The sequence below is a fragment of the Cyprinodon variegatus genome, unplaced genomic scaffold, assembly GCF_000732505.1.
Source record: "Cyprinodon variegatus isolate N-32 unplaced genomic scaffold, C_variegatus-1.0 Scaffold319, whole genome shotgun sequence".
In the NCBI taxonomy this organism is placed as follows: Eukaryota; Metazoa; Chordata; class Actinopteri; order Cyprinodontiformes; family Cyprinodontidae; genus Cyprinodon; species Cyprinodon variegatus.
Window position 1 is genome coordinate 365,085 of NW_015150772.1, and position 65,212 is coordinate 430,296.

The 65,212-nt window shown below is 37.1% G+C and overlaps 3 protein-coding genes across 3 annotated transcripts; 1 reads left to right on the plus strand and 2 right to left on the minus strand.

Annotated features, from left to right (window-relative positions):
• Positions 1 to 11,281: 11,281 nt before the first annotated feature.
• On the minus strand, positions 11,282 to 14,216 carry LOC107090981 (thiosulfate sulfurtransferase/rhodanese-like domain-containing protein 1). The gene is made up of 4 exons (XM_015384651.1): positions 14,077 to 14,216; positions 12,605 to 12,721; positions 12,233 to 12,395; positions 11,282 to 11,477 (listed from the first exon to the last, which is right to left on the minus strand). The coding sequence occupies exons 1-4, from the start codon at positions 14,087 to 14,089 to the stop codon at positions 11,423 to 11,425; spliced, it is 348 nt and encodes a 115-aa protein (XP_015240137.1). The 5' UTR covers positions 14,090 to 14,216; the 3' UTR covers positions 11,282 to 11,422.
• Positions 14,217 to 15,083: 867 nt separating this feature from the next.
• Positions 15,084 to 18,252, minus strand: LOC107090977 (leucine-rich repeat neuronal protein 4-like). Its single transcript, XM_015384646.1, has 2 exons — positions 18,095 to 18,252; positions 15,084 to 16,195 (listed from the first exon to the last, which is right to left on the minus strand). Exon 2 carries the CDS (start codon positions 16,191 to 16,193, stop codon positions 15,456 to 15,458), a length of 738 nt encoding a protein of 245 aa, XP_015240132.1. The 5' UTR covers positions 16,194 to 16,195; positions 18,095 to 18,252; the 3' UTR covers positions 15,084 to 15,455.
• Positions 18,253 to 30,546: 12,294 nt separating this feature from the next.
• On the plus strand, positions 30,547 to 57,638 carry LOC107090969 (monocarboxylate transporter 8-like). Its single transcript, XM_015384638.1, has 7 exons — positions 30,547 to 31,507; positions 46,336 to 46,480; positions 47,043 to 47,535; positions 49,859 to 50,002; positions 53,624 to 53,852; positions 55,738 to 56,004; positions 56,094 to 57,638. The coding sequence occupies exons 1-6, from the start codon at positions 31,144 to 31,146 to the stop codon at positions 55,986 to 55,988; spliced, it is 1,626 nt and encodes a 541-aa protein (XP_015240124.1). The 5' UTR covers positions 30,547 to 31,143; the 3' UTR covers positions 55,989 to 56,004; positions 56,094 to 57,638.
• Positions 57,639 to 65,212: the final 7,574 nt, after the last annotated feature.

The window sequence follows — 65,212 nt, forward strand, 5'->3', positions numbered from 1 at the left end:
TAAACTCAACATGACATTTCAACTTTATTCTCGACATGTAGAGTTTAATCCCGTCATGGCAAAAATATTTTTTCTCTTCACGTGTGGCCCTAATACTCCGTCGTAATAAACAGATGTGATTCAGGCTTGAAAAAAAAAAACAAAAAACAAAAAAAACAATAAAATGTTATTTAAATGGGTGAAACTAAATTTTTTTTAGGAAAAAAAGGAATGAAAACAAAGTTTAAATAAAGCCCTATTTTCAGTATAGTTTCTGTTTATTTATGTGGCGCCAATTCACAACACACATCATCTCAAGGAACTTTACAGAGATAATGCAGTCAGATTGGTTAAATGCCTCTGTCAAAGAAAACCAGTTGATTGCATCCAGTCATTAAAGAAATGCTTCTCCTGGATTAGACTGTGGCGAGGATTTGTCGTTGACTCTTCAGCAAACACCAAGCATGCTAGTAGTGGCTGTTGAGAGGAAAAAAATTCCTTTTAACAGGAAGAAACCACTGGCAGAACCAGGCTCATTGTAAGCAGCCATCTGCCGAGGCTGACAGGGGTTCAAGGAGAGAGAAGCAGATAAACAGAAAAAGGCAGATTTAGAAAAGGTAACTTTAACTGGCTCCACAGGTGGCTCCCTCCAGGAAAGACACAGCCAGGCAGACTAGCTCCAAGCCAGATCTGCTGGTCACAGCAAAAGAAACAGGACTACACTGAAAAACAGGCCAAACTCCAACATCTATAAACAGAGAAATCAATGAGAGCAGCACAGCTGATACTTAAATTCATGATGGAGTCACTTGTGAACAGGAACAGACCAGATGAAGCTACAATGATGAGAAAAAGCAGAGAGAGAATAAAGATAGAGGCTGAGCTAATAAAATACAGCAGACTTGGAGAATAGAGATAGAATGAAGCACAATGGTGAAAAGTGGTCCAAAAGTCATCCAGCAGCCTAAACGAATAGCAGTACAAATATAGAAAATGGCTCAGGATAACTAACTATTTTGGATGAGTTATAAGAAATGTAGACCCAGAGAGGGCAGAGGAAATGTCTGTCTAGACTGAATCATTCAGCATTAAATATAAATTCACGATGCAATCTCTGATCTCCTTGGTTTGTTGGTAAAAAGCTAAACAAGAAAACTAAAAAGCTAAACAAAACTGCAGAGTAAAATGTGTAAGCAAACACCAAACTGACTTTGGTTGATGTACAAAACTGATCTAAAAAAGCAGCCAAATGGACATTTTTGGTTTTCTGAATTTTGTGTGGTTCTGTTGCCACCATCAGAAACTCAAAACCCTCAATGTCAGGAACTAAATCATAGGATTTGGTGAGCACAGTGAATATAAACAATATTATCTAGTTAAATCGATGTTAGGAGCCCTTTATCTTATAATAATAATTATTTTTTTTATCTTAGGTGAACAAAAAAGCAATACGCTATAGACTAAAATACATTCCTGAATTTTATGTTAAATTTATTTTTGCCAACTTATTCAGAATTTGAAAATTATAAAATTAAATTTCACATTTTCCCAGTTGGAAAATGAACCCTGCGTTTAAAAAATAACAAGTCCTTGGTCTGTGAGCTGCCTCTGATATATTTACTGTCATTAATAAATGGGCACATTGCAAATACCAGCAGCAGGCTGTTGACTGTAATTATGGTATAAAATTAAAAAGATATTTTTAGAACATATAGAAACACAAACAGGTCTATCTTAAACTTGAATGTCATTTCAAAGTCAATCCAGAAATAGAGTACTGAAATAAAAAAGGCAATATATAGCTTTATGACACGCTGACTGTAGTTCAGAGTGTATATGATTATAGCTAATAAAAACCTACAGCACCCTGGTTTCTGCTGTTTTCCTGTCTTCTTCCACATTCCTCGACTTTCAAATGAAACTAAATGTATTTATGTGAATTGATGACTCAAAACCTCTAATCATTTTTCTTTTAACATAGCTATGTCAAAGAAAAAGGCTGTGTGTGGCTGTCATTGAAGCACAAACTTCAGCTGCTGTCAAAACCTGAATTTACCCAAAACTGTACTTTGCTTCACAATTTCTGATGTGTCTAGAAATAAGTAAAAATGTCTTAAATTAAATGTATTTACCCTTAATTTGAACAGATAAATGAGACAGTTTGCCAATGGAATGAGTATTTTTACTCTTAAAATAAGATAATTAGATAAGATGCACTTGAAATAAGTTAATGCAATTGTGTTTTCTTATTTAAAGTGTAAATGTCTTGTTCCATTGGCAAGATGTCTCTTTTAGCTCCTCAATCCAAGAACAGATGCATTTATTTTAAGAAAAAAATGACTTGTTGCAATTTTTTCTACTACACCTTTTTCTTCCATCTAATTTTCCACTAATGTTTTTGTATACAGCATCCTAAACTGCTAATTCTGGAGCTATCTGGCTTATATATATATTTGGCTAAAAATAATGTTACAAGCTTTGTCATTTTGTGGTTTAGCCTCATGGTGGTTGGCGTCATTTACAGTCAGCTGGACGACTGTTGCATCAGCATTTTACACATTGACTGCAGCCATTTGAGTAACATTTCTGAAACACTGCATTCTGGGCTTTATTAGGTGATTATCAAAATAAATATACATTAATATATGAAATATATGTAATTTTTTAATTTACTTGGATAAGAGTACATTTCAAAATAATATATAAAAAATAAAATGTATCAGAAAAATAAAGCAGAGCTATTCAGCCTAATATATCAGAGAACAGATTCTCCTGTAGTCAGAATTGGCATAAGGAAAAATTCATAAATCTGTTTTTATTTATTAAATTATTATGAAAATTGTCAACGTTTTTATCCCAAATATGACCTTAAGCTTTACAGGACTTATGTGCTTGGCTGCTCATCCAAATGACTAACCAGATGAAGAATGCAATGACTGCTCTGAGTCACATTTCAATTTTATATGACCACAAACTGACAACTACTGGATACAACACAATGAGGAACCAACCCATGGATGATTGTAAACATACCTTAAATGACCTTGACCATCCCTTTATGGGATACCGTAAAGCTCCTACTCTGGTTACATCAACATCATGTAGGCAAATGAATCTCACTCCCTGCGAAAACTAGAGTTTTAAATAGTCGCTAGGGAAATGACCATACAGTTATAGTGTAGTTCTCGCCCTTTGGCTCCTGATTTCTGCACGAAAATTTTTATAAAGGTAACAATAATGCACATAAATAGAGTTTAAATGAGAGTGGAGTAGATTTGAAACAGAAAAGCTCAAAACAGAAAGCCTGGTTAGCTCTTTAGCTCGTGTTTTTCCTCATCTGATTTTAATTATCTGCTCCTGGCAATAATTATAGCTTCCTGTGCATCATTGTCTCATAGCTAAACATGTTTTTTTATATGCAATTCCCTGCAGTCTAGAACAAAACAAATCTGTGTTTTAATTGTTTTAGTACGTTTTACAAGAGGGGATTAAATGTTCTGGACGCCAAACCTCCCAACCCTGAACTTCCAGACTTTTATTGGAAAACTAGCCCCTCCAGGTAAACATTCACTGCATCTGAAGAACACGCTGTTTTCCCAGCCATGCTTGTTGTTTACCTTTGAAGGAGGAGCAGATGATCCTGTCCAGCCCCAGCTGCTGGCAGTCCAAACCAGCAGGAAGGGTTTGGAAGAAGCTTAATGGGGCAGACACAGGGATGTTACTGGGACTGTAAACCAACACCTGAAAACACGCCAAGTCAAGGACAATTTATTAAGAAAAGTTGACAATCACCTTAATAAACAAAGGAAAGTAGGGCTGCACCATGCAGCTCAGATTGATTGTTGTAGCATAATGAATTTATGAAAGTTTGCACATCAAAAGGACTAACTAGACTAAATGTTGGCCAATTGTTGAAGTGCGACAAAAAATACAACAGCCTATTAGAAAATGCTTTCAAAGGCAAACCTGACATTGAGACAAAACAACCGAGCAGATTTAAAGCTAAAACAGCAAATGCTGACCAGAAACTAAGTTTTCAATAAAAATAAAGGTAACTGAGACAAATATAACATTTTGTCTTTTTCCCACACTCTAGATTAGCTATTCATTATCTAGGTTTGCACAAAGACACAAACACTGCTTGATTATGTTTATTATTTGCAAGTAGTGTAATTAATAAACAGGAAGTAGAGATGTTCTCCTATTATTAGGTCCTAAAGCAAATTTCTCACATCTCTCAGATTCAATTATTTAGTTTTTTTTTATTTCTAATGTCATCCTCTAACATCAAGGTTGAAAATTTGCTTATAAATTTTCATTGGTTTTTATTTTTACTTAGTTTTGTCTTTTAATTTTCAATTCTACTTTTGTCTTCATTTGTTTTTAGTATTTGTTAGCATTTTTATATTACATTCCTTTTTTATTTTTAGTTTCAGTTACAATTTTACAAACCATGGGCAAGACAAAAAAGCACAGACAAATAACCTGACTGCCATACCTGTCATCTGCTGTAATTCAGTATAATTTAAAAAAATTAAAAAGAGAAACCAGAAACTAGACCTCATTAATGTTTTTATGATAAAGACACAAACACAAACTAAGCACATTTAGTTAGTTTTACTTGTGTTTGTGAACTCTTATTAAAATTTATGTTTTTTAGCTAAGGCCTTATTTTTGTTTTTATCTCAAAAAATAAAAATACATTTTTTTTAACTTGTATTTTTCGTGATTTAATAACTTTTAGCTGACAATAATAACCTAAACACCAAAAATCAGAACAAGTGGTAGACTGACTTCTTCTGCAAAAGGGATGCAAGAGTATAATAACTATGCTGGAAGTTCTTATCAAAACCAAAAATTACAGCATTTACAACGCAATCTGTTGTGGCCCAGCTTTGATGGCTCAAAAAAGTGAAAATCCACAAAGGCCACAGATGCACCCTGGACTTATTTTACGCAGGCAAAATAAAAATGTTCCAGGTAAACGCCTTGAATTTTGTCAGTTTATTTTTTCCTCAGGCAAGCAAACAAAAAGACAAACATTTCCTCCATGTTTCTCTTGCGCTGGTAAAAAAAACCATACGCCCACCCAGATGCATGCTGGTCCTACCATTGACAGCCTATTTATAAAAAATAATTAACCTAAATTAATTATAACTAACCAAAAAATAAAGGAACATGACTAAATAACCACTAAAAAACATAATCTCAAATAAACTTAGCTAGATTATGCACAAAAACAAAAAACATTTTTCATCATTAAGAAAAAATAATTGGCTCCTTCACAATCTGGTTTTGTCATCTTCGTGTGGCAGAAACCAGATCAGCTTACAGTATGACTTCATCTGTAAAACCCTTTTTGAGGGAATGTGTAGTTTCTTTTAACAATGTCTTTACTTTAGAAGGAAGTCTAAAATAATAATATAGTAGACCATGCTGCATATTAGTTTTTCGTAGTAAGGTCCCTAAATGCTTAGCCAAAGGTCCAACAATCAACTCACTGACTGATCATCCTTTTTCAGTCTGGCCGCTTCACATCCTGCCACAACAGCAAAGCTCTGCACCAACTGTTTGTGGTCAAACTGCAGATGAAGGAAACCAGTGGTAATAGCTGCAAGCTAAAGTATTTTAACATGCCCCTGCTTTCCCTCTCAGATACAGCACGTGCTCTCCCATTCTTCAGGAGTTAGTGACAAACTTCTTTTTATGAGGTTCATAGTTGCTCCTTCAAACAATAGAAACCTTTTTTGTGGCTATTTAGAGTCAAACAGTCCCTGTTTTTATTCAGGTAAAGAAAAAATTAACCAATCCACATATTATAGCCCATATTAATGGTCCAATTTTGGTTTAAAGACAGATGTTGGCAGCCAAGATGAGGCACTTTAAATAAATCTTTACAATTAGACAGTACAGACAACATCTTGATTTTTATTTTTAAGCTCTAATAAAGCTAAGCTGAACATTTTTCCTGACTCATGATTATGCACCAGAATAGTCACAGGACTAAATCCAAAGGGAGCCGTCCTTTCTATTTTGGCAGAGTGCCATGACCTTTAGGTTACAAGGTGTCCTCTCTTGTCCCCATTTTCCCACTAAAGGCATAAACACACCGGATGTCATCATGTGATTAAAGCAGCTGCCTCAAGCTCATATTAGAAGTCTGAATTTGTGACAAATCTGCTACTTTAGATACTCTCATCTATTTGCTTTTATGAAGAAATTAGAACATATGATTTGTTCAGCCAAAAGGATATTTGCATGCGAGATAGTTCTGTAGGCAAGTTGGGGTACTGCAGCAGACAGGGGCTGAGCAGCGTAACCAGCTGGACGCTGAGTTCTCCGAACAGGCCTTGATCCATGGCTCTGGGTGGGATGCTGAGAGGGAACCTTTCTCCCACGACAGGATGTCCTCCCTGACACCATGAGCCTTTCTGATTACGGCGTGGAGTTCTATAAAGGATAGAAAATCTCTGTTATTACACAGCTGGGACCTCACCGTACCTGCATAAGCAGCAGTATTTATAAACTTGTAAAGGCATTAAAAGAAAAACATCACATTTATCAGTATAATTAACAAAACATATTAAACTAGTATTACTGACGGTGCAGAGCAAACAATGTCCAACATCAGAGGTGGTTGGACTGCAAGGGTAACTTTACTTTTGAGCCAAACTCTGCAGGAAAAAAAAAAACAAGTAAGAAGAATTATTAATTTTTAAGCATTTTAAAATCTTTTTTGCTCAGAATCAGATTTTAGATATAACAATCAGTCTTCTCATGATAAAAAAGCTACCAAAAATATTTCTAAATGAATTAAAAACACATTTATGATCCAGTTAGAATGTATGTAATTAAAACATTCTCAGGACCTGATACTAAAAAAATATGATTAAATATTTCTAGACATGATATGGATTTTTTAAAGACCACTGAGATATATGTAGTGACTTGGAGCATTACTACTTAAACTCAAAAAGAGAAAACTACGGCACTCATTACCTAAAGTGGTTCTGTGATTTAGCTTCATGGAGGTTCAATTTTAGGAGGATTCCTATCTGTTAAAAAGAAGTAGATCTTTATCACCTTTCTCAGTAAATAATCGAAAAGAAAGGGAGCTTTTTCATACCCCAGCATTGGTCAAACTGAAAGAACGGAGAAACGCCTTAATAGGAGCTGACCATTTGGGCGTAAAAGGTCCTGGATCTTTTATCTGCAAGAAGGATTTGCCCTCTCATTACATCACTTTATCAAGATAAATTTGCTGTTAAGTTAAACAAAGAAAATAATAAATACATGTCTCCATATTTTTAGACTTAAAAGAGGTTAATATTTTAAAGAAACTTGGTGTATATTACGCTAAGTAGAATACGACCTGAAAAGTCAACAGGAATTGGAGGGATCCATAGAGATCAGTGAAATCACTCAGCTCCTCAGGATCAGGTTCAGGACAGGGCCACACACTGGGTAACAGGATCTTATTTAAATCTATGCGTGCCAAAGCCACAGAAACAAAAACAAAAAAACAGATGGAAACGTCCTCTCGGTGGCTCACTGAGTTTGTTATTGCAGATACATACCAGAGTGAAGGGTTTGCAGTTTAACTCCGACACACCAGGGACCAGCAGCGGCGACTGGAGTACAAAATGAGTGTTTGTGTGATATGTTAAGCAGTCTGTGTATTTCTGTTAATAACATGGAAAATCGCTGAAATGTATGAAAAGAAACTAAAAGGTTGAACACAAGGTTCCCCCACATTTTGCGTTTGTAAAAAAAACAACCTATACCAATCCAGATCAAAATAAAGATTTTCTTTACAGCTGACTAGATTATGTAAATAAATAAATGAATCTATTAATCAATGTTAGGATTAGTTGGATGATATGTTTATGTAATCATGAATCATCACAATGAGCTTCATTTCATTATCTGCATAATCCTTTTTCTTAATTTAAAATCGGGTTTACATTAGCATCTAAATCAATACTGAGTCGTCTAACAGTTAATACAGATTCCCTAAAGCAACAATGATAGCTTTTGTTTCTTTATTATGTCAAAAAGGAAATTTAATGGTTTATGTGCCAAAAATTTAGAAATCCCACACAGGCCAAGGCAAACAACTATGATCCAGGTTTGTTTGATCTATATGGGAACTGTTTATCTACCAGAAAGCATGTAATCTGGAAATAAAATAATTTAAAGCTTAAAATTCTTTAATAGAAATAAATTAACAGATTTTGAGGACTCAGTAAGTTAAAAATGTCCATTGGCTTGATGAAACCTTTGGTAGGCCGTGAAATAGATGTAAAATATACTCTTTGTTACTTTAAAAAAAGAAAAGAAGGATTTTTAAACTTTTAGGTTAAAAGAATGTGTTAAAACCTTAAAATTTTTCATATTACTTTATTTTTGTAATACTTATCACAGAGTTGGAAAGTTATTATTACAATTATGTATTATATTATTCCATCTATACAGTTATAATACTATATTTGTACTTAAGATTTCATATTATTAATCATTAGATACTTTAGCTGTTCATGTTATCGGTTGTTTAATGATTGCTTACGTTTAAAAAAAACTCTAAAAGAGAGAGACTTAGACAGATTTATTTTTCATTTTGTTTACAAAAGTGTAAAACAATAAGAAACTTTGTTTGGAGCAGCTCTCTGGACAATTTCATCTTTTTAAAAGTGCAGCCTTGAAAAATAGTTCAAACATTCAGCAGTCTAATGGCATTGGGGAAGAAACTGTTGTGGAATCTGCTGGACCTGCATCTTAAATATATCTCTTTATTATGGTAATGGAGGAGTTTGGATCAACCTGTCCATTTTAGAGGGTGTTGAAATTCAAATAAATACTTTTCATTTACAACTTAAGGAAAAGTATTTAAAATCATAAAGATTTTGTTTACAAACAGGTCTAAAATTTTAAACTTTACTGCTGTAAAGCTAAGCAGACTCCCTGACGTCACAACCGTTTATATACGGAAGTAGAATTTCCTCTCAAAACAACCCAAAAGGCCGAAATAGTTCATATATATGAAGATTTGCTTTAAAAACAAAAAACAAAAACAACAACTACACATATATTTTTCCATTGTATTGATGAAAGTGGGGCTCTAACCAGCAACATTTCAACATAAAGTTAGCATCTCAGCTGAGCAGATCAGATTATCTGAAATTATAGCCATAAAAATATCTTACCGGTGCAGTTTAACAAAGAGGAAGAGGCTTTATGGGTCCATAAAAGCACTAAAAGTCCTCCAACAGTCTTTAAACCAGCCTTTTCCCTCTGCTTTCCTATTAGCTTGATTAGCCGCAGCACCTAAACACATTAGCAAGCTAACATCATGCTAGTAAAAGGATTAGCTTCAATAGCTAATTATATGTTTTTAAAAGGAATAAATCGTAATAGTCTAGATTTAGGTTGGAATAAAACAAATTCAAATATTAGCCTACCTGCCGCATTTCTCTCAACATCTTTAATGTTGAAGTTGGATTTAAGGAGCAGGTGCATAAAATGGCTAATTAAATGAAGATTAGTTTTCTCCTTTCGCTCTCATTAAATATTTATAGCAAATAGCTAGAGCCTATTTTTTAATTTTTTTTTTTTTTTTTTTTTTTTTTTTTTTTTTTTTTTTTTGTTCTAGTTTGCTCACCTGACGCCTGGCCACTTAAAATACCAATAAAATAAATGCATTTTTTTTTTTAAGATATTTTTCTTTCTTTCGTTTTTCTTTTTGTTGTTTTATTTAATATAGATTTAAGCTTGAGTGCGTAAAATCCACCCAATCTAATGGACTACCAACTTTTCACCACACCTTGGTGTGAGATTTTGAAATAGTTTCCTGTCAGGGTTAGATGAGGACAGGTGCAGCTATAGGTTGAGGTTTTCAGAGGATTTCACTGAAACAAAGCGGCAAAATGTGGAATTTTTATAGCACAGTAAATGTTACTGAGTAACAATAAGTGATCTGTAGTTATGTGGAACATTTTTCTCACAATATACATTATTTTCTACATTCCGGTGATTTTTTTTTTTTAGAGAACTGAAGTAAAGCAGAATGGGCCCTACTAAAAAAACTTGCATCTTAAATATACTTCAAACTAAGAATTTCACAACTTTGTTCATTAATTATTCTCTGCAGTTCAAGTAAATTAAACAATGTGGAACTAATAAGCTATTACTGGATTACTGGCACTGACGCTGGAACCAGTGCAATCGAAACCTCTGCAAACTACACTATGCATGAATATTTGGTAATAGGCGAAGGATTTAAAAACTTAATTCATTATGTTTTTAGTTTTTCTTACAATTGACAAAACAGCTAAACAATTCAGACCTTCTAGAAGGCTCTAAATTTGATAAAAACTCACCCTGACAGGAGACAGCACTTCACTGGATGTTTCAGTTTGGAAGGTGTGATGGATATTAAGTTTTTAAACATATTCAATAGACCAAAATAAAGATAAATGAATAAGATAAGTAATAATAAAAGAAGAACATCCCTGTGGTTTCTCCTCTATTAATCCAGAATAACTGAGCTGTTCTGCACATCCTCTCTGAATGTGGTTGGTCTTGTCTTTGGAAAACTTTTGAAAAACAAAAACAAAATGCAATGGTTCTTTTTCTTTTGTGGACCTCCTATGGTGTTTGAGAAGTGAACCTGCAAGCTTTAAGAATTAAAATATTTGTGTTGTTTTAATTACTCCTAAATGCCAGCGGGATATTATTAAACTAGACTGAGCAATAATTATTTAACTGGAACATGGACTAAAACTGGGACTAAAAGAAGCACCTGGTAAAGAGAAAACAAACCATTGGATGTAATCCTACAATACTTTAAACTAGCTGCTTTATTTTTTATTCATATTTACTCAAGTACTAGATTGCTTAAAATCTTCAATAATTTACAAAGAGAATTATACTAGTCCAGATGAGATAAGATAAAAATTATAATGACATACGTCATAACAACTGTCTTGTTTCAATATCTGGCACGGTGAATATTATATGAACCCTGCATGTCCTCCTGTGTTAGCACTAAGGTTGTATTAAAAACGTGGACTGGATTTTGATCACCATGGTATTTTTGTACATAAATAAGTGGAACAGAGTTGAGTTTTAATGCCTGTAATTTTTTAGTGTGAGAAATTAGGAATATGGAGTTAGAGTGTGTGAAGACACTGAGATGGGTGAGTCTCAATGGGTGAGAATTGACAGCCCTGCTTTGCAGTTCATAGAAGAACCACTCTAATAATCTCCAATAGACAGTTTTAGTAGTAAACAACATAATTTATTTTTCTTTTTCTTAACTTATTGTGTGCCACAAATTCAAATTTACAATTACAATGCTTTATTGTATAAAAACCAACAAATTCTTTGCATATATATATATTATATATGTATATATAAATATGTGAGACTTCATCTTGCAAATAAATTAGTTCCTTTGTTTTCTTGACCATTCGCTGTAGGCTCCGGCATAATTACGTGCACTGAATAAAAGAAAGAAAGAAAACACAGAATTAGGCAAAAAAACAGACTGAGGAAATATTATCACAGCTCTGAAGCTGAAAGTCTTTCAATAGATATTCTAAAGCAGCACGGAGCTTGAACTGCTATCAAGATTCATTTTAGCTGAAATAAAGAAATCAAAATTGCACAGGTATTGCAAAAAAAGAATTCAAACCAAGAAAACCCATTTTAATATATTTTTTAATTGGATTAAATGCCACAAACGCAGAGAAAATCCAGATTAATCCATTAAAATGGTTGCTCACAATTTTCAACATTTCAACAAAAACCTTTTAACTCATTCTTATTTTATTGTAGCCAGGACTAAGACCTATAACTATATTTGTCAATTGGAAGGTAAAATCCTTGTGCTTACTTAGAAACCTGGTGTATTAACACATTTTCAAAAAGCTAAAAAAAAATCATAACAATGTAGTAACTAGTCTGTAGAGTAGTCAGGAAAATGTGTAACAATATAAGCTTAAAGTTTATCATTTAAAAAAGAGTCTATCAGCTCGACCAGCCCAAATGTGCATGTTTTGTACGTTTGTCAAATGATGAAAATGGCAAAAATGACTCCTTAATTTAATGGACTTTTGATTGACTTTTAGCTGCTGTATATTCTGATACAAATAAAATCAGAAAAAAATAAATAAATAAAAAGGAGCTACAGATATCATCAGCAGAAAAAAAGAGTAAAAAAAAATAAAAAACACAACAAAAATGACTATCTTACTTGGTATATCCTTTTCCCCGCGCCATGCTTGTTGCCCTCGCCCCTCGGGCTCCTATCTGGCAGTAAAACACCAGCTCAGAATCACCTAGGGCTGGCTTTGTTACTCCATACTTGGCCTTGAATTCATCCGGTGTCATGGCCAGAGCAGCATCTACTGTTTGAACTGTAGGGAGGAGACAAAATCAGCCTGTCAATCACATACTGCACTGCACTATGACGATTTAATGCAAATTACAGAGAGCTTGAAAAACAGGAATTGCTATCCTCACTCACCACGTCACACTCTTTACGTAAAACAGCACACCTGGTTTCAGTGGACACCAATATCTTATTTAAAACCACTCTTACAGGATATATTAAATAAAGCCTTACTGGGAATGTGAATTGAACCAGCGATCTTTCCTCTTTTCACTTCATCTTCAGAGCGGACATCAATCAGAACCAGATCCTTGCTCTTTGCAATAAGAGCTTTCAGTTCCTCATATGTGACTGGAAAAGAGATAGAGGGGGGAAATCAACAAGATAAAGCATCACAAGGGTTTCAGAAATTTGTATCAACCTCTTTTTAAAATCATAAGTCAAAATGACAGATTAGTCTTTCACCAGATGTTTTTTTCCCCCCCAGAGGCACATGTTGTTTGTACGAAGTGTTACAGCAGGTATTTCTCATTTAGTTAATTGACAGCTGTATGTACAAACTACCACTTTAAACTGATAATTGACAACATTCCTTGCCGTGACCGGATAGTTTTCCAGTGTGAGGTCATGTTCAAGTTCACTCCGCCCACTTCAGGTGAATAGAGAAAAATATCTGCCATTATGAAAAAATCTACTGTGAGATACGTATGAACCTCTGATGTTTTACACAAAGCAAATTGCTGGAATCAGTGAAGGGTAAAGGTGAAGATATCTGAGTAACTATCCAAAAAAATAAAAAATACCTAAACCCTGCTTATAAGACTACCTCTTTCTGGGAGTTAGGAGTAAAGTCATGGCGTCCTGGCAGGCGGGGCAACAGGTTGCAAATTTCATGATTTGTTTTGTATTGCTACCCGCAACCGGCTACTCCCAGTAGAGACTAGACTCTACTGGGAGTAGACTAGATTGCTGAGTCACTCTACAAAGGATCACAGTAACATCCCTGTCAATAGTTAACCATGTCTCTCTCTTAGAACTAGTAAGTTACCGTATGTGTTGCCTTTCTTCCTCTAGACCTGGAAACTGACTCAGAGCTGATCTGTTCTCTACTAGATCAAATTACAAGGCAACAATGCCATTACATTTTTTTCTTTTGTTGAACAAGTACCTCCGGATGAGTGGGTTTGTGCTTAAGTCTGCTCAAAACCCAAGTCATATGTAGCATAGTGCTGTTCACACTCTGGATCTGATTCTTCTTTTAAAGGAGACTTTTCCCTTTCTACTGACACTACAGGAACTGCTAGAAAATGAATACAGTGACTGTCCATAGTTTACTTACAGGAGGAATGAAAACTTTATTCATTATGTTGGGTTGAGGTTGAACTGAGTTTAACTGAATTAAATTAAATTGAAATCACTTAAAGGAAATATTGAATAAAATGAAACTAATCAAGAAAGTATACAGTTTTGAAATATATCAATATTCACAAGTCGTAAAACTCTGAATTTCTAAAAAATATCCTTTTTTTTTTGGTAAGATATTCTAAACAATCTTCAGTAATAATGAGATATTATGAGGAAATATTGTGATGATCTTGAAAAAAAAAACACATTACAGTCTAAATGTTGTTTCAGTTCGGGATTTAAAAGCAGAAGGATGTCTGAAGGTAATGATTATACCTGCTACAAAAGGGAAATGGACTTACTTGTGTTTGCCATCCTGTTCAATGATTAAAGATGTGAAGATGAGCTGTAATCCCCTGCTATAAGAGGACACCTTCTTCCTCATATTATTTGCTGACAACTAATTGGCTCTGAAAGAAAAGTGGGTGGGGCTTAGCAAAGGGATTGAGGCAGCAAGCCAATAAGTATGCTGAAACCTCACTCCAGTAGACTTTCAAAATAAAACTGAGCTTTTTGTGTGTGGTGTTAATTTTGTCATAGTTTTAAGGTACAAATGATGTCCATGTATATTCCCATAGAGTTCAGGACAAATTAGTGATAAAAAAAAACAATAAACAAACAAAAAAAATGTTAAAAATTAATAAATAGACAACTGTAAATGAAACATTATTTTTAAAAGGAAAAAAAAACAATTGTTTAGCATTTAAAAAACAATTTAATGTACTCCCAGTAGTAGTGACAAACTGATAAAAAAAAATACCTGTGTGCTCCTAAAGCTTTAAGGTTTTGCTTCATGATGACCTAAAAGCTACTTTTTTTCCCCAAGGTGGCCATGAACATTTTATACCTCTATTTCTTCCTGTTATTTCACTTTACAGTAACATGCTCTACAGTAACAGCACTTTATGATCAGCCAGCTCCTTCAGGAATTACTGCCTAACCCCATCACATATTCCTTTATCTAAAATGCTGTATTATTGTTCTTATAAAATGTAAACATTTCTTTAAAAAAAATAATTTTGGGGGTTTTCATAATCTATAATGTATAATCGCCATAAAAAATTATATTAGTATTGCTGCTTTAAACCATAATAACTATGGAAATTAATACATTTTATTTTGAATGTCCACTTAAAACGCCGTGCTTATTTTAAGCACATATGCATATTTCTTATTTTATTACAACATGTGTAAAAGTTGCAATGGTGGCTATGCAAAGAATAATGCTGAATGTTATCCAAGGTTATTTTTTTTTTTTAATTATGTAGATTCATCCATGTACATAAACAAAGAAAATACATTTTCAGTACAAAATCAAATCAATGATTACCAGAGTTTTTCATAAAAAAATATGTTTTATTAAAACTATTTATGACAGAATTCCACAACAACACAGTTATTATGTAAGTTTAGCCGTAAAACAACAAAATGCTTTATATTTAATCTACAAAGGTTAATTTGCCTGCAAACAAACCTGTAACACTAACACCAAAACAACAGATACCGCTAACTTTTTGCATTATTTTCTGTAGACTCCTCGAGACAGAAGTTTAACGAATGTATTTAGTATAAGACACACACAAAAAAAACTATTGATCTTTTCTTTTTAGTGAGTTTGGCTGAACTCCCCACATTCCTCTTGTCTGGATCATGATGCCCTTTCTGATTTCTAGGAGGGGTTTCATGATCCAACGACAGAATCCCGTTTTGCTTTTCGACACATTTGTCTTCTACAGAGCACTATAGCTACTATAAGGAGAATAAGAATGAAGGCGACTCCTCCTCCTATGACCCCAGCCAGCAGTTTGTGGTCGGAAGATTCGGGTCGTTCGTATCTCTTACAGGAGAAGTCTGTAGGACTGCTGGTCCCGGCACTGTTCACTGCTTCCACACAAACCTTCGTCCCCACCTCCAAAGATCTCACCAAAGCTCGTCGATGATTTTCCTTAAAAAGTGTAACCTCACTTCCTTCTATAGTCACTTTATAGGTGGAAACAGCTGAGTTGGGAGCACACCATTGCACTACTATCTGTCCTCTGTTTTCTCCTTCAGTGATTGGCTGCAGTGCTTGGATGCGTGGAGCATGAGGAACCATGTCCTCACCACTCTTCCCAGGGCACATGCACCCAGTTCTAGCCTTAAGACTCTCGCAGGGCTCCTGATTCTCCAAGCAGGGGTCATACTGACAGTGGTTCACACTGGACAAACGGGGACTTCTTTGAGAGGTCACCACTTCAGGAGGAAAGCCGTCATCATCATAATCACCTTCATCAATTTCTAAGCCAGGGTCAGTTAGTATTATGATCCTTTTACGGGTAATGGGTGGGGAGGATGTAGAACTGTGAGCAAAGATTTGCGAGTCAATTAGATGTAAGATGAAAATCAGAAGAAAAGCCAGGTTCCTGCTCGGGGATGCCATTTCTGTAGAAAAAAAAACAAAACAAAAAATGAATCAATTGCATTGACTGAATATTTAATGTTATCCGTAACACTCCTATAATTCTTCAATATGGAACGTCTGTTGTAAGGGGATACATTTTTAAATGCTGCAAACCTAAAATTCTGTATAATATGAATTATGAAAAAATACAATTGGCCCTTCAATTTCATTTATAATAGATAAGAATTTCAAAACCAGCTTTTCTTGTGATTGAAATAATCATTTGAGTCAGTCTCACAAAAACAGGAGGGGGCTACAATACATGTTTGATGATGCAATTGTCAAGGCTAGAAACAGAGGACCCAGTAATCAAGGCAGACAGATTTCTCAAAAAGGCGTTTATCAAGAGATTCTGCACGGACGTCTAAGACAGGAACCTTTGGTCTTAAAGTTCAATCCGTGCGCAGAGGAAGAGGTGGATTCCAACTGAACAGCTACCAACACCACACGGCATGCACTGCCCAGAGAGTCCCAGACGCTAAAGCTTTGGTGACGGAACAACATGCAGGAGATCAGATCCAAGCACACAAAGGAAGGCAGGACTATCCAGAACGCAAGCCAAAACCAGTGTTGAGAAGGTTCACAGGAGTCCAGGGCAAAGGATCAGATCAAAGATCCAAATAGGTACTTAAGGGTTATCCAGGTCTGTGTCAGGAAGCAGTTCCAGGTTCAGTCAACAGGCAGAATTCCAAAGACAGGTCAGGCAAACAGATCAGAACAGGAACAGGCAGGCTCAGAGGTCCAAAGGCAGAATGGGTCAGGCAATCAGAAAACGATCAGGTACGCTAGAGAACTCTCACTAAAGGCTCGAATAATCTGGCATTCACGACTGGAAGCAGGCAGGTTAAATAGAGACTGGAGCAGGTGACATAGATGTGCGGAGCTAGACAGGTGAATGGAATTAACAATCAAGCCAGTCATTGGCGCTAAGACCATGACAGTAATGGTTTTAGCAGTACTGAAATCTCTCAAAGTGATGCTGTTCAGGTGTTATTTTTATTTATCCCAGGATTGGGAAAGAGTTGAAATGTTGAATTGAAGAAAATCAACAATCTGAAGCTGCTGGATGAGTATTCATCACAGTTAATGCAGACCAATAACTGGAGGAGAGGCAACAGCCAGAGCCTCGTTTACTTTTTATCAGAGCCAAATTAAGTAGAAAATGTTAATATCCTAGTATTTCAACTCTTGCATGTGCCCTTCCTGTCACATGATTCGTTGTATGAAAACTAAGAGTAGATAGACTTGTAGAGGGGGAGTCGCATGACAGACGGTCTCTAGGTAGTGAGGTCGTAAGGGCTGCATTGCTGTTGTTCACCCTTAACACTAAAACACAGACTAATTATGCAAAGAAAAGCGAGAATTCACTGGAAAAATCCCAACGTATATATATTGACTTTATAAACAATTCCAATTAGCAGACTTATTTATCACTAGATTCTTCTTGGATAACTGTTTTTTTTTTTTTTTCTTCCAATGATTCCTTTGCTGAAAGTGTTCAGCAATGAGCCCCTTCTTTCCTGCTTGACCACATTTTCATAAAAAGATTTAGAAAAACATTTTTTTTTTGTTTTGAAGCTCAGAGATATATTTATAAACTCAAACATCTCCAATGTTCTGGTTTGCATCCTGTAAACACCATAAGATAAATAAATCTTACTATTGGGCTGACCTGGACTAGACCTTCCATTTACTCTTGGCAGGAAGCCAGATGAATGTAAGAAACTAAATTTACATTCAAAGAAAATGGAACAGCCAGAAAAGTTCATCATGTGACCTTAGAAACATGACTGCTGTAAATTAAACAAGCAAGTGTTCTGCAGCTGGGTAAAATAAGTTGTTTATCACAAAATGAATGAAAAGATCTAAAAGTGCTCTACCTTTCTGATGTTGATTAAACTCTTCTCTTGATCTTCTTTGTTCCCAGTCTGGCTGCTCTTTCCATGTGCTCTGAAGCGTCTGCAGTTCTCACAGTTTTTAAGCTCTTTCTCAGACTCTCCTCCTCCTCCTCCTCCTTTTTAACACCCCCTCTGTTTCTCCTCTGGCAGCCTCTCCCCTCTGTTTTTCACTGTGCCTTCTCTTTCCCAAGCGGGCTTTCAGCTAACCATCAGTGTTCCCTTTTTTTTTTGAAGCATTTTTTTAAACCACTCTAGAAGAGGGGGGGACAGAAAGCTGAGTGTTGTTCTGCATGTTAATTGGCTCAGCGGCACCGGGAGGTATGCTTTGCTTGTAGAGGAGTGTTTGTTTAAAGCGGAGGTGAACATATCTGTATTTGATCATTTACTTTACAGATGAAGTTCCAGCATACTCCACAGGTGTTCTAATGGAACAGAGCAGCACATAAGGTCATTTTAGTGTTTGTTTATGAGGGCTTTTGAGAGTAGGGGGTGAGGAATGTGTATGTTTATTATAAACTCCCACCACTACCCGTGTGACCCCATTGTGACAAAGGAATGAAATGATGGGGACTTTCTCCTTTCTAATCCTTTTATGGAGTAAAACTGGCAAAGTTTTCTTTTTTCACTTGTTTATTTATTCACCCATGTGGCACTGTGGTACCAAGAGATGAAAAGTGCAAGAGAAGAGGGGTCTTTTTTTTGCTTTGGGGGATTTTATCAGCCTCTCTACTAAAGGAGTTGAGACACGTTTTTCTTAAATCTTAGGCTGGTGGAATGAAGAAGGAGTCTGGGAATTTGTAGAGATCAAAACTAGATAGAAGTAGCTTAATAATCTTTTTTTTTTCTATATGAATTCTCTGCTATACAGTCATGATTTGTTTTTTTCATGTTTTAAAGCCAAAATGAAACAATTTGGTATCAGATGTGTGTAAAACAGACGCAAATTGCAGAAGAAACATTATTAATCAAATAACTGACTATATATAATTATTTTTTAGTTAAAATAGTAAAACATTAACTTGTAAAACATTAAATGAAGCAGAACCTCAGCCGGAAGATAAAGGATCTCTTCCATGACTTCCATGGCTAGCAACACTGGGAGGATGTGGAAAGGCATAGGGGTGATCATAGACTACAACAAACTCTCCTTTGAAAGGTTAGAGGCACTAAACAACACTCCAGCATTGAAAGCCTTTCCACATCAGGGAGAAGACGCACTCAACCTTCTGATGTGTGGAAGAGGAGAGCCAAGCCAAGAAAGGCCCCAAGCCCCGATAACATACCTGGTCAGGTGTACAAGGCATGTACAGTTCAGCTGGCTGTGTCCTCACAGACATTTTTAACACCTCATTGGACCAATCCATAGTGCCAGCATGCTTCAAGTCTGCCACCATCGTTGATTACCGGCCTGTCTCACTGACTCCAATCATGATGAAGTGCTTCAAAAGGCTGGTTAAAGAACACATTGTCTCCAGTCTTCCCCCAACATTAACCCTGTTCCAGTTCGCCTACTGTACCGACGGAACCACCCCACTGAAGACACCATCTCCTCTGCTCTTCACTGGGCCTAGTACACCTGGAGGAGGAGAACACCTATGTGCGATGCGGTTCCTGGACTTCAGGTCACCATCATCCCACAGCATCAGATAGGGAAACTGGAACAGCTGGGTTTCAATACACCGCTCTGCAATTGGCTGCTGGACTTTCTCACAAACAGACCTCCGTCAGTCCAGGTCAGACAGAACACCTCTGAAGTCACCCTAAGCTCAGGCTTCCCTCAGGACTGCGTCCTGAGCCCCCTGCTGTTCGCTCTGATGACACATGACTGTGTCCCCAGGTTCACCACCAACCACTTCGGGAAGTTTGCAGATGACACTCAGTGGTTGGCCTCCTCAGAGACAACAACGGCCAGGACTACTGACAGAAGGTGGAGAAGCTGGTGGGCCGGTGCAGAGACAACAACCTGATCCTGATCATTGTTGACTTCAGGAAGAACATAACCACACTCCACTGCTCATCAACAGCTCTGCTCTAGAGGTAGGTGGTCAACAGCACCAAATTCCTGGGGGTGCACATCACAGACACCCTCACCTGGAATGTAAACATCACCTCAATGATCCAAAGGGCACAAAAGCACATCATCTTGCAGAGGATGAGGAGAGCCCACCTGCCCCCACCCATCCTCACCACCTTCTACAGAAGCACCATAGAGAGCGTTCTGATCAGCCGTCTCAATGTGTTGTGTGGAGGCTGCGGCACCTCAGACTGGAAGAAGGTGAGGAGAGTGGTGAGAACTGCAGAGCTTCGTGTCCAGAGCCTGTAACATCATTAGTGACCACTCACCCCCCGTCATGGACTTTTCTCCCTGCTGCCCTCTGGGAAGAGGCTTTGCAGCATTCGATGCAGGTCCAGCAGATTCCAAAACAGCTTCTTCCCCACTGCCATCAGACTGCTGAACTGATGAAAAAACTCTAAATAATGTCAAAGACTCTGCATCACACTAATACCTAACCAAAATACTGCATATTTGCACCATATATTAATACTCTAAACTTATGTATTTTTTCACAATGTATTTTTTTTTCTCCCAAACTGTTTAAATTTGATCACTGATGCACTTAATGGAATTGAAATGTTGTTTTTCTGCTCAAATGCTGCTCATTCACTGTCTGAAAGCTGTGCAAAATGACAGTTAGGTCTTGATGGATATTCATCTGTGTTATAATTTATGTATGTTTAGATTATAGATTAAATACATTAGGACTATTTATCCTACTAAGAGGACTTCCTAAGAATATTGGTTGCATGTGATTTTGCATGGGTTGCAAGTTGGAGCAGTTAATGAGCTCGGATGGATGGATGGATGGATGGATAGATGGATAGATGGATAGATGGATAGATAGATAGATAGATGGATAGATGGATAGATGGATAGATAGATAGATAGATAGATAGATAGATAGATAGATAGATAGATAGATAGATAGATAGATAGATAGATAGATAGATAGATNAGATAGATAGATAGATAGATAGATAGATAGATAGATAGATAGATAGATAGATAGATAGATAGATAGATAGATAGATAGATAGATAGATAGGCTTCCTGAAAGAAAAGACATTGTATCTTAATGGAAGTATTCTGACTTTATAAAGGCTTTAATATTATTTATACTGATAGCATTTTAAGTATAGATGGATATAGATGAATTGTGAAACATTAGAAAAAAAGGTGTATTGTTTTCCTTCCCTCTTTAATTTAACACATATTAAAAACTGTTTTCTTATTTTCTCATCACCAAGACCACGCACTTGATTACAGTAAGCCTAGGAGAGTCATTGGTGCCGATAAGCTCTGAATAAAAGTTCTTTGTGAAAATAAGTTCTTGAAAAAGAGTGTAAGTACTTTGGCATCTAGGTTGGATTAGACCTCAGAAAGGGTGGCATGAAAACCACAGAAACTGCATGTACTTTTCAGGTCTTGTTGTGCAATGGTACACAGCATTGTTTGATACAGTTTATTACTTCACCGCAGGCTAGATAAGACATGCCTGGCTCTCGGATTGATGCTATGAACATGCAGGCCAACATATGTACATAAAAGGTCAAATATAAGGCACAAATCGTTTAAGTTTTTGGTTCTTGGCATTCCTGTCTAAAGCTATTATGATATAAAAACAGAAAAAAATAATATTATTAAATCACAAATGAATGATAATAATACATTCTATTTTGAAAGGTCTTTTATTTTGCTCCTGCACCATGTGTTAAAGTTTTTTTTTTTAATCATTTAAACATGAAAAGGTTTCTGATTTCCTTTTAAAATCTCTGATGATACTTAAAGAATATAATAAAAGCACCTTTTTGGCAAACGCTATCACAACTTTATAGTTTTTGAAATTTGTGGTGTGACAAACATTTCAATTTACTGCAGCAAATAAACTAAATGCTAACAGATCTACTTTATGTAACAGTAAACGCATTAAATCACTCCGTGTTAAATACAAACAATATGCTTCTGAAAACTTGAATACAGAATCAGACCCTCACATAAATGTGGTTAGTTTTAAACCAATTAAAAATGTTAGCATGCTTGAATCTTTAAACACAGAGTATATTAGCCTTCTGGCATTGGGATTTAGTTCAAAGTCGCTCTGTTTAGTCATTCAGCGGTGGTGGTTTAACAAACCACAGTGGAAAATTCTGTAAAATCTGCCACTCCTCCCAGTGCTTTCCCCCATCTACATTTATTTTTCAGGTTCAAGCTAAAGATTAATGTTTTGACTACAAAAGACAATCATCTCCATATCTCTCATCAGTCCCCCTGCTTTTTTAGTGTCGTAAGCTGATAAGATTCAGCAGTCTGTTTGGCTGGCTGGCTCAGGTTGCACCAGGCGTATCACAAGGATAAGTCATTCATCTCATGATTTCCCTGTTAACTCAGTATCATCTGAAAGTCTGTCTCATAGTACTCTGTCATAATAAGACTTTTTCCTAATAACTAAGCCTTTTGAAATACCTTAGACACCAAATGCAGTTCTCAAGTAAATGTTTCATTTATTAGAGAATAAAGCTTCTTTGATTCAGCTGAGTTCAGTTACACCAGCCAGAGTTAAGCCTGGTCACCACCAGGCATCAAGAAAAGAATAATAAAAAAATTAAAAAAAACTGTCTGACAAAATGAAGTTGGCAAAATGACTGAAAAACAATATATGTTGTAATCTACAAATTAGATTAAGAATAGATTGGAAAAATAGTCTTTTACAGTTCAGGTTTAGTAATTTCATTCATCCACAGTGAGAACCATTTTTCACAAACAAAAAAACAAGTAAGAAACATTGGTATAGCTCCCCAGGAGTGGTATGCCTGCAAAAAATACTCCATCAGCTCATTATGTCTATCTTAAAAGAAACCAATTTATGGAGAGTAGGCAAAAATGCATCAGTGGGAGGGTTCAAAGCTGAAGACAGCTGCTGAACAAAAATCCCCAAAAGGCTCTTTTCACATTTACTCTAAAGCATATTGATGATTATCTGAGAAAAACTTAAACATACTGGATTTACTGTGGTGTTCTGGGGTTGCTGTCCTTCTTTATGACCTGGACAGCCTCTGATTATAAAACCGTGAATTTGTCTCTATAAATCTATACTGCATCTATAAAATATATTGTATAAAATCTATAAATTAGATTTTTATCTTAAGGCCACTAGTGCATTACCTTAAGACAAAGCTCTATGCTGCATGAAAATTATCTGAAATACAGTAACAAGTCCTTCCCCGAATAGCTTAGGGGAAAAAATCAAGTTGTGTCCTAGTCTAAGTCCAGACTATAATTTGATAGAAGTGCTGTATTATGACTAAAGCTCCAGCACTATGACTGAATAACTATAACGATAACAGAATAATAACAATTTTGTATCAGATATTAAAATTCTTTCACATGGAAGCAAAACCCTCACAGCCAATTATTTGAAGCCCATAACACTGATTTTTGCTGCTAAAGGGTGCATAACCAGCTGTTAGCTTTAGGCGACAATTAGGGGTTTTGCTTATAATAAATTGTCATTTGGAGATTGATTTATATTTCCTCAGGTTATCCTTGAACATACACAGGCAACAAAAGAAAACAAGAAAAAAAAACAACAGCAGCCTTTTCAAAACACAATACACTGAAAGATAAACTGTAAGTCTGACTGTAATAATTTAGAGACACACAGAAGAGCCTGCTTGTTTAAACCATCGGTTCTGTTGGTAAACTTAAGGTTACTGCAAGTTCAAACATGCAATCAAGAGTAAAGAGCAAGAAACATAAAAGGAAACATGTTTCAGACGAGCATTCGGATCTTGCAGCGTTAGTAACTAAAGTTGCTTTGTAACACTCTTACTCCTTCCAGGAGGGATTGCCTAAATCATCATTTAGGTGAAACCAAACTGAACACTGTGTACACACATACTGTACCTGCATGCAGATATCAGCTGTGATAAGCCTCTGTATTTTATTTTCAAGGAGTAAACTGCTAAAAAGCTTTGATCAAAGGCGTTTTTGGGCTTAGAGAGAAAACTTATGAATGTGGGTTTTCTGTTGCCATGGTATGTGGGTGTTGAGGTTTTTTCAGCATGGTGCTTAAGTCCCTAAGGAATAAAGGAAGCCATGCAGTGAGTCATAGTACTTTAGATAATAACCTGCCTTCCACTGCAGATTCCTCCAACCCACTAAAGCAAGTTTGAGCAAGACATGAGACATCTGTCAAGACATCTGTCTGCATCACTGCCAGCATGGAATAAGAATGTCATCTATTTTGTATTTCTTTATTCAAAGGATTTCCTTTTTAGTAAACTGAGGGCCAAATAAGGTAGCAACTACTCCCAAGATTATTTCTTATAATCATTAAATTGTTTTTCACATTTAGTCATTGAACCAAGTCCCAGCTGACTTGATGAAACTGAGAAATGTGTGGGGCTCACTCCCCCACCTACCCACACACCTCTCTGAGGATTTGAACTATTTCGTGTTAAACAGGAAGCACTGCTATGGGCTAGATCCCCGTCACCTTTGACCCCCCCCACCACTTCATTCAAAAGGAATCCTGGGGTAGTCGTATATCCAGACACTGAGGAAGCTAAAGCACGCAGCTAATTTTAACCCGGGGGAGCTGCTGTGGCTCACGCTGCCTGTTCCGTCCACAGTGGGGTAATTGGAGACAGCAGTGTGATGGTGTAGCAGCTCCATTTCACGATGTGGGGCCACATTACTTATTGCACGGCATATCTTCATAGTTTGCCTGATAGAAACCATGCTTTTTAATTCACTTCTGGAACATGTGTAGTTGCAGACGATTATACAGACTGTTTATATGTGATAGAAGTTAACTACTATATATGTTCTACCAGTCTGTGATTGCCAGTGTCCTCTTCTACACCTTGGTGTGCTGGGGAGGCAGCACATCCAAGAAGGACACGTCCAGACTGGACAAACTGATCAGGCGGGCCGGCTCCGTGGTCAGCATGAAGCTAGACTCTCTGGTGACGGTGGCAGAGGAGAGGACACTGAATAAACTGATGGACATCATGGACAACAGCAGCCACCCTCTGCACGCCGTCATCAGCAGCCAGAGGAGCCTGTTCTGTGATAGACTGCTGCTTCCCAAGTGCCGGACCAATAGACTTTAGAACTTTTATGTCCCCCACGCCATCAGACTGTACGCCTCACTGGGGGCGAGGAGGCGACACAGGACAGGGGGAAGAGGGAAGGAGTAGCAACACTTGTATTTTTTTTATTTTTTCTGTTAAATGTGAACTCCATATTTATTTGTATTTGTATTTTGCTTAATTTTAATTTAACTTAATACTTTTTTGCCCTGTAAGCTGCTGGTAACCTTAATTTCCGGAGGGAGTCTTCCCAAGGGATCAATAAAGTTCTGTCTAAGTCTAAGTCTAAGAGCCCTCTGAGCTGTTGATGATGAGTTCTGATTATATGCAATCCAGTAAACTGCAAATATGCATCATTCAAATAGTTTCTTGTTAAAACCACAAACTGCAAGGGTGTTTTTTGGATGGAGCAACTCATAGTGCTCTATTTTGAAAAGGAATGAAAAGGTTACATGGTTTTGAATAATATAGGGAGAATATTTCGACAAGTATTAATCACATTTGGTGTTTAAGTTGCTAGATAAAGGTGATTATTGAAAGAAAGACTTGACTGTTGTTTTCTCACAAAAGAAAACGGCAAACAGTTGAAAGAAGTTGTTCTAAAAACTAATACTAGATATCAACCTGAACACCACATTAGAACTGTGGCACAACCATGAAGGTATCACGCTGTAGTCTAGTTTGCCATAGATTCCTCATTAAAACTGGTCATTTCAGTTAATGATGAATAAATTAAATGTATTTCACAACAGGTATTATCTCAGTCTAGATTTGCAAAACTGGGACAGGTACAACCCCAAATATCACATATCTAAGGTGATGAAGGTTTTAGCTCTGTAGTCCTGGACATTTTGCACTTGTTGGTAGCTCCCCTCAGTGGTTGATCCTTGCTATTGCTGCCACATTAAGGCGCTTTGCAGCCATATATATATATATATATATATATATATATATATATATATATATATTCTTAAATGTTCAAGTCTTTGTATGTGGGTGTGTATCTATGTTTGGTTTTCTTGCCAAGTGAGGTTCCTTGGTTAAAGTAAGTATCTAGAATTCAAGAATTCTAGAATTCAAATAAAGTACAGAAACAATGACCACTGGTCGTTAAGTCCCATTGCTGATAAATTCTGATCAGCAGCAATATTATGCTTCACCCTCACCATGAGTGCAAAGGTCAGATGAATTTTGGAGGTTTTCGTATTTACTTATTTATTTACACTTAGGTTTTTCAGGTTTATATATATATTTTTTTTTTTTTTTTTTTTATGGATTTCAAAATTCCTGCAATCCAGATAGCTCCAAATTTAGATATACAGGCTTAGAAAAATATATACATTCTTGCTGACAGTGGGACACAAGTTTCTACCACCAAGCAGCTTAACTAAGATCAGGTTAAAAGATTTAAATTAGGTCCTTTTTTCTTTTTGCTCTTTGTTACAACATAAACAAGACCTTTCGCATAATTTCTTAATAATTTCTTAACTTACTATATAAACATTTCTCCAGACTCAGTTTGGCGTATTCGTGTGGGAAGTTACAGATTTCAGTCCTTTCGTGTTGACTTTGGACAAACCTTCTTTGTGATGATGTAAATCTAGCTGGACAATGAACTCTGACTTTTCAGTTCCAACAAATTCTTGTTTATACTGCAGGCTTTTAGCTTGGGTGGGTATTCTTTAAACATCTAAATTAATGTCCTTTTATTTACAGTGTAACAGTTTGCATCAGATAATTAAGAGTCAAGAAACTCAAAACACGTTAAAAAATAACTTAAAAGCCATGATATCTACTGTATCATTACGGACATCTTTAAAGCAAGCCTACAAAGCCGATGTAAACCAAAACCGATCGACTTCTGATCATCTCTATGACTAATTACCCCAAATTATACAACAAAGTTGATGATGGCTACCAACAAAAGTGTAGCCAAGCTACAACATGCATACAGGCATCTTAACAAATTGATGTAGATATGTATGTCGATATTGGAGCCTGTATACTTGAAAGGCAAAAGTGATCTTGCATGCCACTTGTGAAAAATGATATATGCCAGTTGAAGTGGCATATGACAATTTTCAACTGGCATGTGCCACTTTTGAAAAGTGCCATGCTGCTGGAAGTGGCTTGCCCTACAGTCTAATTGAGAACTCTTCTTCAGTAGACTATTAGTGTTTTTAAAGGATGTAACAATCAGAATGTTGGCAACATTGACATTATGAGACAGCAGACTATAGGTAGGACTAACGTGTACAAAACACACATACATTTATACAAATCCCCAAATTGGACATGAAATATGGAGTGCTTATTTTCACAATGACCCTGATCATGGAAAAGCTAAAGGCGTCTGGGGAGCGGAAAGTCTGGGAGACTCTCCTGAGACTGCTGCCCCCGCGACCGGGTCATGAATACAGCAGAATACAATGAGTATGAGTAAATTTTTGTTTTGAATGTGACAAGAAAAAAACTGCTAACTCAGATTTCTATGTACTTGAGTTGATTACTTCACAACAGACATATTAATAATGAACTAGCTGGCAAGAAGCTAACATTACAGCCAACAGGAGAGGTAGAAACACATATTAAAAAGAAAACAAAAACCAATTATGTAAAATTGGTCGATGTAAGACTTACTGTAGACTCAAATTAATTCATCCCTTTGGATTACTCCTTCAGGGAAATTCTGGTTCCAGTAGTCATATAGAGTACTAAGAGTTAAAGCAAAATGCCATTTAAGAATAAAATATGACAGACAATATAAAAAGACTATACATAGTACCAGAAAAGCATAAAAAGAGAAGAAAAAAGTTGTAATACCCCGGAATATATAATACCCTTAGATATAAAAATATCTGCTAAAGAAAGCTAAGGAAAAACTACATATTAGTTGACTTGGGTTATTGCACTTGTTATGTTACTGAATCAGCCTCAAAAACTTAGTTTGAAATTAAAAGTTAATATCTAAGTTGTCTGATACGTGTTGCAGGAGGACAGAAATAACTCACCAAAGGCTTATTTGCCTTATTGAGTCCGAGGAAAAGGGACAGAAAGAAACAGCATGTTGTGTGAGTCAATTCTAAATGAGTCGAGATTTTTCAGACTAATTGCAGAACATATATAGGCCAAGATCAGTCCAAATTGATGCCTTATAAATAAAAGTTAACTGTTGGGAATTCCTTCGAGCAGCCAAACCAGACCATCTCACCCGTAAGTATAAATCACTATGGTGTGTTGACGTTTACCAGTTTGTTGTAAACCTTAGAGAGGAGATGTAGTACAGCATCCTGAGACATTGAGAATAAGCAATACTGTACATGGGGTTTAAAAATGAGGACGCCCAGATATTTATACACGTATAACCACTCCATTTTATTTACCCCCCAAAAGAACACAGAGGGGATGGAAAAATACATACATTTGGTTTTACCCATATTACACAACAAAAACAAGTTTTAAACTTAATAAAGAGCACTTGAAAGCAACAAAGGCTTTATGCAAAAGTACAATTGCCTAAGAGCTCCAATCAATAGAGAAATGTGTCATCTGCAAAAACCTGTAAGTTTGCATTGGACACATTCTGTCCCAAATGATAATGTAAATTATGAATAGAAGATCGAATGTAATTGTATATATTTGATATTCATATTATGTATTAAATAAATTAATAAATGTAAAAGTTATATAGTTGAAAAGCAAATTTCCTTTAAAAAATGTTATGAAAATATACATTAATATTGTGTATTTGTAATACATAATAATTAATATAATCCTCTTAAGGATGGGTTTATACTTGTTTCTTGTGCCAGTTTTTTTTTTTTTTTTTTTTTACCACATTTTCCTTCCAACTAATTTTCTATTATTATGATTCAAAACATAAATTTGTGACCAGCCAGAAACAGTGGTAACAATCATTGCATCTCAGCCTATAATACTGGAGAGTGTCTGCTGGACAGCTGTAAATTCATAACTCTTCACCTTAAATGTGTTAAGCAGGAACGAATGCAAGAGGAGCAAATGCTGTTAAAGTAAATGACTCAATGCAATCAGCAGGGTTTCCTTAGATATAAAACTTTTAACCAATCTATCTGTATGATTTGATTGCACTGTTTGTGTAAAGAGCCTTGAGATGACATGTAGTAAATTCGAGCAATATAAACAGTACTCGAGTTGAGTGGGGATTGGGTGGACACCATCCCTCATTTAAAAAAAAAATCTTAAAAATCATCCCCCTTCTTAAATGACCATCCCCCCATACCATCTCCTGTGACATTTTATTACTGAATGTGTAAAACTTCTATTATATATTAAAAGAAATGGAAATAATATTTCCCTTTCAACATTCGATGGGCTGTGGGCTTTACAAGAAGCCTGAGCAAAATAAATCAAATCAAAGACGTGTCCTACAATGACTATGAAGCTGATCCCAGTGGGAAATTTGTCCATAACTATGTAGCATGCCAGTCCAGGGACTGACTGCAGGTCTACAATTAGACTACAGGATATACATAAACTGAAATTTAAATTAAGGCCATAATTACATTGTGATAGCTCCAGTATTAATCCTACTCTGAAATGTGGGGTTCTTGGCCGGATAATAATCTAAAATTGTTTTGTTCATTCAAATGCAACTTCCTGTCTGTCTGTCTTGCTCTGCCCCTTAAGATGGTAATCATCCCTTGATATATATATATATATATATATATATATATATATATATATATATATATATATATATATATATATATATATGTGCTTTCAGAAAAAAAACAAAACTGTGAAAATTAGACGATATTTAGAGAGTTAAAGTTGATTAAAACTGATCCTGTTCCTGCTCAACAATTACACTGAGCGGAGCTGTCAACCGCCCCAAGATGGCGCCACCAAATCACGTCAGTGCTCATAGATAAAATTGGTCGATGCTGAGTCTACTCTTATATTATGTCTATGATGGCCATGGCCACCACTGGCCCCCCATCTAGCTCCGCCTCTGACCAAGAGACTAGTAGGCTGCTGCAGCCTCCTGATTGAGGCTCGTTCATTATTATGGTGTTTATAATGTAAAAAAAAACAAAAAAAATATTGTTATTCCAGTTCACTTTGTAGAGATAAAACCGCATCAGATTTACTGATAAATGTAAAACGATTTACTTCAATAGCTGATAAGAAGCTGTGGATAGCTAAAACATGCTTACGACTGTTGCAGTCCCTTCGGAAACACTCGTCTCTTTCCGTCGCTCCGAAGTCTCGGACGCGAATAGCTTGGAAGCCATTGGCTCCAGCAGTCTGTCCGCCAGGGAGAGGAGGAAAGAGGCGGAGGGAAGCAGCAGCTCAATGACGGTAGAACCTGTGTTGACAGTTGAGAGCCGACTCGGCCCACCAGCGGGACTCCCACAGGCCTTCCTATATGTGCAGCGGCCTCAATGTGTCAGGGGAAAATCGCTCATGTTCGGGTTTCCTGCGACATGTTACGGGCCGGGTGCGCTCTGCGTGACAAGACGACGCGCTGCCGAAGCGAAGCGGACGCAGCGAGCGGAACCAGTAGCACAAGTAAATAAATATCTGGGTTAACTCTCTGCAGGCAGAAAAAAAAACAACTTCTGTAAAAAAAAAAAAAGGGAGATTATTAGGCCGGTGAATTCCTGGAGCCTAGAATGGGAAATGCATCGCTCCTAGCCTGGGGTTCATTCTCAGAAGTTGACGCTCAGACTTCGGCTTCGTGTAGGAGGCTGGTGTGCCAGTGAACCATCCGTCTTACACGTTTGACAGATAACCAATCAAATCTGTTATTCAAATCGCCGCTATTATGTCAGTGACCTATATGCAAGGCATGAACTCCAAAATCCAGCAGTAACCTCTCCTCCAGTCCAGACAGCATGGGGATCAACGGGTTAGAGGCGCAGCCGTCCACCGACATGTCCCGGGCGGAGCTGGAGGTGGATGGGAGCAAGGATGATCAACCAGCGGGAAGCGAGAGCAAAATCGCCAAGGAGGAGAGTTCCGTCCAGCTGATCGAGGGGGAGTTCAAGCCTGATGCTGAAGCTGGAGCAAAGCTGGAGATGCACGGTCAGGGAGCCGGGTTTGTCCCGCCAGAGGGAGGCTGGGGCTGGCTTGTGGTTTTTGCTGCAACCTGGTGCAACGGGTCCATATTCGGGATTCAAAACTCTTTTGGTATTCTTCATACGATGCTGTTGGAGGAACACAAAGACCCAAATGGCCAAACTTCTCAGTTCAAAGTGGGTGAGTACCTCTAAGAAAAATCAACAAGTGGGGCTGTGGTGCACTCTGTTCAAGATGCATGTAGTTTAGAGACACACATCTAACCTGAACATTTCAACAGTTAACATTTAAAACCACTTCTTTAGTTTAGATTTGGTTTTTAATATATTAATACATAAATAAATAAAAATCTACTTTACTTTGTGTTGGATTTACAATAAATATATGTATTTATTATTCTTTTTTTCAATGCATGTGCTCTAGTACATTTTTTCTAGAAATATAATCTCAAACAAAAAATCTGAACTGACACTTTAGACTTTAAAAGCCAGATTAATGCATGTGTGCTATATATGACCTTAAAGGTTGCATTATGGAAATCTATGCAGAGTGCTATATATAATCCTTTCACAAGCCTAACTGAAAAAAAGCCAGGATTCTCAGAGTTCAATCATTAAAGTGAAAATGAACCCTGATGTTTAGGATTATTTAAGAATAAACTGGCATGAGGTGCTCCAAAATCTCTGCATTTAGAGAACATGCTATCTAATAGATAGCCTAGTATTAAAGTAATATAAGATACAGAAGTAGAGAGTTATGTTTGAAATGATTTTGTACAAAATGTTACTTGGATTTTAACAAAACTCTAGTATGGTTCTGCTGGAGATTTCTTCCTGTTAAAAGGGAGTTTTTTCCTCTCCACTGTCGCTACAAGCATGCTTAGTGTGACGGATTGCATTCGAGTCAATGAGTCGATGCAATCAACTGGTTTTCAATAGATAGAAAACTTTGAATCAATTTGGCTGTATTATCTGGTGAACTGTAAGGTGCCTTGAGATGACATGTGTTGTGAATTGGCGTGATATAAATAAACTGAATTGAATACATGGCATTGGTTTGATAATTCAGTTTTGCAGAGAATAAACAGCCAGATATGTTTGTGGAAGACTTCTTTCAGCCAGCTGCTGGGCAGTGCTCAGAGTGCTATGCTACTCTGAGAAATATTTTTGAGTCGAATAAAAAAGTTTAAAACTACAAATAAAAATGAAACTGAAAAGAAATGTTTAAAACTACTCTTTTAAATTTCAAAGTGCCCCCCAGCATTAGATAATATGCGGTGTGGAATGATGATTGGCAGCTGAGGTGCCTAAACAAAATATTCCCAGCTGGTGCGTTCAAGAACCATGGGAACTAGACAGGTCTTTAAAAAAATCATATAAATCTTATGTTTATGTGATCTAAACCTCACTCCCCCTTACTACTAAAACCCAGTGGCAAAAGGCCACATGATAATGTTCTTGCAGTTTAGATTGGAGAACTTAAAGTGACTCTAGAAAGTACATTCCTTTGACTTACAGCACACTAAAACATAGTACAAATCTTGTATTACTTTAGAATATAAGTATATTTATTTTTTTTACAACTCATCGATCCTGTCAGACAGGTCAGAAATTACTCTGTATTCAGTGATGAATTGTCTGAAATAAAAAAATAAAAACACTTCCTAACTTTTGATCAAAGTATTAGCTCAATTTGAGATATATCAAATCATTTCTGTGGTCAGTATACAGCAGTTGGCATGTATCGATGCCCCATGTGGGACGACCTTCTCAACATTCCACCTATGTAACGTTAGAGGATCACTGACTGGGTTATGTGACCCAAAGGCAACCTGAGCTCTCCTTAAATGTGACTGCTAAATACGCTAAAAGATGTTGCTAGTGGATAAAGCAGTTATGACACTTACATGATCAGACTTATATTCGGTTCTCTGATGTAGGGTGGAATCTAGAGGGGTTGTTGTTACATTGTGACCTCCGCCAAGGATTTCATGTTTTTAGTCAAGTTGTTGTTTGTTTATCTGTCTATCTATGTACAAGAAAACTTTAAAAGTTATGAACATATTTTAATGACATTTTTACCAAAGGTGAATCTCAGTCCAAGGTTAATTAAATCTTGGTGATGATCCACATTAAGATTTTTTTAGAGGATTTTTAAAAATTATTTGGTTGAGCAAGCAGTTCCCCTCTAAACCAGAGAGTGGCAGCAGTGAGCAATAACAGCTTCAGCATTGGACTCAAAAAAATCCAAAAGTGTATTGAAGACAAAAACACAGGAAAGGTGAGCCATGCCTCGCTTGAAGTGTAAATCTGCTGTTTAAACAAGAAAGCAGAGTGAATGAAGAAGTTGAGAGCAGAACAAACACCAGAGGCTGCAGACAGGTGCTGTGCCTTTTTTTTTTAGAAACGTATAAAAAGATTTTTAGCAAATTGTTACCAAAGGTGCACCTCATGCCAAGGAACACTTCATTTGCGACTTTTAGCTATGGGTCACAATATGGGAAAAAATTTGCTGCTAACCGGTATGTGATCTCTTAGTTTGGTTTTAGTTTAACGTTACAACAGTGCAGCGTTGCTAGCAGTTTTACAGGGGGCTGAGCCTGAAGGTTGCATGTCTAGCGCCCCTAGTGGCTAAAAGTTTCACTGTGTTTTTTTTGTACATTCTTTAATAAATAGTGAGCTGTTTTTTTCTCGGTTTGACCTGCTGACTTAAAGATTCTGTCTGGCTGCTTGTAGGAATCATAAATAAATAACTAGACCAATATCCAAATAAATAAAAACTAAAAATATTCACACACCACTGACACAAAATTGTCAAGTCGTTTTTTTAGAGAAGAAAGATGAGGCCCACTCTTTTTTTGTCCAATTTGAATGTATTGTCTTTTTTATTATGAAGAAATTAATTACTTTTTTCATGTTCCATTATAAAGAAATCATTCAATTTACCGTCAGTCCCTAAGTGAACTACTGTGTGTAAGAGGAGCGAGTCAACAGATCAGCTGCTTTCTCTGGGTATAACTGAGGTATCATTAAGTTTGTGGTCCAACTGTTTTCTAACAGCTTTACTACCTGATTTTTATCATTTCTCTTGACAACGGATGTTTAGCATAAATATAAATTTTATTGAATCAAACATTTGTAATAAAATGTGCGGATGAGGAGTAATTTAAAACCCAAAAAGTACTTTTAAACTTTTTTTTAGCACTCTTCAGTTTCAAATCCTTTTCTACAGTATTAAATTTTTTTGTTTTAAATGATTTTGGCCCTATTTTGGCGCCATAATACTCCATGTTTCATTAAAAGATAAAGGCTAAGAAAACTCCAGTCACCCTCTTAAAATTGTCGTTTAATTGTAGTTTGTTAAATGGAAACATTGATCATCTTTGATCCTGTAACCTTTTTATACATGATATTGCCCAAATTTAACTAATTTCAACGGGATTAGTCAAAGTGGCAAAATATGTCAGATTTTCTGTTTGAACTTCACATTCCTCAGTCTAATGCTTGGATTGATCAGATGACTTTCTAAATACTAACAGTAAATGTAATGTATTACATGCCTTTCACTGACCTTATGTGTGCTGTTCATAGGAAATCTGATAGAAATCTGTTTTTTCTTTTATCATTGTACATTAAAATGTTACTCAAAAACAAATGCGTCAAACACTGACATTTAAGAAAATATCTATATCAGTGATTATAAGCTCCATAATCAGAATATCAGCAGAGATTCCTCTGTCACTATTCTGCCTGCAATTCTATGGATAGTGTAAAGTTGAAAGTGTAGATGTAAACTGCTGCTGTGTGAATCATTTCTTTTGCTGGTGTTAGTTTTGGCGCCCGTCCTTCTTCGCTGTCCTGTTCTCCCTGTATGATAACACAAGAGGGTATTTTTCTAAAGTTCTTTTCATGTTTCACAATCACCAGCTAAGGTTAAGGGCTGTGTGTGGGAGGAGATTAAACGGCTGCCTGGAACAAATTAACCCCTTTATTGTTACAAGTGGAAAAAAAGAGAGAAAAACTCTTTTGTTTTATTACTTTTATGTATTTAGATGAGGCATATTAGATCTGGGATTTGAGAGGCAGAAATTAGAATCCTTAACTAGACTAGCCTTGAGGGGGAGATGTTACAGGCTGCTTTTAAATGAATAATAATACAGTATATTTTCCTTTATAGGTTGTCACCTTCATGCTTCACTTAAATCTTTGTTTAATCAGACCTTCAGGGGGTACAGAAGGAAGTTTTTAAAACACCAATAGAGGCTTCTTTGACAATGGTCGTCAAGTGGGTGGGTTGCGAAACACAGATGGTGTTCATTTCCCTAAAGATTGCAGCAAGCCTCCCTTTCTTTCCTTCTCTAGCCAAACGCACAGTATGAGATACGTTATAAAGCTGCTTTCACGATCAGTGGGAAGCGAGCCGATCTTAAACGTGCAAAAGACACTGTTGTGCAAAACGAAGGAGAGAAGCCCCAAACACAACTCGCTGCGGTGGACGCATGGTTTGTAAATCAGGGGAATGTGTGAGACAGAGGCTGAGGAAAGGCTCGGCAGGCGGGGGGATTAATATTTTATCAACGCCTGAAGTAATATCGGTCTGTGAGCCACTGATATGAAACAGAGCGGAAGGAGGGTTGCACTCAACAAAAAAGCACATTCCTTCCTAGTTTCTTTTGAATTTATTTCCTTGTTTGATAAAGAGGAGACTTTCAGCTAAAAGTTTTGGGTAAAATTATCTGTTTATAAATTACCTATCAAACAGTAGCCTTGATTTCAGGCAGAGTAGTTAAAAAGCTAGTAAAATCTTGTGAGACTAGTCTGAGATGTACTCATAAAACCATCACCTAGGTTGCCTTTTAAATTGTTAAATACATTCACACTCCTGCTGGTATGTTGCGTTGCTCTGTGTCATCTCAGGGGTAGGATTCAACTTTTAAAGCCTGAATGGTATAAAACTGTGTGTTGAAAGTAGGGCTAAGAACATATAATCAGATTAATCGATTATTAAAATAATCTCCTATATAATCTTTAAACTAATTTAGTAATCGATTAATCATTAACTGGAGTATAGAGACTGTAAAACGTGCCTTTAGCTGACAGAGCAACTCACTTAGAGCTCTAATTATATCAAAATTGTAAAAGAATATTTAAACATTTTGCAAATAAGATAAAAAAAAAATATATCTGTCAATATCTGTCTGTCAATATGCTCTATCCAGAATTCCTTTAGAAGAAAAGTTTTAGTTTCATCTGGTTTACTTTTGCAAAAAATCTCTTTTTGGAAACCTTTTGCAATCTGATAAATCAATTAATTGAAAAAGTTATTGAGAGGTAAATCAATTAGCAAAATAATCATCAGTTGCAGCTCTAGTTAAAAGCGTTCTTCTAAGGCAGGGCTTGCGTTTGGCTCACACAACTGAAGTGATCAGTCAAAGGTTTTGTACTGATCGATTTTGCCAAAAATCTAAATTACGATTTTATTTAGATTTTCCTTTGCCCTTACCCCAAACTTGTCGGGGTTTTTTTTGTTCCACCCAAGGCTTTCAGTTTTTTAATGCTTGCTTGCCCAGTCTATTATTGCAGGATTTTACTGTAGTCTTTTTGTGAAAAAGTGTTTGCTTCTACTTGTGTGCATGAACCTGCATGCTAGCCGCAAAATTTACTACCTTTCTGTGTGGCAACAAACTAGGGGTGGAACGGTTCACAAAATCCACAGTTTGGTTTGGGTTCACGGTTTCGTGGTCACGGTTTTCGGTTCGGTTCGGTATATGTTGATTGTTAGCCTGACATGTTGGTCGTGTTGCTGTTAGCGTAAACAAAACGTGTTGCACAATGCTTGCACACCATTTTTATCCACAACTTTCTTTCCGCCGTCATCGTAGGTCACTCTAAATGCAAAGTGGTCCAATACAGCAGACCTATAAAGTGCTGCTGGTGCGACTTCCACCTCCTGTTCTTTCCCACTCGCCATTCCCACACAAAACTCCTAACAACTGATTTTTTCTTGCTACACCCGGCTAAGCTGCTTCGCTTCTTCTTCTTGTTTACCACTGGTGGTTGGCTTTAGTCGCAGTACCGCCACCTGCTCTGGAGTGTACACGCTTATATTGCAAATAGAGCTGAAACAATTAATCGGATTAATCGTGATTAATCAGTTATTGAAATAATCATCAACTACGTATTTTACTACTCAATTAACCCTTTACTGGTGTATAAGGCCTTTAGCAGACATAGCGACCCACTTTAACCAGTAATTATATAAAATTTGTAAAAAGTTTATCAGCATTTTGCATTTAAGATTCAAAATAACTTTTTCGTCTATCAGTATCTAGAATTCCACAAGTGGAGAAGTTTTAGTTTCACCTCCTTGAATTTCGTAAAAAATAAAAACCTTTTAGCTCTCCGATTATTAATCAAAAAAATAATAGACAGATTAATCGCTTTGCAAAATAATAGTTAGTTGCAACCATTATTCCAAATGCAATTCACTGCCCAGCCCTAGATTTAATTCAGTTTAGGAAGCAGTTTAGATTAAAAACATGTCTGTCCAGCTTTACACACCTTACTGCACTTTATTTAACTGTTTTGCTGCTATTTGAACTGAAGGAAAATTAACATAGTTAAACCAGAAAGTCAGCTGAAACCCCACTCCCTCCTCTTCTTCACCAAAGGACAGAAAAATACTTTGCAGCCTCAACTACCTCTCTGCAGATGATCTAAACATCCATTTAAAGATAATATTGTCAGTTAAGGACACCTTTAAGTTTGCAGTTTCTACAGCCCAAAAGACTAGAAACCAGCACTTACAGTACAAAATTAAACAACTTGCAGAAAACAGTTACTGTTTTACTGCATTTCCACTTGACCTCCAAGTTGGACAACACGCACCACAATGAAACGTGTTTACAAACACGAAATCTAGGGCATGGGTCTGGAGCATTTTAGATCATCACGTGTTTGCTCATCATTTCATGAAGTTACTAGAGGTGAGCAGCAAGAAATTGTACTCAAATAAGTAAAAGCAAGAATAATAGTGGTGTCAAACTACCACAGAAGTACATTTTATTCATAAAGTTACTCAATTGAATGTATGTAGTGAGTACCTACCTCAGGAAAGCAAAGCTAAGAAAAACTACATATGGAGGAGCAGAGAAAATATTAAACTAAATGCAAAGAGTTTAATAAATATCTGATTGCTTTTCCAACCACTCTGACATTGTTAAGTTTAAATCTCCACCTTTTTGCAGCTTGTTCCAAAGAAGGGGTGATCCTGAGGACATTATGTGGCTTACGCAGATTTTTTAAAAATAAGATGAACTGATATTAAAATGATAAAATCTTTAGATTTTTGTTATGAGAAGTTTAAGTTATTTGAAACATTCAGATCTTCAAACTACTGCTGGTATTTATTTTGGCCCTTGATGCTGAACCGCTCTGAGGCATACAAAGGCTTTAAAAAGTTATAGTCGTCTCTCTTTCTAAGTGTCATTTAGGTTTAAAGGAATAGTAAAAACACCCAGAGTCAGTGCTGCTGTGACCGTCTGTTTGGTCTCGGCTTTACGGAAAATAAAGAAGAGCGATGTTGTGAAAGAGACTGACACATTTGGTTTGATCTACTGTATCATTATCATAATATGTTATCTTTTTATCCTACCAAACTTATTTTAAACACAAAGCGACACAAAACGAATTAAACGTAAATCAAGAACCCACATAAAATCATCATAAAACTAGATGAACAGAACACATACAAAATGCCCATTAGCTAAGTCCATTGTCCATGACTTGAGGATGAAGAAACAATTATGCTTTTAGCTGGGCTTTAACATTTTTCCAAAAAATTATAATATCTATGATCTTCAACACATTGTGTAATCGTCCCTAAATAGATCATCTGTCTTTTTAAGGCTTATTGTCAGAAACAAGAGTTTAAAGACAGTCTGCTCCACAGAACTGAACAAAAACCCTTTTCTCTCATAATCTGATTGTCAGTGTGACAATTACCTGAGTTTTTTTTTTTGTTATTTTTAAACGTTGGCAGATATTACCAACATATCCAGTTGTTGGTGTTATTGTAATGAAAAACATCCACCCAGCACAAGAGGAGTTTCATTACAGCCTTGATTAGCTGTAAATGATCAGCATTGGATCTTCACTGCCTGAGATTTCTCCAGCGTTTCTCCTTCCTGCTCCACATCCAGGATTAGCAGGTCCAAAAGCACGGTTGGCTTTTTGGCATTCCAGAGAGAAGGGGAATGGGTTCAGGTTGGATCATGGTCTCATTAGCCTTCACACGGCAGATAGATACAGATGGTAAGGATTTGCTTTTTTTATGAGTGTGTGTTTTCTTTCTTTGGACTTTTGCCTAAATAAGGCTGGATAACAGAGGAGGTAGAAAGACATTAAACAAACGTCCACCTGACCATCATAAAATCTCATTTTCAGTATTATAAATTGATAAAATATCTGATAATCAGAAACAGAACCTCTATAAGTTACAGTAAGTTCCTCTTATTTTGCATTCATATTAAGGACCAAACAGCTATAGCTTCCACTGACCGACAGCATGAGATTACTCACAATCCTAAGTCATGAGGGATTTAATGTTGCAGAAAGCAAACACGTCATGATGCATCCTGCCATTTCTGCTGTCAAAACTCAGCGTTGAACCAAACCCCTTTGAGGATACTCCCCTCTTTATTTTACTGCTGATTTGCAAACGTTTCGTTCAACGCTTTTGTTTTGTTTTTTTAAAAGTCTCTCCATAGACGTCATTGCATCTGAGGCGTGGAATTGTGTAAATACCTCTTCCTCTTGATGATGAAAAAATTAAGAATTAGCCTACATAAAAAGAATGAAGGTGTTTTTACAAGGCCCCTGGTCTGTTGTTTTTTTCTACAGTATGCCACCACTTCTGCTAATCTACAAGAAGTATTTTAAACTGTTTCTTTTTGCTTGTATTGTTCTCAAACAACCTGCGTCTTAGTCTGGTGTTATTCTTTACCCACACAGGGAGCAGCATTGTTTAACAGCTCAGTGAATTGCTCAATACGAGCCACTGTGGACTGATAAGAATGGATTCTAATGAATGGACACCCCTTTAGGTGTGTGTCTTATTTTCCAGGGGCCCATAGAGGGGCATAACATTCAAAGCGCTAAGGATGTCTACATAACTCTGGATATAATTTAACACTAGATTTCTCAGCTAGTTGTAATAATACGTTTTGCTGAAGCTCTGAAGTGCCCACATGGCTGTTTGTAGATTTCTACAACAAAGTGAAAAATAAAAAATTTATGAAATAATGAAGATTTCCTTGTAAAAAGAAGAAAAAGAATGGGAATAGGTTTGGATGTTATCAAAGAAAACATCCAGATATCGATATTGACTTTAAATTTTAAAGAACATAATAATATGAATGTTAAATCTCTGCAATGTTTTGGAGTCGGATAAAAATTAATATTGCAGTCTTAGTCAAAAATAAGAGCGCATCTAAATAAAACAGTTTCCTCTGTGAAACACGGTGGTGGCAGCATTATGCTGTGGAGTAGCTTTTCTTTAGAAGTAACTAAATCAAATTATGAGCAGTTTTAAACAGAAATGACTCCAAAACTTGCCAGAGGTTGGTTTCAGTTTTTCTACATCATATCAAGCCCCAGCATGCCACCAAACCAAAAAGGATGTTAGATCTAACAACCAGGTTATTGCAACTATTTGTTTCTAAAATAAATTTTTTTTATTAAGCAGGGTTAAAATCATGCTTAAGTGGACTTTAAATGATTGATTACTGTCTTAATTTTTATTTCAAAAAGCCCTGCGTATGAACTCTGTATCTAGATGCATTCTTCTTATTCCTTAATTTTTCTGTTGATCATTACTTCTCTTTTAAACAATGTTGCAAAGGAAACTGGATATTTGTTTCTGTGTTGGCCAGGAAAGACCTAATCGGTTCACATCTGCAAAAGTAGTTGTTTATTTTCCCATTAATGATCAGCAATCGCAGGTCAATCATCCCCGTAGCTTTGTTGCTGAATGTTAGCATAAGAAATGCTTTCTACTCATTTTATTTTCTAGAATTTCTTTGGTAAGTGTCTACTGTTTAAGACCTATCTACGTCATATACTGGGCTATGTTCCACCTCTGGCACCTGCTAAGGACATTTTGTTCGGCCTTGTGGAAAATGATTTCTATATAAACCTTACATTCCTGTAAATCCATGTTGCCAATAATAGTGCAAAAACATGGATGGCTATTGTTTCTCTCTTACAGTGAGAACTTGACTCAATGCCAGCCACAGTCTGCTGCATTGTCTCCGTGACTGAATATTTCCTCTTATGTCTGGATAAGCCACAAACAATAATGTCGGAGAGGTTCTTTACAATGAGCTGTTTCCGATTGTTTGGCAGCACCTTGTGCATTAAGTAAAACTTAATTACCGTGTGAAGCTGGATTAGATCCTTTTTTCATATGCTCTGTTTTTTAACTCACTTGAGCTACACTTTAATGCTAAAAGTAAGGAGTTTTAGCTCTTTCTTTGCTCCCGGTTTGAATGTACTTTTCTGTGTTAGCTCGATTATTTTGTGAAAGCAGAGCTGAGGTTGGGTAAATGCAAGTTTCATGATCTGACTGCTTCGAAAGCGGTCAGAGAGGCATTAATAACTCAGTGTGCATTCTCCTACAGCTTGCCCACTACCAACAGCTTGGAGAAGTGTTGATTGGTCTGGCATACATGATGTTTATGAAGGCACAGCTGCCTCGCCGCTTGCTTTGCATAGATCAAAGGAGTCAGATTCATGCACATGTATAAACGATGTTGGGTTTGTTTCGGCCTTGCTTAAAAAAGAAAAAAAAAAGAAAAAAGAGAGACCACGACAAAAATATTCTGCACTTACAAAAAAAGATTCCCTGTAATTCCTGTTTAAATGTGTGTATGCTTCAACTGTTTTAGAGAACATGCTAAACAGCCTCCTCACATTGTGTTTGAAGAGACTTGCCTTTAAGGCAGAAAGAGATGCTTTCAAACCTGCACGGAAACAAGTCCTGTTCTTTGTGTTCTTATTCTTTTCGTCCCGGAGTGTGTTGACCTAATCCTCTCTAATGAGAACACCGTACTCCATTTACATCCCGACTTTTGCTCGGTTCAGAGAGGGCTCTTGTTTTGATGATGGGGTGATGGGCTTAGCTTATTTTCTATTTGATCTCTACAAAGGGACTGAAAAAGGGTTTGAAGTTTTCAAACTTTTGATTAAATGCTGCCTTTGTTAAAAACCCATAAAGGGTATTACCATTTTTCTAAGAAAAAACTGACTTTTCCTCATTAGTAAGGAAGCTTATTGCATTCACCTAGGAAAAAAAAAAAGAAATTGACTGTTTTCAGAATAAACAAGATCATTTTTAGAAAAATGAATGAAACTGTTCAGTTTTTCTGGAATAACGCGCTAATGCTGCTGGATGTTCTGTTACTGATGGAATTTCAGATTTGTAAGCAAGGGATCCTTTTCCTTCATAAGGTTTTGACATATGTCTTGTTTGCTAAATTTAATTCGTCTTTGCTTTCTTTTGGGATTGAGACACTAAAATGCTCTTATCTCTTAGATATGTCTCTATGTAGGTAGAAACACAAAGGTAACGCTGGAACACTCTCTCCACTGGCTCGAGAATAATCTGGCACTGATGACTGGTTTAAGGGCTGGTTAAAGGAAAATTCCGGTTTTTAACACTTTTAGCCCCTTTTCTGTAGTGTCCAGGATGAAATCGAATGATCGACACCAAAATTTTGACGATTGGTCCTGTCTCTGCTATTTGGCTCATGCAGAATCCCCCCCTGGCTGCTTCAGAATGGCTTTCATAGTGCATGTCAGATAATGTCCTTAAAACAACCTTAAACGTTCTTTTTTTAAAATATGCTACTCACCGAGTCGTCAACGCTGTTCAATGACGTTCAAAAACAAGTTTCGTAAAGAAAAAAACGTTCCTGTAGTGTTTTATTTAGCATTTTGTAAATCCCAGAACTATTTTTTCCGATACATCACAACCGCTTATAAACTTCCGCTTCCCGTTCGAATCTGAAGCGTTGCACACTCCAGACCACTAGTTGGCGACAATGTTTGTACCGTCAAACTCAAAGTCCAATATGTCCTCCTCAAGAATCCACCTTTCGTATTCCATTTTCAGAGTTTTTTAAAGTGTTTAACAGAGACGTTAGCACCTCGACGTCGGAGTACACAGAGTGAAGCAGAAACACTTGGGCCTTGCGAAAAGACTACAACTAAGCGTAAACAGGCCCCCTTTCCGTTTCCGGTGGCGGAGGGATATTGACTATTCAAACAGAACTCAATGGGATTTACAAAATGCTAAATAAAAAAGGGGGCCTGTTTACGCTTAGTTGTAGTCTTTTCGCAAGGCCCAAGTGTTTCTGCTTCACTCTGTGTACTCGAGGTGCTAACGTCTCTGTTAAACACTTTAAAAAACTCTGAAAATGGAATACGAAAGGTGGATTCTTGAGGAGGACATATTGGACTTTGAGTTTGACGGTACAAACATTGTCGCCAACTAGTGGTCTGGAGTGTGCAACGCTTCAGATTCGAACGGGAAGCGGAAGTTTATAAGCGGTTGTGATGTATCGGAAAAAATAGTTCTGGGATTTACAAAATGCAAAATAAAACAAGACAGGAACGGTTTTTCTTCACAAAACTTTTTTTGGAACGTCATTGAACAGCGCTGACGACCCGGTGAGTAGCATATTTTAAAAAAAGAACGTTTAAGGTTGTTTTAAGGACATTATCGGACATGCACTATGAAAGCCATTCTGAAGCAGCCAGGGGGGGATTCTGCATGAGCCAAATAGCAGAGACAGGACCAATTGTCAAAATTTTGGTGTTGATCATTCGATTTCATCCTGGACACTACAGAAAAGGGGCTAAAAGTGTTAAAAACCGGAATTTTCCTTTAAATAGAAGCTGCAGCAGGTGGATCAGATGAACGGTAATGAGAAACTGGGCGAAGCTAAGCAGGTGAATGAAATGAGTAATCCAGCCAGTCATCAGTGCCAAGATCATGATATGTAGATGCGATCACTGTTAGTCGACTTTTAGAAGTCACCCTTTCGCCGGGCGCCTCGTTTATCTCGTTCATTTAGAAAGATGGAACTGTTTTTTTTAGTTTATTTTTCATTATTTTGTTAAATTTGAAAAAAAAGAAGAATGTTTTTATTAAGTTTCTTAATTAATTTATTATTTGTTAATTCAGAAAAACAGACCAAATTTTTTAAGTTGAATACAGTACACTCCTGTACCCCAGCCTCTTAATTCCCTCTCTTGTAATCTACTGTAAGTGCACAAACAATATGATCTAGCAACATGAAATCGTGTGTTGTGTCAGATGTGGAAAACCTCAGAAGCCTTTTGAGAAAGTTTGAGAAACAGATAAAACAATGTTCATAGCAGAACCTCTCAACAGTTTTGCCCTTCATCTCGTTCATGTGATTCAGAGTTTTTATCAGTGTTGCACCAATGCCATTGTTTTTGGCCCTGATATCGATACCTGGCTGTGCAGTATCAGCCGATACCATAGCGATACCATCTGTTTTGAAATTGATGTGTGTGTATATATATGAAGAACTGCATACAACATGGATGTAAAATAAAGGCTTTATCAAGCTGCTGCCTACCCTTTTGAAGCAGGAAAAAGACTAATACCAAGTGAATCCAGTAGAACTTTTTATTGCCTACCTGGAATGGGTGGCAATAGTTGAATAAACTCAACCCTCAAGATATCGTATCGGTGCCCTATTTGTTGGTACTCGCAATACCGATACCACCATTTTAGTGCAGTATCTGGGCCCCGCCCGATACTGGTGTCGATATTGGTGCAACACTAGTTTTAATTGATTAGCTTTATTGTAATCGCTAAAAAAAACAATTAGATGGAGGGAGCATTGATGCTATTTTATCTCCACTGGGTTCTAATTGAACTCTTTTTGAATAATTATGAGCAGATAAATATCAGACAGCTTGTAGATCTGAACCAAGGCCACACAAACTCATCTCTGTAGTTGGTTAAAAAATACAGTCCCAAAAGGGGTCATAAAATAGAAAATTAAGGTAAACCAGGATTTACCAGGATGGATCTGCATGATGGCCTGGACGTGTTCAATCTAAATAATCTAGGGGATGGAATTTGTATTGAGCCTACAACTTAATTTTCCGTTTACAGTATAGTAAGTCTAAGAAGTCAGATGAGGCCATCACGTTTTCCATTGAACTCCCAGCTCAGTTTGACCCACAACCAGGACAGCATGGTGGACACTGAGCTACCTTTGCTCCCTTGGAGACGGGCCTCATGCGCGTATCTTTGTTTGCTCTACAGCGCACGCTGTGTCTCTGAGAGCCGCTTGGTTTGTTATGCTTGGACACTCTTAATACTTAACAAATATAAACTTTGAAACACTGTTTGATCTGGTTAGAGCCATAGAGAAACATTTCTTAAGATTTATTTGATTATTTTAAATCCAGTCTTTAAACTCACTTTTTCAGAATATAGGACCTCATTAAAACACTCAAGGAATTAGTTTAGTCGCTTATGTGCTGTTAACTCGTTATAAACCTTAACCAATCAGCTGCTGGGAGAAATATTATATACTATCCTGATTTAATGAATGGCAGAAGACTCAGTTATTTATTGCATTTTCAACTCTGTAAATCTATAGATTTGCACCATATTGAGGTATTTGTGGCTGAGATCAGCCGATGCCAGTAATATGCCAGTGCACTAAATGCTTTAATGTTTTTATAAAAGAATAACCAAGTAGGCCAAACATAAAGGTTCTGCAAACATGTGAAGGAAGAGATGCGAAAGTGAATTATGAAAGTATGAAGTAAGATGAAAATGTGATGGTGTAAGGACTCTGATCTTTGTTCTGTGTACACAGAGGGCCATATTTGCTTTTAGTGATTGCCACATGCAGTTCCCACTTTATGATGGGTTTCTCTCCTATCTGTTATCTTCTGCAGCCTTGGTCGGGGCCCTTGCCATGGGGATGATCTTCTTCTGCTCTCCTGTGGTCAGCATGTTCACAGACCGCTTCGGCTGCAGGAAGACCGCCGTCTGCGGGGCAGCAGTGGCTTTTATAGGGCTTCTCAGTACATCATTTGCAAAGTAAGACGCTCCTGGTGACTCTGTCACTCACAAGTATCTCATTAACCACGCTTAAACACAACCTCAGTCTGGGAAAAAATGCTTCTCAGCCCTGACATGACAAAAAAAAGGGCTATTCGCACGGCATGGCAAGACGTGGTGAATCCATTAAAGGACGAAGAACTTTAAGTGTGAAGAAGGCCTCTTTATTGGACCCTCATAGATTGTAACCCAAATGAAAAGGGTCAAAAAGAGATGTTTGCTGAAAGTATCATTGAAAAATATTTAGCTTTTTGTTTTGATCCAAAAGTACAGCTTAGTGGGAGGAGCCTGCTCAGTCAGTTCATAGCTGAGACAAAATATGGATTTAACAAGCTATTACTTAACATTTTTACATTTTTATTTCCTGTCAAAACTTTTGGCCACAATGCTGCAACTATGCCAATGTTCATACATACTCCTACCATATCTACAATTAAAACATTTTATTGATAGGAACAAACACATTTTCGATTATTTACCAGCTTTGATGATGTTTTTGTCTCTTGCATTTAAATCTTTTTTCTTTTCTTTGTGCTTGCAGCTCCCTAATCCTCCGCTACTTCACATACGGGATACTGTTCGGCTGTGGCTCCTCCTTCGCCTTCCAGCCGTCCTTAGTAATCCTCGGACACTACTTTCGGCAGCGGCTGGGCTTGGCCAACGGCGTGGTCACGGCCGGAGCCAGCCTCTTCTCTATGGGACTGCCTGTGTTTCTGAAAAAGCTGGTCGAACCTCTGGGTCTAAGCAGAACCTTCCAGATTCTCAGCCTCTTAATGCTGGTGCAGGCCCTTCTAGCATTAACATTCAAACCCTTGCTCCCCACCAGGGGAGGCATGGGCCCCCCAGGGATGGACCCGGGCCCTGCTGAATCCCAGACCCAGGCTACGGCTCAGGGGATGAGCAAGTGGAGCAAGGCGGTTGCTGGGGTTAGGAAATACTTCAACCTGCGTGTGTTTCACATTGTGACCTACCGTGTTTGGGCATTTGGAGTAGCAACCGCTGTGCTAGGATACTTTGTGCCATATGTCCATCTGGTAAGAGTTTCCCACATGACGGCCTCTTGTAGCTTCATAAATTAAAAGTGAACATCAGTCTCGTGCTTTAATCCTAACATGTATTTTATTGGGATTTTATTTGATAGACTGACACTATACTAAACTAACTAAATAGCTTTCAACTGGGAGAAAAAGGATGCATGTTTATTTAAAAAAAAATAAAAATCTGAAAAGCAGATCGATATACCAATGTTTTAAAGAGCCCCATTTTTGCTCCTGTTACAGCAGGAAGCCTTTTGCTTTTGTTTCTACGTTTTAAACTACTAAAGTAGATGTGCATGATCTAAATGTGCAAACCTGTTTACACGCACAGAGCCGATCTTCATATGAAGTATAAAGTGATTTGGGTGTGCAGCTTTGACTTACTTTTATGCAAAGTTCACCATACATGTTTATCATTATCACCATTTTCTTTATTGTATAAATATTTATTGCCATTATAACCTCCAACTCTGTTTCCTTTTTAGCCACTCTCACTCTGCCAGTACCACGCAAATGTTGCTTAGTGTAATAAGGTGGGACCAAACCAGTTTGCTCTTCCTTTTGCATACAATCTTTTGCAGATCACCCTTAACACAACTGCTAATTACATGTCCAACTATTTATCTTCTCTTAACTGAATTATTTGAAGTCAACCCCTAGAGACTGAACGTTAGGCCCAACCTCAGACCTCCCAGGCTTTCTCTCTGTGGTGATCTAGGCAATCAGAAAAAGTCTAGTATGGAGATTTGGGAGTGTACATTATGGCTGAAAATGTATTGAGATATAAGCCTTTAAACTGTGACCCTAATGATATTTAAACATAATCTTTAAAAGAAGGTCAGCCCCACCACCAACCATGCTTAACCCAGCTGTTAGAGGTTAAAAGGCTAAATCATTTCCTCTGCCTACATCCCCCAGAATGCTGTGCAGTACTGAATGAAAGTCCAGCTAAACTATAGATCATTCTGTTTACAATGATTCCAGTAATCCATTAATCTGATTAATTGTTTCACTCATTCAAAAACATTACATTTCCCTCCCAGCTGACAAGAACGCGTTGTTCGACGGGTTTGTTCTGGACACCACATGACTTTTGGTTTTCTTTGAACAATGGCTTTCTATTTACCAGCCTTTCATGGAGAACTGTGGAGTACATTACTAACAGATTCTCCCACTGAGGCAGCTCCTCCAGAGCTCCTCCAGAGCTGCCTCAGTGCTGTACACTATAAACGTTCAGAGGATGAATACATGAGATGATCCATGCAACACTTTGCAAACATTAGGATATACATTATTTTAAAATGAAATATAATTTCTCCTCTTACTGATTGTTGGTCTATCACATCCAAATAACAATAGTTGACTGTATGTAAGTCACTAAAAAGTCATATGACTGTTGTTAAAAATGTTTTTGCTTCCCATAAAGATAGATATTTTATCATTAAAAGACTTCTGTGTGCTGAGATTTTAGAGATGAATACAGCTTACATCTTTGCACTGCTGACTGCTAACCTTTATGGATTTGTGTTGTGCCACATTGGTATAAAGCATACATTTCTTCCACACCTTCCACAACTTTGTTTACTTTTGGATTTCCTGCTGCTCTCAGAAATGAAAGTAGATTTCTTTAACTGAGAGTATATAACTGTCCAACAAACGTCAATCTCCCTGATCAACTTGGGCTCTTTAGCTTTTTGCAATGATACCATTGGATTATGTGACTGCAAAATATGACTTTAAAGCATATCTAGATGGATTAGATAGTAAGGGATGGGAATGTAAAAGTTTTAGGGCAGAGCTGTGAAGTTGATCTCCCTCCATCCAGATGTCTGATGTTCCAGCTCCGGCCTCCCTCTGACCAGCCTGTTGTTTCAGGCCTGGGCCCAGATGTAAACACAGCCCCGGCCTTTGTATGGCTCCACCACCTCAGGAAGCCTCTCCTGTATGGCCTCTCTGTATCCCTAAACATGCTTATCCTATGGCCACCGAGTGATGCGGAGCTCTTCAAAGGCGAGCAAATATTTCACAAGGACCAGGAGGCTCAAGAAAGACTTCAGAGGGTGGTTTAATGTTTGTGGCCTGGTTTGGAGGGTCGTGGCTAAATGGGAGTGGGAGAATGTGATGACTATGCACTGGTTCTTCCTGTGCAGCTGTTCCAAAGCTCTGTTGCTCAGAACATTTTGTTTTTGTAAGACCTTTATTTGGGGCTTGGGATGAACTTCTTTCCACTGAGATGTTCACAGATTGTTTCAGGTCAAAAATCGAACATGAATGTTATCTTCTTGCAGTTTATAGTTTTTTTTTTTCTGGTCTTTTTCAGATAAAGTTTGTGAAGGAGAATTTCAAGGAGAATGAAAAGGAATGGGTGCTTCTCGTCTGCATCGGAGCTTCATCGGGGGTGGGACGGCTCGGCTTTGGGAAGATTGGAGACCTTATTCCTGGTCTGTGGAAGATCTACATGCAGGTGAGGAACTGGTGCAACATGAGATATGCTAGAAGTATTTTCTGATTTCAACACTGAGAGGTAACATTACCTGCATGGTGCTAATTTGCTCACCTAATCACTTTTTCAGATTTTGCCACTTTAAGATATTACATATATAAATAATATCAGTTATTACATATTATGTTATGAACAATAACAAAGTAGCAATCTTATAGGGAACTGATAGAAAAACATATCTTTGCATTTTATACAGCATTTAATACAGCTGACTGTACTCTGAGGTATATTTCTGCACACTTCTCACATCCAAAGACAGGAATCTTTGCCTGTTCTTCCTCTCATAGTAGATTTGAACCAAAGGCCACAGTAGCACATTAATACCCCATTATCTCAACTGCATCATCATAGCTATTGCTGTTTTTAAAGCAATATCCTGCTACAACTGGAACCTTGCCTCTTTGTCTAACTTCATGTAACCTTCTACAAAAACGGCTGCTTCACTGTCCCTGTTCCAAAAGCATGATGCTGCCACCACCATGTTTCGCTGTGTGGGTGGTTTATTCACCGTGTTGTTTTTAAACACTTTAAGGGCCTGATCTCCGAAGAATCCAAATAAGTAAGGTTAAATTGTGCAAAAAAAATAATAAAAAAAACATTGTGCTGGCAATGAGTGGCCATGTTTCAGTTGATCTACAAAAATTACTGAAGAAAATGTTGGCACATCATTGCAATGATTTCTTTTATGCATTTATCCAGTTCTGGGTAAATGCATGCGTAAAGTTAATTAATCTTTTAATTCATGCATGCGTAAAAGTGCGTAAAATAAATGGTAATATCGATAACTATTATTGATAGTGACAGTATCTCAAAGTGATACCAATAAAAGTTTAAAAATAAACAGATGAAAATAAACCAAGTTAAATATAAAGATAAGAGTCAGGCAACCTTTATAAGCTGGCTTTGTTAGCTTCTTCCTGATTCCCCTCTGCCAGAGTCAAGTCCTGGAAAAATTGAATTGTCAATACCAATACCTGACATGATGTGCTGGAAAAAGATATATTGCAAAATGTTATTGCAAAACATACACAACATGACTGAGCTTTGTACAGACACTGTAAAAAACAATGATGGTATTAAGGATGTTGAGATTTATTTACCTTTTATTAAAACACACTTCACAATTATGTCTTGGTCTTCAAATCAAATAAATTCAAGTTAAAGAAGGTGAAGGATATTGCAAGATACCATAACGGGAATGTATCCTTAAAATAAATTATTTAATACAATTTTTTTTTTTTTTTTTTTTTGCTTTGTAATACCTTATTTTCTACAATAAGTGTGAAAATGCAGTCTCAAATTTATCGGACAGGATTATTTATACACAGCTAATAAACATGGTTTTCCAAATGCTTTCTCTTCTAAGATGAGAAGCAGCTTTGCTGTTACCAAAGAGTATCATCACTGCTTATTGGCACTGATTGTTTGCTTCTTAGAAAACAGGAGGGGGCAAGGAAGCATGCGGATACAAGCAGGGCTTATTTCTCCCTGCTGTATACACAGGAATACAACATTTACAGATTGGTTTGATCTGGCAGAGACTGAGTCACAGGCGCCATTTGATAATAGTAACACAAAACAAACCGGTCCAGGAAAAGTCAATCCAGGTATAATTTAACTATTTTAAATAAATATTTAACACAATTATTTGTAAAAACATGGACAACCACTCCTTTTTTCTTATCATGTAAGTAATGGCATGTACCTGACACTATGTGGCACCCCTGTCCTTTTTGTCATATTCATTTGGTAATTTAATTTAAATTTGAACTTTAAGTATAATCAATATACATTTACAATAATCCGGAGGTTTGGAACATTTAAGAAAAGAAGAAAGAAAACAAGAAAAAGAAAAAGACATCTTCAGCCATAAAGTAATTTAGTTTGATCTTCCCATATGGAGAAACCTTCATGTCAGTAGAAACTTTGAGCTATTTGGCTGAATTAACTAGATGTTTATTTCAAGGACTACAGGAAGGCTTAGGAAACTGTACATTACTGTAAATCATGAAGGTGTTAGCATCATGCTGTGGGATTGGTTTACTGCCAGTGCTACATTGTTTAAACACTGACCTCACCATTCTTTATCTGCTCTTCAAATAAGCCAGATGATTGATTTGAACATGGATGTTTCACCATGACGAGCCCAGGCACACACTGTACATTTACAATTACTTATCACTTATTTATTTAATTGTTGAAATCCTGCTTTGTCTGTAAAACCACCCGTTTGGTGCCCTCCTCAGGTTAAAGGAAAATTACAGCATCTGATATTTGCCCAGCCCAAGAATATAATGTAATTTAGGAGAACTGATGTTAGCAGCTGTTTTCTGGACAGTGGTGGTTTGTTCAGGGACTGACATTAAATTAAATGATTTTGCTCTAATGTAAAATTAATAAAATGTGGTTATCTCCATTTTGAAAATTAATTAAAAAAAACTAGTCTGCATCATATTTTAACTTTGACTGACGGCAGAAGTGCAACACTAAAAAATCCTTTTCGTCAAAGGTGAGGATGTGATGAAAATATGCTAATGAAGATTCTCAGTCATCCAGGTCATAGTCATGATAGAAAAGTAATATGCGAAAGGTTTTTAAGATGATAAAAGAAAACATGCCAGCAATAAGCACGGTAGAAGCAGCTTTGCAATGAAGAGCCTTTTCTCCAGGTTAAAAAAAATATCAACTGAAAAATACATCTCCTACAAACAAATCTTCCTGAAGTCCTAAGGCAATAGTATAATTTGCTTTAAAAAGCATGATATGAGACCTTTAAAAAGGTTTTTGAGTGAAAATAATTGGTTTAACATATTTTGTTTTGACATCACCTTGCACAGACATTAACATCACAATGAACTACCTGAAGAAACTTCCCTAATAATACCTTTGAGGACGTTTACATTTTTATCTGAGGTGTGCAGGGAGCAAGTAAAGGCAGGCCAGAACAGGAGGTATGTCACTTTTTTGGTCTTCATCAGCAGCCTGGCTGCAACAAACTGCACAGACTGAATGCAAGCAAAGGAGGTTTTCTTCAAAAAACTAAACAGACTGTTTTAGTAGTCAAGGAAATGGTTGCTTGAATATATGCACTCAGCTGGGAAATGTTTCCTAAGTGATAAAATCTTACATTGATTGTCAAAAGACAAGGAGCTGTGAAAGATGACAGCCAGATTTGTAATGCTATATTAAACTGCTGAAACTATAAAGAGGAAATCATCGGGGGAAAATGACGAGCCATAGTTTGGTTTTTGACGTGTTTAGACAGTTTTTAGGTCTTCGAATAAGGCAAGGACTTTGCTGATGGCAACTAAAACATATTATTGCTTCTCACTTTACTGCTGGAAATTATACAAAATCTTTTTTTATTCAAGCCTTTATTTACAATTTAAAAAATGTTGGAACTGCATAAAAATCAATTCAATTAATTATGTAAAAATTAATTAAGCAATAAATGAATATTGGAATCAAGTAAGTTTTGTCTTGAAACCTATAAAAGATGTTTTTATGTTCTCAGTTAAGTTCACTCTTAAAGAACCAGGAGCTTTAACATAAAGAGATCTTGCTGCTTTTCCTGTGTTCCAGGTCATTTCCTTCATAGCTCTGGGCCTGATGTCCATGATGATTCCTCAGTGCTCGGTGTTCGAGGCGCTGGTGGTGGTGTGTGTGTTCCTGGGGCTCTGTGATGGCTGCTTTCTCACCATGATGGCTCCCATCGCCTTCGAGCTGGTCGGTCCCATGCAGGCCTCACAAGCCATAGGTTACCTTCTGGGCCTTATGTCCCTTCCCATGATGGCGGGTCCACCCATTGCAGGTATCTGTCCGCCTTGTTACTGAGATTTAATATTTCTTCTGTTAAGAATTAAACATTACAAAATCTTAGCTGACAAATGTTCACTGGGAAAACTTTCAGACAGGATGTGAGAAGTAAAGGTAAAGTGGGACAAAAGCCTTGCAGCTCAGATTGCTGGGACTGTAGCCAACTGCAGGCTACTCAAAGCATTTGTGTTGAGGGTAAAAGCACACAAGGGTGAAAGTCATCACTTTACCATCATAACAAAAGATGCTTCTTTCATTGTTCCTGAAAAACGAACCACTAAACACTTCTTTGATGACTCAGGCATGGCCTTGGCAGCCTAATTTATTTATTACTTACTCCTGTTACTTCTCCTTTGCTGAAATACACACAATATCTCTGCTAACATACCAAAGCAGACATAGACATAACAGATGCCAAAGTATAAACAATACAAGAAAGAACATACATATACAATGTCTGCTTTTGGTTGGACAAAGATTTAGTCTGGAAGGTTGCAATTATTGCAGCAAGATGCTTGAAATAGTGTTCAGCAATGTCGTCCAGTTACCTTATTCACTCCTGACAGTTATTGCAACATAGGTGCTGGTTGTTTAACCGGTTAACCTTTAGTGTGCAAATGAGCAAACCATTGAAAAAAGATCCTAAAAGTTGAATAAAGCTTTTCTGCCGTAAGAAGGGCCTTCTTTAGATGCATCCCTCTGAGCTACGGTGCATCTGGGACAGAAACAAAACTGTCGAACGGATCCACATTCAGCACATAGTTCAACAGGAGAGAGGCTGCTAACAAAAAGAAAATTCTGTAATATAACTTTTAAATGCTAAAGAGATGTTCCGTTTAGCTTTTCAAACTTTCAGCTCAAATCTAAACATTTCACATTAGCAGAATCCTATAAATGGGAACTTTAGGGCCAGCAACATGTATGGAAAGCCTTTACCCTAGGCTCACACCGACTCCGGTCTTAGCGTTGCGGTGCGGTGGGTGCGGCGCCGCAGTGATTCCAAGTCATTAAAAAGACGTAAACCTCTCTCACCGGCTGCTGAGCTGTCCGGCTGCGGTTACCGAGACACTCCGACGCTGCAGAAAATTCCGCAAGAAAGCTATCCTTGCGGCGTGCCGGAGCCCTCCGCAACAAGCTCTCGCAAATATCCTTATTTGGGCCGTGTTATCGCGTGAAGTTACGTGAACTCAAGTGAACTTCTGTTAAATCTCCGGACCTGTTGCCGGACCCGCAGAGCCGCACCGCACCGTAGTCAAAAGGGCGGTGTGAGAGGGGGTGTGCGAGAGTTGCGGTCTCCGTCGGCTCGGTAACCGCACCGGAGCCAGTGTGAGCAAGGGGTAAGGGCCACTAATTCTATAAAATAAAAAGTGTCTGCTTTGCTCTTTTTTTAGATAAAACTAGAAGTATGCGCATGAACTGCTGCACTTTATGGAATGGAAATGTTCATTTTCTTTTTGAAAGCTGTACTAAATGAAATTTTTTGTATACAAAATGACAGTAAAAGTTGTGAAAGTCTAGATTATTAAAACTTAAGTGGTTTAAACATATATTTTTTTAAATGTAGACTACGAGAGCCTTAAAGAAAAAGAAAGTAAGAAAAAAAAAAGCTTGCCATACTTTCTAGATTCCTGTCTCTGACTTAATATTTCTCTAATACTCTGTGTTGTTAAACACAAAACCCAACTAAAAACATTAGGATATGTGCGTGTAATCTGACTAGACGCGAACATTTCAAATGTTCAAGGAGTAATAATATTTTTGCATGACACTATTTGGGAAAACGGAGGCCTTTCTAGGCTTGCTTTTCCAAAACTTTCCAAAGCTTTTCCAAACCTTCAAATAGATTATGTTTAACATTCTCTCATGGATCTTCTGCTCAGGTCTTCTTCATGGCTACTTCGGTAACTACACAGTAGCGTTCTCCCTGGCTGGGGTACCTCCTATGGTTGGGGGCGTGGTGCTGTTCTTTGTGCCCCTGATCCACCGCAGGATCCAGCGGAAGCAGGCATCGCCCGAGGAAATATCTACGACTACCCACATGCTGCCCACCGCCCCACCTATTGGGGAACCCAAGAGTTGCTCCAATGGAGACATCCTGCCTGGTTATACCGACGTAGAGACGCACATCTGACTCACGTCTTACAAAGGTACCTCCCTTTTTTAAACCTGCAGGTTCTAATAAGTATCATATTTACTGTATTCGTCTAATATTTGGTTGTATTTTTGCTTTTCCCAGGGATTCCGCCCACCAGCACTTTCCTTCTGCTCAGATCATCTCACCTTTGGTCTTCACTCTAGTTTACCTTTAATCCAAATCGCTGCTGGTTGTAACATTTTTTTTTCTGTGCAAAGAAAAGTTCAGAAATTAGTTCAAGTTTATAACCTGTACAGAGGGCCAGAAGATGTGAGTGCGGTGCTGGATCATCTAGAACCATTTTCTAATGAATCTATGTAGGAAGACAAACCTCCAAATGGGAGAAATTACTGACAGATCTGCAGTTTTTACAGCATATTTTTATGAAAACATTGCATTTTTTCTTATTTTTTTTTAAAAGTCCTAAATAGGATGAAAAAGCTAAGCAGGAGTTGCATTTATTTGATTATTATTTGTAGTACCTCACACATAGAGGATAGGAAACATGTCTTTTATTTAGTTTGTGTTGCTTAAACAGTCTTACCATTTTGTAGTGTTATAAGCTCCGCTTTATCCTGCAGCTTTTGCTCTCTGCTAAACATACTCATCTTTCCTAAACCTGATCAGTAAACGGGCTATTCCACTCTTAGATGAGCCACTAAACACGATCACCTCAAACTAGCCGCAGACGAAATTTAGGTCCTGACCTTTTTGCCGTGGAATAACAAACATTAGTGGAACGGTTTGATCTTCTCATCCAAGGAGAAAGATGCGTAGATCTGGCAGCTTTTAGTATGTAAAGTTTTTTAATTACTTCTCTCATATTAGTTTTCATCTGTTCCTTCTCAGTACATGGGTACAAGTAAAGACTTACAGTCCAAACTAAAAAAGGTTGAGCATCTGCAGCTAGAGTTGATGAAAAGTAGAGAGACATCCAGACATCAAAGCTTCAGTTTTCTTAGCCTTTTAAAATTTTAAAGGGTGCTACACCGGTCTACATCTACAATGTTTGAATCTATACCTTTTGCTCTGAAGCTATTAGTTATTAATTGTACCTTCTATTAGGTTTTTTGCTTTAATATCAGAGGCATTCAAAGAAAGTTGAACTTAAAACATTAACTTTTTTACTTTTTCACAGGCATCAGTTACCTTGAGACCACTAAGCAACAATTAAAAATAACTATAATAGGTCAGTAGAGTAGTACTAACTTCCTATAGTGGGACAGTTCAGAGGATATAAAGTATTTCTCAATGCTCTTTATGAAGGTTTAACAGCTGGGTCACACGATGCTGGCACAGTCACTACACAGCCAACATCATCTATACAACTATCTCTATCCAGTAATGTTAAGCTTTCCATAGAAATGCTCACTTTAGAAATAGAGAAATAACAGATAAAACAATGGGAAAGGGTAAACAAACAGGAGCCAAATGTTATAAAGGAGTAATGCCGTACTCTGGATTGAGTTCTGCAAACAATATTTACACAAGACACAAGAGGAGTTGCCACAGACCGTCACCCGGTAAAGGTATAGTGGAGGATTTTTGCGAATTTTTGAAAAGTGAAATGCACAACCCTGTACCCACTCCTAAGAGGGGCGTCTTTTAAAAATGTGCAAGAGCATGCACAAGCCCATTTCTCCTCATTTTACTAGCATTTATGTGAAATGGATTTCTCCAAATACCATGCCAAATTTTACCTGTCAAGTAGAAACTTTGCAACTGAATCAATTGAGGGAAGCCTGACCTGTGCTTTCAGTGTACGCCATCGCGTCAAAGAATCTCCCAAAAACACTCTGGTCTTGGTCTTTCTTTTCTTCTTATACTCTTTGTAGACACTTTTTCTCTTACAACCCTCTGCCATTTTCAAAGAACTGCAGTGAGAAAGGCTAGCTTCAATGACTGACTGAAACCGTAGCTCACCACGCCTATACACCTAAAAGTACGCATAAGCAGAAACATCTCACCAGAGTGATTGACAAGTAGGAAAGCCAGTTATTTTGATGATCCACGCGGAAAAAGAACATCCTCCTCTATACCTTTAACCTGTAATTTTATGTTACAGGTTTTTTATATTCCCCCCTGCAATTTTTTCCACTAATTGAAATGTCTTCAAATATACATTAGCATGGATTCAACACACTGTAGTAAACAGATAAATGGAGGCATAAGATGTCTTTCAGTCATCAATGCACACATTCAGAGACACAGGAGCTCTTTCAAGCTGGGCACTGTTTCATCCACAACACCTGTCCCATCAACCAGGAATCAGAGTCAGAAATAGTTTAATAATCCCAGGGAGAAATTACTTTCGTTACATGACTCCATATGTAATAGAGTAACTATAGGACCAGTTTGATATAACAGAATTTTATAACAAATATAAAATTAGTGGGTCCCCGCTCCATCTCACCATCAGTTTGAGGGTCCTTGGCCTGGAAAACTTTGAAGACCCCTGCTTTACATTTACAAGCCGTGTTATGTTTGTGTTTCAGGATAAGGATATTTTTCAAACTCCTCCAATTTCATTTATGTATGTGAAATATTTTCACATTTTTAGATTTTATGCTTTGTAAATATAATGATAAATGTCCTTTAAGCAGTCATAAAAACTTACTGGTGATGCGTTGTCAGGTTGACTGACAGCCAGTTTATGTTGGATCGGTGAGCAAATGTGACAATGAGAGCTGGAAAAACAGGATATAGAGTATCTTCGTTTAAAAGGTGACCCTGCAGAAATGTGCTGAACCTCACAAAACGTCTATGTTGTTTATTTATTTTTGACTTTTTTCAATTTTGTTGAGATTCTCCTCATTTAAATTATCATAAAGTATTAGTAAGATCTCTGAAAAGCTCAACCTTAAAATATCTGACACCCACACCAGGATCCGAAAGTTGTGATTGAGCCTGTCTTCTAGCTGAATGGCTAATGACAGCTCACTGTTGCAGTATTATCTATTAGTTATAAAGTAATGGCTGATTAGAATACGCATGCTGATGATGGTAAACTACTTGTAATGAATCTGCCAAACAGGCCAAGCTTGGGCCGTTTTCTAGATAATTAGATTAATTTGCTGCTTTTCATCAGTCTCACTCGAGGCCACTGATTAGTGCTCATGCCGTAATGAAGCACAGCATCACATCCCTGGTGACCCCAGCAGACCAATTTGCAGTGCTGCAAAGGAGAGTTTAATATGAAGCAAAGCTGCAGTAAGACTGAAGATAAACAAGAAGAGGAAAAGGTGAAGTGGGGAAAAAAAAAGAACGCTTTTGCTCCATTATTGCTTTGACATTTTGCCTATCAGATCTTCTGTTACAAAAGTTTAGAGCCTCATTTCTAAAGAGGTTCTCTGGTGGCTTTGCCATAGGACTGACAGCTCTAGAACACCTATACCTCAGTAATCAAATTATCCTCAGCAATCCAGTTGAAAGTCATCCTGACTTTCTCTCCTTCTAATCTTTTCCTATTAATGTGGTTTATTAATGTTTTGTGTCATTGATCATGCCAACTTTTGCTTCCATGCGCCAGAGTTGTTGGGTTTGTGCTTCCTCCTGACCGTGCCTTCATTAACTCCTACCTTTCACCTTCTTATCCACAGACTTTTTTTTTTACAGCCGTGCGTCTGTAATATAGCGTTTTTTCATGTCCTCATTGTAAATAAGTATTTAGATTAACCTCAAATATCCTTAAATGAATTAACAGTAACATTTTGACTGTAAATACAAGAGATCAGACTAAATTTTGAAGATGTTTTTTTTTTTTACTTTGGGCTAATTTTTAACTGAGTTGCTGAATTTTCAGCTATGCATCTATTACTTAATCTAATTATATCCGTTAAAGATACAACAGAGTTTTCCTGCTGCAGAATCTTTAAAAACTGCAGCTCAACTTGCATAATTAAAAAAGCCCCAATCATGAATTGTTTGGTTTTAATTAAAATAATTACAGAAGTATTTTAATATTTAGCTATGCACTGAAATGAAATATTCTACTATTGTTAAAATCCTGAATTAAAGTTGCACTTAGTGATCCCTGTATGTATCGTAGGGACTTTTGTTTTGTAAGGCCGAATTAAATCCTGTGGTAGCCATTTAGGAATACATCTGCCAATCAATAGAGTTGTACAGATCTATGTTAATACAGAACAATTAGTGTTTGCATTTCTTGTTTTTTTTTTAAAAGAGGAAAACCAATTGGTGATGCAAGCTTTAACATGTGAGAAACCTATGAACAGAAATCTGCCTTATATAAGTGAATCATTAGCTGGTAGCCAAGCTGCCCACCAGATCAAGATTTTACATTGGGTTTTGAAGAATCCCTGAATATCATTAAACAATGTGACTTTTTACAGATTTTGTTTTCACTGAAGCTCCCAATATTGATATGTATTTCCTGTAGCTTTTTGGTCAGAACTAGTTAGGTTCATTTTTTATGCCAACTACTGTAGATTTAAGATGGAAAAAAGTTTGGATCTCATTTTTATTGGTATTTGATTATTATTTGTTGCTGTTTGCATTGATACTACTGGCAGTAGAGAGTCGCTGCGGCGGCGGCTTGTTAATGAAGATAAGAGCTAATTTATAACGGTGAAGGATGTGAATGGATGTACAGTAGTGATGTTTGGAGAAAGCACTTGGATGGCTGCAGGGTGTGTGTTTTGATCAGTTAATCTGCCAAAGTCTTTGCCTAAGCAGCATCCCTGCTCCTGATCATACAGTGCCTTAAAATTGTGTTCATGCTTTTTTTTTTTTACAATACAAATGAGAGATCAGTGTGTTATATTATGATTTTGCATCATAGATCAACAGTTACAAGCACTTTTTGCATTTCTTTTTCCTTCTCTACCAGCTTTGCTCACCTTTCTTTATGCAGATTAACTCAATCTTAGTCTGTCTTTTAACTTTGACATCCTGGAGCCTATTTTCTCTAATGGATTTAGGTCAGGACTTTGACTTGGCCGCTCTTAACACATCGATGAGTTTCAATCGTGTTAGAGAAGCCTCCCACAGCATGCCACTGCCACTGTCGTGTTCGACAGGGGTTTATTCAGGGTCCCGGATCATTCAAAGGAACCAATATGCTTCCATCTAAGCCATTGTAGTTTTCAGGCCCTTTCATTTTATCCCCATATCTTATATGCTCTGTCCTGGCAGATAGCAACCCCACAGCATTAAGCTGCCATTACCATGTTACACCATGAGAAGGGTGTGAGAGGAGATGCTTCATAATTTAGACCAGTGATTTCATTTTCCTCCCGAATTAGAGCACTCCTTCTCTGGCCTGTCAGTTTTAATAGATATTCATCTTAAGGTAGACTTTATCTGGTGCTATACTACTTCAAGATATAGGTGGGATCTTTTTACTCATTAGGTGTGGCTTTAAAATTATGACACAGCCATCTTCGATTCTGTGGTAGTTTCTGTTGGTCTCTCATGCAAGATCCTATTAAAACACTTGACAGTTTGTGGTTAAAGTAAGAGTGTAAGGAGTATGAATACGTTTGTAAAGCACTGTAAATATTTATTCAGTACTTAAGGCCTGTTCTGAAGTAGATACCCACAGTAGGGCCCCTTGTGTTCCACTTTTAATGGCTAACACTACTAGGATTTTTATGTAATCATTTTGAATGTTGTTTTTTTCTAATCGAAAACGTTCAAGCTTCCTTTGTTTTCCATGGAGAAACGTCTTTATTTCTCTCCCATGTTGCTTTCTTTATATTATACCGACTCATCGTGTGCAGGTCAAAGCCTCAGAGAGAGGTGTAATTCATACTCTGACTGACTCGTCATGGGTGAAATGTCCCTTTGGGCACAATCCTCAGTGTTTACGACACTCGTGCTAAACAGGTCGGGTGAACTTATAGGTCTTTACGCTGCATGTTTAAACAGTTACTCTGTTCCTGTTATTCATTGTGTCAGAAGGGAGAATCAGGTCGCTGAGTTACGTCTCATAATTGGACCCCAGTGATTTAAAGTGAGTCCAGACCTTTTGTTACAGTCTTGTTGCTCCATTGTGCAGCGTGCCATTCCTCCAGACTCCTCGGTCTGTTTAAACTGGTGTGCTTTACCTCACTTCGACATAATATGCGAAACCGATAGCTGAAGGACCGATTGATAGAAATCTGAGCCGCGATACTCAACGTGTCTTCACCTCATAGACTGCCGGACTTCCAGCAAGAATACACCGCTGTATCTTTGCCAATGAAAATCAGAATTTCTGAACACCATGTGAACCTTTCTTTGTCTCTCATGTGTAATGGATTATTTAATGTTTTATATATGTATGACCATTATTTCAACTGTAGACATTTTGTTTTCACGGTTCTGTCTGGTGTTGCTGGTGTTTGTGTTTCATTCTCCTATACTCATGTTCAGTCCAGACCTTCCTACAGCCTTACACATTGAAATATGCATAGACCTTAAGTGCAGACGTCTGTTAAGCTTTTGATTATCTGTAAACTCCAGGTTGTTGCTGAAAGTAAAACCTCTGTTCCTTCTCTGCACTTTGTAAAGCTAAACGCTTCTGTCCCCCCGAGCTTTATTATTTCTACCATTTGTTTAATCCAGTTTAAAACATGATTTGATATGGAGATTTAATATGACTACATTAGATTGGGAATTTATGTCATGCTGCTTGGAAAAAAATGTCTTTGTGTTGTAATTTTAAATCTTCATCAAAGAAGTAATGTTTTTTTATATATATTAAACTTTCAATAAAGTATAAAATGCAAAATCTTGTTGCAGATCCTTTCTTTGGTGCTCAGATGAGGAGATGTTCATCCATATTTAGCATTTCATCCATACTTGCAGAGCATCTAAATAGTATTAACTGCTTCATTTCTATCTACTTTCTTCATGTTTACAGTTTTTTTTTTCAATTAAGCTTGTATTATACCACAGTGATCTCACCCCAATACCTCATAATTAAAATGTGTAAATGGTTTCAATTGCAATCACAGCTTTTGAGTTTAATGCTTGAAGCTTGGCTCATCTAGCTTTCTCTGTGACATCTTAGCAAAACCTCTCTAGCTCCATTAGGTTAGAGAGGAGCGCTAATTGATTTCAGAGATGTTTGTTCCGTTTTAAGTCTAGCTTCTGCTTTGATCTATCAAGGACATTCACAGTTGTCTCTTGATAAACGTTTTCCAGGTCGGAAACAGAATCCTAGAATGCTCTGAAGGGGCTTTATATCAAGGATGTCTGAACAGATTTATATTTGTATCCTAACACCCTCAACTAGTCTCTTAATACAGCTTCCACAAAACATCCCACATCATAACTCCGCCACCCCTGTGCCTATTAATAAGAGGGTAATTGGTAGTTAATGAGCAACGTCGGGTTTCCACCAGAGATGACATCTGGCATTACGGCTAAACATTTCAGTCTTTGTTTCATCAAAGCAAAAAGAAATGTGTCTCATCCTGTAACCCTCCGTGTCATTAGTGATAAATGATCAGTGAATGAATAAAGAGATTATCATCTTACCGGAAGACTTCTCTTTGCACAGAACAATAGTGCATCGTAATGATCATCCGGTGAACCCCAGTGAATAATCGTTGCTGGGATTCACAGGGCTACCATCTCCAGGAAGACTGCTGGTTCCACACTTCCTTCCGTGCTGCATAAGTTTTACCTTCCCCAGATCTGTGCCTTGACATAATCCTTTCATTGCTTTCTGCATACATTTACTCCATCATGGCTTAGTTTATCCTCAGTTACATGATGACAGAAACAAAAACAGGTGTAGGTCTTTCCCAAATCATTTTGAGTCATCTGAATTTACAATAGGTGAGCTTCAGTTTGTAGAAAAAAACTTAAGTTTATAATAACTCAAGTTTCAATGTTACCAGCAAAAAAAAAAAATGAATATGGTATGCAGAGCTCTTAAAATAATTTTAAATAAGGTTGTGAAATTATCAGATAATGTATTGTTTTCCAGTTAGGTCTTGTTTACAGAACTGACACATCAAAAATGTATAAAACATTACAAAAAAGGCTATAATATCTCAAAAGATAAATAGTAAAGTCCCAGTAATATTTGGATTTATATTTGTATGTTTAAAAAGAAAAAAAAAAGTCCTTTCAAGGAGTAAATTCAAGTTCTGCTCTGTAATCTGCTCATTATCACCACAGTAACATGGTTGAGTTCATTCAAGCACTAATTCCTTCCTCGGCTCCTGGTTCCCCTCGGCGTTTCACACACAGCCGTCCAATCATTATGACTCGTAAAGAGCACGCCTCAGTGGACGGGCCCCTTGAATCCTAGCTCTTCATATACAAACAGAGAACTATTGTTTATGTGTCAGAAAGTAGGACTAAATCTGATGTGAAAGAGACAGTATAAACACTATGCAGTTTACAGCAAATGTTATAAAATCAGGATCTGGGAAGGCTGTGTCTTTAAACAAAGAGACAAGTCCACAAATGATCCTCTGTTAGTTCAATCAACTTTTTCCTTTGAAGAAGAATCTGGTGTAATTCATATATCATTACATGTATCGGCAGGCACTGCTTTGCTTTGCAGATTAAAGTTAAATATGCTAAACATACATGATTAAATGTAAGTGGAGTTCAACGACCTACAAAACTCAAAGTTATGTTTTCTCTCCTAAAAAAGTTTCAGAAGCAACTGGTTTTAATCAGGTTTGACATTTTAACAAGTCAGCTTCTAATACTGAAGGAAGCTTGACAATTTTTATTAATAGGAAGTACAAAATAATCCTTATTTGGCTCTAAAGTAAGATTTTTACTGTAATCTAATGTACTTTTATTCACATAGTAAAAGGGAGGGATGTTCTCCCAAGAATGCAGAATCAGTGAATATATGCAGAGTCTGTATTTCATTAGCAGTAGACGTCTGTAACACTCCAATTTGTCCACTAGGGGTCCTTCCTCTCATTTTTTTCAAAAAAAAAAAGCTTCTTAATGCCTTTCAGGTTAGAAAAGCTTCTTGATGAGCCTTGCTCTGCTGTAATCTAGTTCATCATGTTTAACGTGATTGTAAAACAGAATAAATAAAGTAGTTTAATCCCATTAAACAGCACCTCTCTTTATTGGAACCTGAAGTCATAAAAAAAATAAATAAATAAAAATGCTGAAAATATCTGAATGTTTTATTCTTGCAGCGTAATCTCAACTGAAAGCAATGAGAAATACCAGAAATACCAACTTTTACATTTGAATCCAACCATATTATTCTCTTTAAAAAAAAAAAAAAAAAA

What these genes read in the sequence shown, in the direction of transcription:
- LOC107090977 (XM_015384646.1), bottom strand. Translation starts at nt 16,193, where the DNA reads ATGGCATCCCCGAGCAGGAACCTGGCTTTTCTTCTGATTTTCATCTTA.
- LOC107090969 (XM_015384638.1), top strand. Translation starts at nt 31,144, where the DNA reads ATGGGGATCAACGGGTTAGAGGCGCAGCCGTCCACCGACATGTCCCGG. An exon ending in CTCAGTACATCATTTGCAAA is followed by an intron (nt 46,481 to 47,042) that starts GTAAGACGCTCC and finishes TTGTGCTTGCAG; the next exon opens with CTCCCTAATCCTCCGCTACT. An exon ending in TGTGGAAGATCTACATGCAG is followed by an intron (nt 50,003 to 53,623) that starts GTGAGGAACTGG and finishes CCTGTGTTCCAG; the next exon opens with GTCATTTCCTTCATAGCTCT.
- LOC107090981 (XM_015384651.1), bottom strand. An exon ending in TGGTTCAATTCACATTCCCA is followed by an intron (nt 12,396 to 12,604) that starts GTAAGGCTTTAT and finishes TCCTCCCTACAG; the next exon opens with TTCAAACAGTAGATGCTGCT. An exon ending in CGGGGAAAAGGATATACCAA is followed by an intron (nt 11,478 to 12,232) that starts GTAAGATAGTCA and finishes TCTTTTATTCAG; the next exon opens with TGCACGTAATTATGCCGGAG.